We start from the raw sequence: 72089 nt of genomic DNA, 5'->3' as shown, positions 1-72089 counted from the left end.
TGATAAAACTTTAGAGACAATTATCCCTTGATGATACTGACGCTATAAATGACCGACAAAAGAGTAGTTTTGATTTCAAAAATAATTTGGAATCATTATACATTACACATAGAACCAAATGTTGGAACACTAGCAATGAAGAAGTCTCAGGGTTTAAGGCAAAATAAATAATGTATGAGGTATTTGTAGAGACAGCACAGGCCCCAAATTTGTGAATATTTGTTAGTGACGAAAACACCCCATAGAAAGAAGGCATGTACAATATAGTAACTACCGCGAAAGGCATTTTCAGATACCAGAAGGGCAGGGAAACAGCTTTACCTTACAGCAAAATATGCAAGGGCAGCTGTAATATTCTCTGATGGGCGAGAACAGGATCGATGCCACCACAAGGCACCCACCCACACCTGCAGGATGAATCAGGACAAGCCATGGCGAAGGCACCATTAAGACACCTGTTCGTGTCCTCTCGCTGGCCCTCGGCACCCATGCTGTTAGTTCACGGTCCCACCGGAAGCCAGCCACTGTGAGTGGTTTCTAACAGGAATGCCTGGAATGACCTCCTTCTTCCCACCTTCCTGAAAAGGTAGCATTTGGTTTGAGCTTTCCCTACAGAAAGGCTTGAAGAGGAGTTACTTTGTACCCTCTACCTTTTTAAGGATTGGTTCTGAGGATTGATTTTAGGCTGCAGGGAAGTCTACCCCACTGGCTTTGGCAAAACCCTTTATTTCTTTATTTGTTTCGGCTTCATTGACATATAATTGACAAATCACATCGTGAGAGATTCAAAGTCTGCAAAGCGATGATCTGTTGTCCATATATATTGGGAAAGGGTCCCCCCCATCGAATTAATTTACGCATCCTTCCCCATACGTAATTCCAGGTTTGTGCGTGTGAGACCACTAAATTCTACTCTCTTAGAAAACAATGATTATATAATAATACAACTTTATCAACTACAGTCACCACATATGTTCTCGAAGAGATCCTCAGACCGGCTTCAAGTTGAAATGGAAAATGTGAGGGCACCTAGCTGACTCAGTCGGCGGAGTGTGTGAATCTTGATCTCGGGGTTGTTAAGTCCGAGCCCCATGTTGGGTGTTGAAATTAATGAAAATTAAAATCTTTTTTTTTAAAAAAGAAAGTTTGAAGACCCTTTCTTTCTTTAGAGGGCTGCTAATCTGAAAGTATTGCCAATCATTTATAGCATTACTGATATGCTAGGATGTCCTGTAGCCAACTTGCAAAGGCAGAAAATGGTAAGTACTTAGCCAAGAGGATTTTCTCAGTTAGGTGGAATCGTAATGCCTTGCCAATCATGTTAAGCATGTAACGTCCATGGGAAAAAAATGAGATCTTTTCCTTGATTTTCTGGTTATTTATATATGTGCAGAATGCATTAGCTCAAAGCTCTTCAGAGGTAAACACAGATGTAAAGAATTACTAATGATCACATGCACTGCTTAGTGTTCGTAACAAACAACAGCCTTCTTTCAACCCTGTGGAAGAAACGGGACTACCAACTACTATTCTCTACTTTGAATGTGTCTCCTCGTAGATAAAGATGACACACAAGCAATTAGGAATCAATTAAAACTTGTGTGAGCTAACGTGGACCTCCCAGGATACAGGGAGTTAACCGCAGACCCTCTCTCTCAAATAAATTTCAGACTTTCTATTCAGGGCAGAGTGATTTTTCAATGGCTTTGATGGGAAAAGAATGTTCCCCCAGTTCAGAGCATATAAAATACTGCACAACTGAAATGGGTTTATGTTAGTTGATCGCAAGAGAATAATAACCATGAGAAGAGAACAGAAAGACTGAAGGGGAATCATTTTGATATTTCCCCCTTAAAAAAAAAAAAGTGACGTTGAAAAAGCCATGTCGGGAAGAACACTTATTTTGTTCACTGGAGAAATGGAGGATGTGTTCTGATCTGCTCTGTAATCCTGTGGAGAAACAAAATTCTGCAGGTGACAATTATAACAGCTAACAATTATCGGACAACGCCATACACTTTTATAGTGCTTTCCATGGGTTTGTTCATTTAAATCCAGTGGTATTGTTCTATACGTTTTCCAGAAGGAGACCTTGGCTAGCGTGAACACCATTGGAAAGTGGTTCCATCAGTAAGGTAGGCTAGGCTGGACTAACGGAACAAGAATGTATCACTGACTGAAATGCTGGTCCAGTGTGGACCTGGTGGTCTACACAAACAACTCACTTTCAGGTGGGGACTCACAGGCTCAGGCTATCAACAAATGGAAACTTCACGCTTCCGGCCTGGAGGACTGGGGTGGGGGATGTGGGGGGGTGAAGTATAAGTAAATCACATATACTCTCAATTGCATTGGCCTCGCAGTGACCCATCATTTCCCCTCAAGGTCCACAGGCAAGAATTACTGATACGACCTTACGCCAATGCTTAGAGTCTCAAGGATAGAAAAACCCTCATGGATATTTGATGGGACTATTGGTTCTACCATAGTAATGGAGTCTGGAAAATTATGCTGTGTATGGGGACGCCGGTGATAAGTTCAGGGAGATGAACATTTATTTGTCTGTCACCTCCTCTGCCTGCCTCTGTCATGGAGCTTCGATATTTGGACCCCTCGGCTGAAGGAAACGCACATGGCGCTGTGAGAAGGCAAAGGACCGGACTCTCCAGAGGACTCTGCCAATAGACGTGGCAAGGATGGGGGCAGGGAGAGGACGCTTTCCCTCAGCTCAGAGAAGGGCTGCAGGGAACCAGAGGCTCAGGTTTACTCCATGAAGAATATGAGAGAAAGTCAGTGGTGCCAAATCTGTAGCCTTTGCACATCAGTAATAGCATGGAAACATCCTGAGTGTGGGGCTCAGGCTAGCAATTGCGATGTTTTTCCACAAGTAAGCGGATGAAATCATCGAAGGGTTCCCAACAGGAAGCAAACCCCTGGGAAAGCTTTCTGCAGTCACCATTTGCAATTCATGCGCTTGCCTTGAGGAATAGTGTCCACAGGGTCCTGTTTGGTTTAAAATGTAACTCTCAAGGCAGAGAAGGCTGAGCGTTCAGATCTCAGCTGGGTTTCTCCTGCATGTATTAACTTATAAATGGAAACACACTTAAAATAGTTTACTATCTCTCGGTGACCTCTTCTGAACTTCTTTTCTAGAAGTGACACCACTATTTTGGGCTTGTAATCTTGGAGGACCTGTGCCTTCTCTGCCCTTGGGCACTCAGAGTACCTTCCGCCTACCTTTCTGCCCACGGTTCTTTTACCACATTGACTCCTTACCGTCTCTCTGTATCCATATTTTAATCTCCACTCCTAACCACCCCGTAACTACACATTATTGTTCTCACCACTGCTAACTAGAGACAATACAAGCAGCTTGGTTATGCCCTTGCCCTTTCTCCCAAGGTTTATGATGATCTGAGGTCAGCCAGGGGAAGACCTTGGAACGAGCCATCGTACTGACCCTCCCAAGGTAACTGGAGTTTTACATGGGGTAACAGAAGTTCAGGAGCGAAACAACCAGCAGCATAAATTAGACTAAGAGATTTGGGGGGGGGGGGAAGCTTCTAAATAACAGGGGAAAACGTTCATTGTCCTGATGAATTGCTAGTTTCTTTACAGCGCTTATCTTCACCTGCGAAATTGTACATACCTAAGTCATCCAGATCAATTATCTTGTCCTTATAATTAACTTCAACTCCTGCACTAAAGTGCAGAGACTATTTGCCCCAGGGTCCTGACTGTTTGGTTTTTATTAAACCTCTTGTCTCTCTTCTAAGATCAAAGGAAGAGGCAAGACCTAGTCAATAATGTATAACACGTTTTTAACAGACTGGCTACGATAGGTTTCTCCTAGATCCACTGCTATTGGCTTATGCTGCCTTTCATTTCAAACATGTAACAGTGCAGCCTAATCAGTATAAACGGAAGACGATTCAAGGGATCTTTCCAGATACAAGCAACACACACTAGCTCATGATAAAGGCCCCCGTGTAAAAAAATAAATAAATAAATAAATACACAAAAAAAGTATAATACAGGGGATTTGAATCTTACTAAAAATGGTAACAGTAACACAGATGAATCCCACCCCACCCACCCCCCGCCCCCCTTAGGCTCTGTGATAGACACTAAGGGAGAAAATATTTTACGGCCAGTGACTGGTCACAGGGCGGGCGAGTCTACAAGTTGTCAACATAATAACAGGAGTAGGGGAATGAAAACTAAATTGATTGTTAAGTACTCTGATAAGCCTTCTTAACACGATTCTCAAAACTCAGAGACCTTCTGCCCACGGAGGTACAAGTTTCACGTCATCTGACTCCGGTGCACACCTGCAAACCCCCTTGTGCTGCTCAGTCTGTGTATTTTACTGTAGGTCAAGGCAGTTAATCACCAGAAGGCCTCGGGGCAGCCACATAGAAGCTTATTTATGGGCAAATCAAGAAACCGAAATACTGAACCGTGCCTGATTAGCTGCGCTAATATGCTACTTGTGGCTAATTTCTGAGCTGGTTAACCCACAGGTGTTTGCCCTCGCCCATAAATCATGTGTCCACCTCCTCTCCGCGCTCCTGGTCCTACCATGCATATAGATAGCCTGTTTAAGTGACAGGCAGGAAATAATGGATGACGCACTAAATCATTCAGTGCTTAGTCAACTGTCTCTCCTCCCAAACAGGTCCCACCACGTTCCCGCCGCCCAGCTCATTTCAGATGTTTTTGTAACCCAAGTCCCAGGGGCCGCTGCATGCAACCTTTCAAAGGTACAAAGTGTACATTTCCCCATTTGTATTTGTTTTACTTGTAGAGCACACCCTTTGCATAAGACAGCGCCATTAAAATTTCCACAACAGCCGGCGGTGCAATGAAGCAGAACAGAATTCCAATGACTTAGGTGGTGAAAGAAAACCCTCGCTGGGAATTTAGCAACTATGGCCCTCCATTTACCTTTAATTTATTTTTTTTAATTAAAGATGTTAATTAAATGGATCACAAACCAAACGACCTAAACACTAAATATTATGGGCAGGAAGTGCTTGGTTTGCATATAATTTGATTCTCTGGAGTAGTTCCTTATTTTAAATCAACTTACCGGTCAATATAAAAACCAGTAGCTAGGAAAAATACGGATTTCACATATATTTACAATGTATGCCCGTGTCCGCAGCAGAGGAAGATGTAGGACTTGGCAGGAAGTGTTGTTGTATTTTGTTTTTTTCCAAGCTCTGGCTGAGAAAACTGTTAGGAGGAATTATCAGTGAATGGGTACCAATTGAAATTCTATCCATGAACATGATAGGTGAAAAATAGTAATGAAAAACAAGGGCCTAGTGAAACTATATTGAAACAAGTGTAGGGGCTCTTGGCTGCTTCAGTCGGTAGAGCATGTGGCCCTTGATCTCAGCCTTGTGAGTTTGAGCCCCACGTTGGGTATAGAGATTAGTTAAAAAATGAAATTAAAAAAAATAGGGGCGCCTGATGGCTCAGTCAGTTAAGCATTCACTCTTGATTTGGGCTCAGGTTATGCTCTCACGATTTGTGAGATCGAGTCCTGCATCAGGCTTTGTGCTGACAGCACAGAGCCTGCTTGGGATTCTGTCTCTCCTTCTCTCTGTCTCTCCCCTGCTCGCTCTCTCTCTCTCTCTCTCTGTTCCTATCAATAAATAAATAAATAAATAAATAAATAAATAAACATTGAAAAAAACAAGTATAGCAATAGCTTCTATGTGATAGACGTGCAATACAAGAACTCCTCAGTTCTATTGCTCCCTGAGAGTGAATGTGGCTGTTTGAAATTTTCAGTTACTTTTAGGAATTTCACATGCCTTGTCCTTAGAATAGATGATATTACAGGGAACACACCAAATTATTTGTTATTTTTAGCACTTTCTAAGTGAACTCAAATAGCCAAGTAGAATGCCAAGATTCTGGTCATTAATATACATGTGCCGTAGGAAATTCCAAGTCAAACCAACATGGACTAACAGGAACCAGATGAACCCGTCTGCTTGAAGCAACTTAACACAGACAAACTGTATGATATATGGCTTTCAAGACACTGGACACCAGGCAGTGAAGATACTTAAGATATGGAAGGGGAACCTGGCCAGCCCTGTGATGGCTTACAGCTCCGAGACAGGGTCGAGGCCGGAATGCAGGGAGGTGATCCCTCTGGGTCCCAGGGGACTCTTCTTGCTAAGGAGACGCAGGTGAGCATCCAAGGAGATGATGGTGGCCAGAGTATTTCAGAAGAGGGCACCAGAGGACAGAACCACAAAGAGATGATCCTCTGGGTGTTTTACAAGGTTCTGCGGAGAATTTACCTCTAGGCTGATCAAAACGTACAAGTGAAGAAACTCCCAGGGCTGGGAACGAACCCTCAGAAAAGATGGCAGGTAACAGTGCGGGGCACTCATCCAGGTCTTAGAAGAGTGCCTATTTAACCAAACAGACCAGAACTCATGATCTAGGAGCACTGAGTCGTATTCTCAGGAAGGTCTCATCCAAAGCAAGGAGGAGTAACTCACCATAGACTAAGCATTGCTCCCATCCCACCTAACAAAGTTCAAAAGCAGGACTTGAGAGGATCAAACTGCTTTCAAGTTACGTAACTGTGCCCAAGAACAAAAAGATCGATATATTTGTATGTCCAACAAACAGACGAGTAAAACTAACAATGTCTATGATCCAATGAAACGTTACCGGGCTGAGAAAGAAGCAGAAAAACATGCCCTTGATGAAGAGCCAAGTCATTCAACCAACAATTTTATAGGCCTCAGAGGTAGCAGACGAGGACATTTAAAAAGTTCCTAAACTGTACTCTTGATGTTCAGAAGTTAAGTCGAGATTTAGAAAATACGAAGAAGATATAAATTGAACTATGAGAGCTGAAAATTCTATTTTATGGAAAGAAAAATTCATTGAATGGGATTAATTTCAGTTGAGACATTACAGAAGAAAACACCTGTAATCTTGAAGACATAGCAAAAGACACTGCATAACATGAAAGACAGATACAAAGAGAATTTAATAAAAATGAAGAGTATAAGTACTCTGTGGGGCAACTTGAAATGCATCAGTATACACGCACTTAGGTGCTCTGAGAATGGGGTAAGAAAAACAAACATAATTGAAGAAATAATGGCAGAATGGTGTCAAATTTCATTAATATCACTAGCAGATTAAAAAATCTCAGCAAATTCCAAGGATAAGAAACACGAAAAAGGAGAAATAACTCACACTATGTCACATTAGAGTCACATAACTTAAATCAGGTGATTATATAAAAAAAAAGATATGTTATATACAGAGGAAGGAAGATAAGAATGATCACACATTTCTTATTGAAAACAATTCAGGGGCGCCTGAGTGGCTTAGCTGGTTGAGTGTCTGACTCTTGATTCTGGCTCAGGTCATGATTTCATGGTTTGTGAGTTCAAGCCCCATGTCGGTCTCTGTGCTGGCAGCTCAGACCCTGAGCCCGCTTTGGATTCTGTGCCTCCCTTTCTCTCTGCTCCTCCCCTGCTCATGCTCTGTCTCCCTCTCCTTCAAAAACAAATAAACATTAAAAAAATGTTTTAAAAGAAAACAATTAAAAAATAAGAAAACAACACAACATTTTTAAATTACTGAAATAAAAAAAAAAATGTCAACATAGAATATCCAAAGAAAATATCTTTCAAAAATCACAGGTGAAATATATTTTGATCCATTTAAAAGATGGAATAATTTATTACCAGGAGATCTGCACTAAAAACAATGTTAATGGAAGTCTTCAGGGCGGAAGGAAAGTGCGACCAGGGGAAAAAAAATATTTATGATTATACACAGTGGAACCAAAAGCACTGGAAATAGAAAGTGCATGGGTAGGTTTATTATCATTGTTATTGTTATTATCATTATTACTGAACATCTTTAAATGCCAATTGGTCATTTATATAAAAATAACAACACTGTACCACAGCATCTAGCATATAAGCAAACCTCAGGTATGGCAACAATTGTACAATGTCTGAGAGATGATGAAAAATGGCAGCTGATGACGATGAGATTCTTACACTGTTAAAGATGTGGCACAATGTCACTTACAGGGGGACTGGTAAGTTATAAGTACGTGCTATCATATGCCAACTATATTTCAATTAAAAAAATTCAATCAGTAAAAATAAAAATGGAGGCTGTTGAGCCTGACACAGCCATTAACTTTGCACAACAAAGAATTAAAGAAAATAAGCCAAAAAGAGGACTAAAGGAAATCCTAAAAAAAAAATAATCCATCATTTCAAATGAAGTCAGCAACAGATGACAAGAGGAACAAAGAATAGATAGGACAATTAGAAAGTAACTAGCAAGAGGATAGTCCTAAGCCTGACCAAATCAAAAATTACTTTAAGTGTAAAGGACTCAAACACCCAAATTAAGAGGCAGAGATGATCAACTTTCAAAAGGTGAGAGAGAAATACCAAACTATACTGGGTCCACAATAAACACACTTAAATGTAAAGACACAAATAGGTTAAAAATAAACGCATGCAAAATGATATATCAGGCTGACATTTTCGAAAGACAACAAAGTATGTGTCAGCGAAAATCATATTACTGTGTATGAAGAAAGCCATTCCACAATCACAGAGGGGTCTATTTATCCAGAGGAACTAATAATCTTTAAGTTTTATCAACCTCGTAAGAGAGTCTTAAAATATATGAAGCAAAGAATGATGGGACTATGAGGAGAAATGGGCAAATCAATAATTATATTTAAAGATTTTAATACCCCTCTCTTAATAACTGATAAGCCAAGTGGAGAGAAAATCAATATGGGTACAGAATGTTTAAACAATACTACCACCTAATTTCACCTGAGTGACATTTCTAGAACACTCTATCCAGCAAGTGGAGAATCTAAATTGTTTTCCAATGCATAGAAAGCACTTAGTAAAACAGAACATATTTTGGGTCATGAAACATGTCTCAATAAATACAAAAGAATTCAATTCATACACAATAGATTCAATTAGAAATCAATAGCAGAAAGATCTCCAGAAAATCGCAACTACCTGGGATTTGAAATAACTTGCTCCTAAAAAACCCCACCTGGCAAGAAATATATCACAAATTAAGATATTGGAAAGAATTTTGTTCTAAGTAAAAATGAAAAGAAGTATGGCTTAAGCAGCACATGCTAGAAAGAGTGTAAAATTTAGAGCGATACATCTCCACACCAGGGAAGTAGAAAAATCTCAGATCAATGGCTTTAGCTTTCCCACTTAAAAGGCAGGAAAAGAAGGGGGAAAAAATCCAATTATGCAACAAAAAAATTAAATAATAGAGAACAGTACATAAAGATGAAATGAACACCACAAAAATAAAGGAGAAAATCACTGAATTTTTTTAACGTTTATTTATTATTGAAACACAGAGAGTCAGAGTGTGAGCAGGGGAGGGGCAGAGGGAGAGGGAGACACAGAATCCGAAGCAGGCTCCAGGTTCTGAGCTGTTTGTTAGCACAGAGCCCGACGTGGGGCTTGAACCCACGAACTGCGAGACCATGACCTGAGGCGAAGTTGGACGCTCAACCGAATGAGCCACCCAGGTGCCCCAAGGAGAAAATCATTGAAATCAAATGCTGATCTCAAGGAGATTCATGGGAATTGTCTAGAGAAAATATACTGTTATCATGTAGGTGAGAGGTGAGATTATTATAGGTTCTATGAGAACAATTCTCTTAGTTCAAAAAATACCCCCAAACAAATTTGAGATAGAAGAATAAACTTGAAGGACTAATGTTACTTGCTGTTCATATTTATTATAAAGCTACAGTCGTCAAGACGATAGGTTACTGACCTAAGAAGCAGACTGACAGAACAGAATATAGTCCAGAAGTAGGTTCCCACACATATGGAACTGAGTTCTGACAAAGATGCAAAGGCAAAACAATGAAGACAGCGTCATTTCTTTTGTTGCTGTTGTTGTTTTTCCAACAAATGGTGCGGAACAAGTCATATCCGTGTGCAAAAACACAAACAAAACATACACACAAAACCTCTGGCAAAATCTGCATAAACAGTTTGCACCATATACACAAAATAAATCTTAATGAATCGTAGATCTAAATGTTGGATTAAAACCATAAAATTCTAAAGTTACGTGTTCCTCAATTTCGTCAGTATCGCGTGTAGCAGTGCTTTTTCCTTTCTCTGAGCATCACTCGCCCTCCTCTAGACGCTCGGGTCTATCATTACATTTCAACCTCTGAGTGTAATAGATTTGAAAGGAGATCATGCTGTCCTTGTGAAAATGAGACATGTCTTGCGGTCCAACTTGGGACATAGAACACCTAGACTCCCGTCCCTCTTTGACACTAAGTATAATTACATCTGAGCTTCTCAAACCCTCGAAGTTCTGACTCAGCTAGAGCCTAAAACGTCTGTGGTGCTTGCTAACGTTTATTATGCTCTCCATTCAGGACACTGTTATAGTGTCTGCTTAAATCTGCTTGCATGATGTAGTTTTAGGGACCCAGGTAAGATTCTGGAAATATGCTAAATTCTCTATAAGTCTGCTAACTGTGTGTCAAGGAAGTTTCCTGTATTTGTTCACCTTTACATCTTTCAAAGCCCCAACAATTTCCCATATTTGCTGTATGCCAGGATTTTTAGCATAAGGTGGTATTCACACTGTTCTTTTCGTTCATGTTTGTAAAAACATTACTATTATTTTCTCGCGGTGAGAGCTGCCTTTCCGTCATGATCTCTCCTCATTCCAGAGATACTTTAGATCGCAAATGGTAGAGTCTTCTCCAGTATACTAACTCAATGTCATTCCTTCGAACCGGAGAATGTGTTTTGGCTGCTAAATGATACAGGCTAACCCTGCTGTGCTCCACGTGTAAAACGAAGCAAAATCCGTCCAATGAGTTAGATCGTGGACGTGGTTTTTGGGGAAGCGAGGACCTTCCCACTGAAGTGTGAGAGGCGGGGAGAAGACACGGTGCGTCCTTGAGATGCCGTCTGCCCAAGAAACCAAATCTAGATCCCTCTGGTCGAAATGGACTCATGTCAGCATGTTGGTATTAATATAAACGGTGCACACACCGTGTTATCACACGCAAGCCGGTCTGTATAACTCTCGTTGCCTAGTTATGCGACTCGTCAAACTTGTACCGCTGGCCTTTGCCACCAGATTTCTCTCCCCTCTGTTCTCTTTGCCATGCTGTACACCCCCGTGCGCTCCCTCCGCTTTTACGGGAATTCTAAACAATCGTCTCCAAGATACAACTCTCACTGCATTCCTATTGACTTCATGTTCACCAGAGGTAAGGTTACCGCAGAGATCAGGTTCCAAACCCTGAAATCAGCTCTGATTCAGGTTACCCTGGCACACTTCATCACATCATTGTTCCCACGGAGTCCCATTCTGCCGCTCTGTCTGGTTTGGGCTGTCCTCATGCTCCCCACCTGGTCTCAAGACCGTGTAGCTAAGACCAGGAAGTGGGGATTCTGTCAGGAAATTCCTTCCTTCCCTGTCCTCCACCCCTCGGTGTGTGGTTCCTTTGGCAAAACTCATCTTTTATATCTCTCTTAGACACCGGACTGCCAGACCCACTTTTTTTGCAGGACTCCGGTAGAAGGCAGGAAAAGGGCTCCCAAGGATATCCCCATCCAACCGGTGAATATCTTATGCTACATTAAAAATAGGAATTAGTGGGGGCGCCTGGGTGGCTCAGTCGGTTGAGCTTCCGACTTCGGCCCAGGTCATGATCTCGCGGTCCGTGGGTTCGAGCCCCGCATCGGGCTGTGTGCTGACAGCTCGGAGCCCGGAGCCTGTTTCAGATTCTGTGTCTCCCTCTCTCTCTGACCCTCCCCTGTTCATGCTCTGTCTCTCTCTGTCTCAAAAATAAATAAACATTAAAAAAAAATTTTTTTTTTAAATAAAGTGGGAGAGGGGCCACGGGCCAAGGAATGTGATCAGGCTTTGGAGACCGCACAGGGTAAGAAAGCAGATTCTCTGGAGCCTCACAAAAGGAACCCGGCCATACTGACAGCCCGACTGTGGCTCAGTGAAACCCCTCTCGAAGTTCTGATGCACAGAACCGTAAGATAACACATCTGCACTGCATTACACTGCTAAATTCGTAATAGATTGTTACCGCAGCAATAAAAGTAGCACACAGGGCTCTGACCTCTTCAGTGGCGGCCCCGTGGCCCTGTCGCTCCTCTGCAGGACACTGCGATTTCTACGAGTAAGAAACCAGGTCTGTCCTTTTTACTGCTGTCTAGCTGGCTGGTGGAACAGGGCCCATGCGAAACTCTACTGGGAGATCAAAGGAGCTCATGTAAATTTATATCTAACTATTCCTTCCCTGAGTTTTTCGAGATCCCATATCCTATTCTCTGAGATTGGGGAAATTCAAAGTTTTTGTTTCTTTCTATGTTATGGCGGGAGACCTTCCAAGGGGCATGGAATCGCAGTGGAGATAGGAACCGGCTGTGAAGGACTCAGTGGCCTGAACCCCAGGGGGCTCCATGAGTGTCCCCATCGTGAGGATGGCCTTTGTTCTTCCGTGCCACCAAACGAGGTCATGTCTGTGTGCCTTTGTCCATGCCTGTTTCTCTGACTAGAACCTTCCATATGATCCACTCCGCAGACTGTCCGCCTGCCTCCTTATCGCTCCCCCTCGGCTTCTCTTGACCCTACGGGAGGAGGCAGCCAGCTCCCCCGCGTGCGGCCCCGATCCTGCCTCGAGTCTGTGTTACAGCCACAAAGCTCTCTCCCACAGTAGGTGTAGGTTGGTTTAAATTATGGACGCTCTAACAGTAAATTCTTGGAAATGAGAGGCGCTCAATACATATTTAGCAGACCAATCTCTCTCTCTTCCCGCGTGTGTGTTACTTAAAAGCAACTTCATATTTTAGTTGGTATTCTATGTCCTAGATCTACTCTTGTGAGCTGACATTTCACGGAAGAATTAATTATATATGCCGTCATCTAGGACCCAGGGAGCAGAATAAAATAAAAGAGCCCCAGTTCTCCAGGACGTTTAAAATCATCTCCAAGAAACAATGGATTTTTCTTCTTTCTAAAATTGCCATTCCGTCATTGACTTGGCATGAATTCAGAGCCCGCCGGAGGTGTCCACAGCACAGAAGGGACCACAGGCTCGCTCACTCTTTCACTCACTGTTTATCGACTAGTTATTCTGCCTTGTGCTTTTCCAACTGTGAGGACTAAACAAGAAGCCAAAAAAGCATGCTTGTCCAGGGCCTTGCACCCTAACAGAGGATCCTGTGTGCTGGTCCAGTCACTGAGAAGAAAGAGAAGGTTGAAAGACCAAGAAAACCTGACCCATTCACATGAGACATGGAGTTCGGAGAAGGTGCATTGACACAAATGAACAATATAAATCACACAATGATAGAATTGTGCTCAAGATAGAGAGAACTCCGGGATCACTTTGAATAAGAAGAACAAAAGAGACTTTTCGGAAAGAAAGATTTTAAGTTGAAGCTGAAGGCATTAGGACACGTTCAGTAGGTGGACCGATACGGGAACCCCATTTCTCTCAGAGAGAAGAGCTTATGTGGAGGAAGAAGTCACGGAGCTTCTTGGCGTGTTGCAACTGGGTCTAGCTTCGTCCTCCATCCATGTTCAAGGTCAGCGCATTCCTCTCCAGAGTGCGGTAGTGCCTTATTGGAGGTCATCCCAACCCAAGAGCCACAGTCCTTTCTCTGAGAAATGCTTCCTTACTGATAAGGGTGGCCCTGGGGCAGGTTACTCATACTGTAGGACTCCATTCCCCTCCTACCGCCCTTTGGGCCAGAACTGGGTACGTGCCATGTGGGTGGGCACACCCTGCCTCATGGACAGAGAAGCAGAGTGAGAAATGAATGGCACTAACCGGCAAGGGGATCAGGAAGAACCCACAGTGGCAGTGTCGCGTGCCTGAGGATTTCCCGGGTTCAGTGCTAACCTCCTCCGCAGGACCCAGTATATTCCTGTCCCCTCCTGCCCTGTGGGGAAGTCTCCATTCTTATTTAGTTAAAAAATGGTTACTGCAACTTGAAACTAGAGTCTAAGTTAATGCATGCTTTAGTGACTCTCAAATCTATTTTTTCAGCGCAACCTTCTCCCTTAAGATCTCGGTAGATCTACGCCAACCTACCGCTTGGAGAGTCCAACCAGCACAACTCATGTTTTGCTCAGTTTTACTCTATGTCACATGAAACTCACCATCTTGCCATCCACACTGTATCCTCGTATTCTGTTTCCCCACCGTGCATTGAATCACCACCTGGCCCAGCAACCCAAATAAACAGCCTTGGAAATAGCCACAACGCCCCCATTCCCGGCTCCCACACCGTGTTGTTCCAACTCACCCACCACATAGTCTTCGTTGTCTGTGTTGCTGGTGCGATGTTCTCATTGGCTGCCATTCTGCCAGTCTGGATCTTCTCTTCTCTGTGATCCTCACTTATGTTGGGTATTTCCCATTCTTGTTTATTTTTTTAAATGTTTATTTATTTTTGAGGGACAGAGAGAAACCAAGTGGAGGAGGGGCAGAGGGAGAGGGAGACAGAGGATCCAAAGTGGGCTCTACGCTGACAGGAGCAAGCTCAATGTGGGGCTCCAATTCGTGAACTGTGAGATCATGACCTGAGCTGAAGTCAGACACTCAACCCACTGAGCCACCCAGGCATCCCCCCCAACCCCCACTCATCTTTAATAATAAAGCTCAGGAATCACCTCCTCCACAAAAAAAAAAAAAAAAAAAAAAACTCAGTTTATATGAGCCACATTTCTAAATCTCTAGTGCACCTAATTTAAAACACTTTGCTCCATATCCTCAAGTGCAGGTGTGAGAGCAGAAGCCGGAGAGGGCAGTGAGGACCGGGAAGGCAATGCTTCCAGAAGGTCAAAGAGAGAACTCCCGTCTAGGACTTGAGGCATTGCCATAATGGCTCACCCCGCATCCATGAGAAGTTGACATGTCAGCTTTGCTGGCTCTGTGACCAGATATTGGGACCACTGGAAGGACTAGATAAAAGATAGGTGCAACAAGAAGGTGAAGAGAGAAAGACAGGTATGTCAATTCAAATGGAGGGATAAGAGAGACGCCAACTGTGGCCAAGAATCAACGCTCGAGCTTCTGGGAGGCTTCAAGCAATTTCCAGTGGCCACGGCGATGGTGGTGAGGTGCGGGTGCGGAGGACATGAAGCCGGACCCAGTGGGAGAAGTCGAGTAATCCTACCACCAGGATTCCAGGTGCAACCACGGTGGGGAGCACGGTGGGATGAGCTGGGAGGCGAACTGGACAAGTCTGGTTCCGGGCGGCTGCGTGGAGGGCTGCCCGCCTCCTCCCCAAGGTCATCACAGAACAGTCACTTTGTTTATACCCATTTTCAGAGCTGGAAGAAATTTATTCATTTATTCCGCTTGAATAACAAACTCTTCATATCATCTCAATGGGATTAACATAATCAAACACCTAATTCTGTCACCCTCCAGGCTAGCATTAGGATCCTGCTCAGGAGTTCTTTCTGGTCACAGAGGAAGATGGGGTCTGTGAGCTCTCCACAATCATCCCAACATACACCTGCAGACATGCCCGCCTCACCCGCGTTCTTACCTCTTCTCGTCCAAAGCTGCCAATCACGCCGGTGTTCCATAGCTATTTGCAAGCAAAACCAAGTATCTTGCAGAATGAAGTCCGTGACAGAATTCCTTTTGTTAAAGCCAAGGAGCTAATCGCGAATGTGACTTTGCTAACAATAATTCTAGGGGCTTTCTCATCTCTTATTTCCTAAACAAACAATTTATTCTAATTGCTCGGAAACACGAACCTCACAGCCCAGCCTAGAGCGCGACGCTATTACAATGGGGCAATATCAGTTCACGGCGGGGGCAGGGGTGGGTGGCCCCGGTGGGATTCCGCCATCCTCTCCGACTGGGTTCTGTCTACAGAGGTTCATTTTAATCCGCTGACAGTGGAGGGCGGAGGGCCCCTTATTAGATCGCATCAAGGCAGGTCATGATCACCTTGAAAAACGGGTTACAACTTGAGACAGCCTTAGCAGAATAACGGTACGGCCCACAATCAACTGAAGACGGTTCACACTAGTCACAAGGGGTCTTTGGGAGTGACAGAGAGGGACCCGTGTACGTGGAGGCGGACGGGCATTTCCTACGGGGACATACCCCAGAACCTACAGGCTCCAAGTGGTGGTTTGCATGGCCGACATCAATCCACCCGCCCCTAGAGGAGGGCTCCAAGAGGATGTCTATATGTTTCCATTGCACTGACTTTAGATTTCTTTAGGCAAATGGCTATGAAAAAGTCAGCTGACGATTCGAAAAGGAAAAATGTGTGAGGTAGCTAGGGAGTGGCACACGCAAGAGTTATCATCGAACCGTCTCGGATTGACAAAGTGAAGACAATATGGGGCTGGCGGAATGGATATTCTAGGCAGGCAAGGCGGTTCCACTCTGGGAATTAAAAGGGCACCCGCTAAATCTGTCACGAGGCCCTTTCAGGATGTAGCACCAAAGAATTATATCACAAAGGTCACTCGGAGAAATACGAGTGTCACAAAGTTAAGTACATCTAGGGAAGATCAGATAATAGGAAATATCTTTTTTCAAAGCCGAAATGATAGATGGCGAAAGTGGTAAACTGAAGCGCACGGCAGATATAAGGGGAAATCAAGACGGTGGCAAAGAAATAAAATGGAAGGGTAATACAATAGAAGGGACGCTGTAGAAATCATAAAAGAAATGCTTGGAAACAACACTGAAACTTATTGAATAAAGTGAAATTTATTCAGAACATTCAGATGGCGAGATGCAGAAACATAACCCATGGAGTGGCATTCTGGCTGATTGCAAGATGCTGTGAAGAATACATTTCAAAAAAATTGTCATATGTTCTCATAGAACACCGTATGAATAATTTAACAGGAATGCCAAGATTTATGAAAAGAGTATTAGCAGTGAAATGTTAATGCCAGCCCCAAGAATATGTGTTTTAGGTGACTGTTTGGTTCTAATCTGCATAATTATTTCTATCTGCCACCCGCCTGCCAAAAACAGAACGGCAAAAATTAAGGAGAACCTTAGAACGTGCGATGCAGTCTAAGGTGTATTTTCTTTACTTAGAACCTGTCTTACCTGCTAATTGAACTCCTCTTGCTACGTTATCTGATGGACCCGCCTCCTGCTTTTCCATCTGGCCTTCTCCGTGGCCATCACTAGTAGGAATTCCGTGTGTCGGCCAAGGGCTTTTTCTCGCACATTCATGTCAGTGGGAACACCTCTGCCACCAGGCAAGGCATTACCAGGATCCGACTTTCTTGGAGGAGGCCAGTGTAAACAACCGTGAATCCACGGTGAGTCCTTGCTGCCACGCCCGGAGCCACCGAGGAGGGCAGTCCTGGGGTGCATGCTGGCCAGATGCGGTCCCGGGAACCCTCACCAAGCCACTGACCACTGGGGGAGGGAGCACAAGGGGCCACCTCTTCTCTTCTGCGTCAGCGACAGGAGCATATGCGTAGATGGTCATTTAGCACATAGCCTGGAAAGCTGCTCAAAATCAGCAGCGCAGAAATGCAAACTCTGTATTGAACATCACGAAGAGAAGATCGAAATTAGATGCTTGATTTAAAAATCTCGGTGAGTTTATCTTTGCCACCCTTTGAAAATTGTGGTCGGGGCTCATGTTCTGTTACATACCACAATCCTACGTAGGACGAGCGTTAACACCTGTAGCCTGAGTATGTGGTATGAGACACTGGCCACCGGATTCATTCCTTTGTCACCTTTTGCCCCAAGGTAGTCTGTGCCTTAGTCACTGATGCAAAGACGATTCAATTTATGGAATGTGATGGACTTCATGGGACACTTAAAAATCTACCGCTTTACTTATTTCCAAAGGAAGTCAAAGCAATGGAGGAATTGCTTATCATATTGACTCGCGGACATTGTACTTTCAAAAATGAATATGTAGAGAGGCTTTTTATTTCTAGCGTCTCGCAGTGACTGTGCGTGTTGCCTAAGGTAAAACTATTTTTCTGTCTCTTAAAAACAAAAGAAAAAGAAAAAAGAAAAAGATTGCAAAAGGAGTTCAGGTTCCACAAAGACACATGCTCTAAAATTAATGGGTAGCACATCGCCTTTCCTCCAAACTTGCCTGTACGGTGTTCTACAGGGATGGTTTGCTGATGGGATCTCTAGCGCTTTGGAAATAAATACCTTGCAAACGGTACTGAATTTCATTAATAATGCTTGGCCCCCGTATTTCGCTGTCTACCCTAAAACTACAACCGGTTAGATAGAATTCAACTGTGAATATACAAGCGCTAATGAATAAATTCAGTGCATGAGCCTCAATAAAATTCATGATTTATTATGGCTTAAAAATTGTGCGTTGATTACAAGTGTCCGTTCCTGCTTAGAGCACGTCTTTGGGAAGTAACTTTGTGGTGACGTTTCAGGCACTGCACGCAGAATACTGGCCAAAGAGCGGAACGTGTGGCCCTTACGGAGGAAATACAGCATGTCGGCAGGTGAAGAAACACTGAAAAATAAATCATGTATCTTTCAGCGTCTGCTATAGTACAAAATAATTTTACAGGCTTTATCACAGACGTCGCCTGCATTGGAGAAGCAGCAGAAATCCTCCCCTAATACATAAATTACTTGTTTGTAACATTGGGGGGCGCTGTCTCCTCCCCTCTCCATTAAAATAAACCCCGTGGACGTCAGAAGGCTCCATCACCTACTACATGCCCAGCCCCCTTCTTAACATCTTACACATGTTGACACATTTTACCCTCTCGACGGCCCCATTTTACAGGTGAGGAAACGGGATACTGGAGGGAGAGAGCCTTCTTGTTCTTGGTGGTAGCCTGGGGACCATTTCTGGACCATTTTTCTTCAGTCCCTGGGAAGACGCCCTGCTCCCCTGTGAGGAACGTCTCAGGTTTGCTATGCTGTGCACTTACTGTGACACGTACTCACCTCCTGGACACCCCTCTTCGCCGAAGGTTTGCTCTCCTTACCTCCACCAGCCCCCTGAAGATGTGAGCATCCCTGTAGACGACCGAGCCAACAACCTAGGCTTCCAGTGCAAGTATTCATCACTCCCAGTGGTCATTGCCCACTGCCCAGCCAGTCACGCCCTCCTCTGGCCGGTTTTCTGGAATACGCCAAAATTGGTGACTAAACTCCATCTAAGATTTCAAACACAAATATCCTACATTTCCTGGACATTCATTCTTTGTCTAAGCCATGGTTTCGTTTACCTAGGACTTCCAAGCTAAGGATTCCATGAATGAAAAAATGTATGTATAAGAATTCTAATGTTTTAATTCAATTGTAAAAGTGAATTACATTCTTGCCACTTACAAACGAAACAAAATGAAGAGCCAGACGGTGTGAACGCCTCGCTTCTACATCATCTTTCGTTTGCTCGGTTCTCAGCCATACGCCCCGTGGAACTAACAGGTCAACAGTTTTGTTTCTTGAGTAAACTTTCAAGATCTCTCTGCATACTCTAGCCAAGGCAAACCATGCTCTCAATGTCCACATTTTTATTTAAAAGGTAGAATACAATGCACGCTATTGGCCATCTTCTTGGTTTCACTTCATAAATGTTCAGATACTGTCTGTGTGAGTATATAAATGCTTTCTCTTTTTAAAACTATCTTAACCATTGACTCGTGTCCTGTTCAGTAGGCTTTGTACTGCAACAGATCTCTAGAATTTTCTGTCTTGCAAAACCGGAACTCTATCCCCATCAAGCAGCTCTCCATTTGCCCCTGCCCCCCACCCCGCCACCTCCAGCTTCTGGCAACCAGCGGTCTACTTGTGTTTCTAGGACTTCAACTATTTTAGATGCCACCTTTAAGTCAAATCATAGAGTATGGATTTGACTTATGGATTTGACTTAAGTTTATGCAAATGGCTCTTTGAGTCCCAGTTTGTAATTCTTTTGGATATACAACCAGAAGTGTGTGATTTCTGGATCACATGGTAATTGTTTCTCTGTCTCTGTCTCTGTCTCTCTCTCTACACAGACGCACGCATATGCACACACACACACACACACACACACACACACATATATATATATATATTTTTTTTTTTTTGAGGAGACTCCATTCTGTTTTCCATAGTGGCTCTGACATTTTACATGTTCACCAACAGTGTACAAGGATTCCAATCCCTCCATGACTATGCATTTACTGACTATTTTCTGGGGTTTATTTTGGGGCAGTGGATAGTAGCCATCTTTATGGGTGTGAAATGATACCTCATTATGGTTTGATTCGTATTTGTGTAATGATTAAGGATGTTGAGCATCTTTTCACGTACTTGTTGGTCATTTGTATGTATTTGGAGAAATATCCACTAAAGTTCTTTGCTCGTTTTTTATTCACATCATTTGTTTTTTGTGGCTGTTGAGCTGTAGGAGTTCTTCATATATTCTGAATGTTAATTCCTTATCAAGTATATCATTTGCAAAATTTCTTCCCATTCAATAGATTGCTTTTTCACTCTGTTGACTATTTACTTTAATGTGCAAAAGTTTTTTAAAGTCTGTAGTTCCAGGGAGCCTGGGTGGCTCAGTCGGTTAAGGGTCTGGCTCTTGGTTTCAGCTCAGGTCATTATCTCATGTTTATTGAGTTTGAGCCCCACGCCGGGCTCTGCATTGACAGTGTGGAGCCTGATTGGGATTCTCTGCCTCCCTCTCTCTCTGCCCCTCCTCTGCTTGCTCATTCTCACTCTCTCTCGCTCTCAAAATAAAGAAATAAACTTTTTTTTTTAAGTTTATAGTTCCACACGCCTATTTGTGTATTTGATACCTATGCTTTGGTGTCATATCCAAGAAATCACCTTGTAATCCAATGTCATGAAGCTGCCCCTTCTTTTCTTCTAGGAGTTTTATGCTTTGGGGCCTTGTGTTTAAATCTTTCACCTACTTTTGGTTAATCTTTGGGTACAATGTTAGGTGAGGATATGACGTCATTCTTTTGCACGGAGTTATGCAATTTCTACAACATTAATGCAATAATGTTGCAATGTTTCCCCGCTGCATGGTCTTGACACCCTTGTTGAAGATTATTTAACCACTTACAACTATTTTTATTCTGTTCTATTCTGTTCTATTGGCTTCCATGTTGATCTGTATCCCAGCATCGCCCTGTTTTGATTACTGGAGGTTTGTAACGTGTTTTGAAAACAGGAAGTGTGAGGACTGCTGATTTGTTCTTCTTTTGAAAGATTGTTTTGGCTATTCTGTGTCCCTTGAGATTGCATATGGATTTCAAGGTGTTTCTTTCTATTGCTTTTTAAAAAATGCAGGGGCGCCTGGGTGGCGCAGTCGGTTAAGCGTCCGACTTCAGCCAGGTCACGATCTCGCGGTCCGGGAGTTCGAGCCCCGCGTCGGGCTCTGGGCGGATGGCTCAGAGCCTGGAGCCTGTTTCCGACTCTGTGTCTCCCTCTCTCTGCCCCTCCCCTGTTCATGCTCTGTCTCTCACTGTCCCAAAAATAAATAAACGTTGAAAAAAAAAAAATTTAAAAAAAATGCAGTGGAATTTTGACAGGAATGGTGTTGAATCTCTAGATTGCTTTGAGTAATATGGACATTTGAACAAAAGTACGCCCTTCAATCTATAATGTATTTAAATTTACTTATGTTCTTTCTCTTTATTTTTACCATGTGGTATTACATACCACATACCACATACATTACATACTACGTGCATTGTAGTAATGCCACCAGGTAGCATTCTGTCTTATGTATGTATTGTTATATGTAGTTAGTGATTCAATTAATCTGTACCTGATTGATGAATATTTATATTGGTTCAATTTGGTTTTTAGAAGTCATGCTGTGATAGGGCACCTGGGTGGCTCAGTTAAGCATCTGACTTCAGCTCAGGTCATGATCTCGCGGTTCACGAGTTCGAGCCCCACGTCGGGCTCTGTGCTGACGGCTCGGAGCCTGGAGCCTGCTTCTGATTCTGTGTCTCCCTCTCTCTCTGCCCCTCCCCTGCTCTCACTCTGTTTCCCTCTCCCTCTCAGAAATGAAGAAACTTTAAAAAAAAAAAAGAAGAAAGAATGCTGTGATAAATACGTACATTCGAACACAGTTTTTCTGTTATGCAAGGATAAATTCCCAAAGGTGGTGCTCCTGGGTCACACTATAGAGGCATTTGTAATTTTGATAGATAATGCCAAAGTATCCCCTAGAAATGTTGTACTAATTTATCTTCCTAATAGCCACGGACAAGAAAGCTTTCTTTCTCACTGCTTCAACAAAAAAGCGTATTATCAAACTTTCAGGTGTTTGCAATGTGGTAGACCTCAGTAGCATTTTAATGTGGATTTCCCTTAGCTGAGTGAAGTTAGATATCTTTCCTTATATCTCCATTTTCTTTCCCGAAATCTCTGGTTATGTATTTTGTCTATTTTTCTGTCAGGTTGTTGGTGTTTTCGCCATCCACCGGAGGAAGTCTGTGTCAGGGAGAACGGTATTTGGCTTGCCATATGCACCGCAAAAAACTCTTTCTAGTTTTACGTTTCCCTCAGCTTTTGTTTTCCTTCCTTCTTTCTTTTTTTGGTTTACACATAAAATTTTGGCTTTCACAGTTCACTTAACAATCTCTTCTTTTATGGCTTCTTGACATTTATCCGAGCCTCCCTCTCTCTAAGATTATTAAAGAATTTGGCCATTTTGCAGGCCCTTTACTCGTTTATCTTATAAATAAATCTCTGAACCACCAAAGTGCATTGTGGGGTGTGGTGTATAGAATAGGTCCAACAGCAATATTTTCCTAAGTCGACCTAGCTGTCCCAGCACCTCTTATGGAAAAGTCCGTCTTTCTCAATCTTTATCCCTCATATTTTAATTGCCACAAAAATAATATTCCAAAGTCCCAGTGCATTGCAGTTTATTTTCTTTGGTCCCTCTTGTTATGTGCCAGTACGACGCTATTTTCTTAATGGGAATTTTATCATGCGTTTTAAGATCTGGTAGGGCTAGTCAGCGACCATTTTTTTTTCTCCTACATTCATTTCCAAATCTTACCTTTCCATGTGAGCTTTGGAATCATTTGGCCTTCTTTCTCTTCAAATATCTGTTGGCATATTTGTGTTGGCATTATGTGAAATCTGTAAATTAAATTGTATGCATTGGACATATCTTTAATTTTGACTACGCTCGTTCAGGAACCTGGTATGTCTTTTTCCTCCGATCACTTCTTTCTCCATTCTTTGATAGTAGCACAAAGTTTGCTCCAAGTGGACATTGTTTCCTTCCTCTTAACTGTTTTCTTCCTTATTTTATGTGTGGAGTTTTTTTGTTTTAAAGGAGGACTTTTCCTTCAAAGATATGACTTACCGATTGTACTTACGTTCTGCATCGCACAATTTTTGAATTTTGGTACTGCTTCGGCTGATTCTGCTAGTTTTTTTTTTTTTTTCAGGTAATATATCAACATGAAGTGAAAGAGTTCACTCATCGTTTCCAATTATTCCACCTCTCCTTGTTTTTCTAGTGTATCCACACATTTTTAAATGATACTGGTGATCGCAGACGTACAGATAGTTAAAGAAATGATTTCCCACACAAATGTTCAGCAATCTCACTGATGAATACTAGTGCAAAATCCTGAGTGAACAGTGGACAAATGCAATCAGAAGTCGCTTTATACACGTAATCATTTAATAATTAGGTGAACCTGATTCCAGATATACGGACGGTTGAATTTTAGGGAATCTGTTGACTCAATCCATGGTATTAAAAGATCTAAGGAAAAAAAGTACACCCATCTCCATAGATGCTGACAGGTATTTGGAAGCTTCCAACGACCATTCATAATTTGAAAACAAAATTAATAAATCAGGAACAGATGTCCACTTCCTAATTGATATAATGTTTCTATCGTTGTCTAAAAGCCAGGATTATACTCAGTGGTGAAAAACAGGAATTCCAAGTTCTGCTGGCCGCTCTGTTTTCTTTGTGCCCTGGTATCCGTGCCATTTCAGTGAACATCCAACGGTCACGTATACAGAAGATATTTTCTCTGTTTCTAGGGGCACAGGATTTGTTCTTACTGCAAAGGCAGATCTCCTTTGTTAATTATGTTATCAGATTTTTATACACTCCTGCTTTAAACTTGGTCTGATGTGGACGAAAAAATAACCTGAAATGCCCACACTAATGTTTCTTCTATTTCTTCTTGCACTTGTCATTTCTGCCCCATTGAAGGAGGGACCACGCTGCTTCCTGTGTGCACGCGCACATGCGCACGTGTGCATGCCTGCCGAGCTCCATTTGTCAACAGTTAGCCTTTGTACCAGAGTTTCTTTCTTTCGTCTTTTTCTTTTCTTTTTTTTTTAATCTTTTTCCAAGGTCTCCCCTAAACTGCTTGGTTTCTGATATTAAGATCATGGCCCCTGCTTTTTGCCCACCTCTTTCTTGCATGACTTTGCCTATTCTTGGGTTTTAAAATCTGGGCTTTGGTTTATTTAGTTAGTTAGTTATTTATTTAATTTTTATTCTAGAATCACATTATGGTTTTTTTTTTTCTTCTTTTTTTTTTTATTAATGTTTGTTTTTGACAGAGAGAGAGACAGAGCATGAGCAGGGTAGGGGCAAAGAAAGAGAGAGGCAGACACAGACTCTGAAGCAGGTTCCAGGCTCCGAGCTGTCAGCACGGAGCCCGATGTGGGGCGCGAACCCACAAACCATGAGATCACAACTGGAGCCGAAATCGGATGCTTAACCGACTGAGCCACCCAGATGCCACTGGAATCGTACTGCTTTAAATATGTTCCATTAAACAGCATAAATTTGGGTTTTGCTTTGTACGTCCACTGAACTTGAAACTTTTTTTGACATTTATTGAAATAAGAAATATGTTTGATTTTAGCTTTGCCATATTATTCTGTGTATTTTCTATTTTCTACATGCACAGAGTTTTTAACATCTTTAATTTGTGTTTAACTTGCGGGGTTTTTTTAAATAGATTTTCTAATATTTAGAAAAGCTGGTGGTTACCTTTTTAAAATTATAACTTGGTAGAGTACCTCTTTTTTATTTTTTTTTACTTGTTATTTATTTATTTTTCAGAGAGAGAGAGAGACAGACAGACAGACAGAGAAAGGGCACAAACAGGGGAGTAGCAGAGAGAGAAGGAGACACAGAAAACGAAGCAGGCTGCAGGCTCTGAGCTGTCAGCACAGAGCCCGACGCGGGGCTTGAACTCACAAAACTGTGAGATTGTGACCTGAGCCGAAGTCAGATGCTTAACCGACTGAGCCCCCCAGGCGCCTCTAGTTACCTCCATCCTTTAATTACTTAGACAGTAACCACTGGTCCCCTCCGACAAGCAGCGATAAAGACAGCATCCTTCCACTATCTTCCCTACCCACTGTTGGCTCAACGTTGGTCAATTATGTTACCTTTCTTGGTATTGTTACTATTCTATTAAATATCTTTGTATTTTTCTTAACGTTTCACTTAAAAAAGGTGCCCATCTTTTTTTTTTTTTTTTTCCTCTTCTGTGCAGTCTCTATTAGCTGCTCACCCAACATGGTGGAAACGTACCACACATTTCATTTTCTCAGTTATTGGCCATATTCCATGCATTCCAGGCTTCCACCTAACCTTCTGGGTTTAGTTCCCATGGTCCCCTGCTGGACTGGTGGAAGTTCCTCTGGTAGTTTCCTTTTGTACAGCTTATGAGGGAAAAGTGCCTTAGTTTTTGTGTGCTAGGGACAATAATTTTGATAGAATAGATCTCATTCTTTTTTTTTTTAAGTGTATTTATTTATTTTGAAAGACAAAGAGAGAGTGAGAAGGGGAGGGGCAGAGAGAGATGCGAAGACAAAATCCCAAGAAGGCCTAGCACTGTCAGTGCAGAGCCTGATGCGGGGATCCAACTCATGAACTGCAAGCTCATGACCTGAGCCGGAATCAAGAGTCAGATGCTTGATTGACTGAGCCACCCAGACACCCCATTCTTTTGGTGAATTTTTCCTGGACCAAACATGTGGACTTTAAGATCAGATTGCCCTTTGTTTCAGGAAGAAAAGAAAAGAAAAGAAAAGAAAAGAAAAGAGAAGAGAAGAGAAGAGAAGAGAAAAGAAAAGAAAAGAAAAGAAAAGAAAAGAAAAGAAAAGGAAAGAAAAGGAAAGAAAAGAAAAGAAAAGAAAAGAAAAGAAAAGAAAAGAAAAGGAAAAAGAAACCTTAAAATACACATACATGCAGGAAGCTGTCTCTCTCGGTGGCAGAAAAGGAGGAAGCCTTTGGCTTTTGCAGCACCTGGAAAGTCTCGTTTTGCTTTTAAGCAAACTTTTCTTCTGTTTCATTGTTGTATTTTATAGTTTTAGAGACTCCGGTAGTAGATATATTGTGTTCCCTTATACATTTTAAATCAGCTGTTGATTCAACCAATTACCTACAGAGATTTCAGTTAGGATGCTTTGAATGTATAAATCCATTAGGGTAAACTGAAATCAGTCTTCAAATTTATGCACACTACCTTTTTTGAAATTTAGTCTCTCTTTGATTTCTTTTTTCAAAGTTTATAATTTTTACTGTACAAATCTTGAACAAACTTTGGGTAGATCTACCCCTAACTATTTCAAGAGATTTTGGTCTTATCACAAATTGTATTTTAAAATTTTTGATATCTAATTGTTCATTTCTATCATCTAAAAATACTATTGATTTTGTATATCGATTCTCTGTATAACAACATCAATGAACTAATGCATTATACCCCGTAGTGTTTTTTAAGTGCTGTGGAGTTCTTGACATAGGCAATCCTATAGTCAATGAATAAAGATCATTTCAGTTCTTTCCTTCAGTCTCCTGTAATGTCTCCCCTTCCTTTTCTTGTCATATTGTACTGAACAGTTCTTCCATAGTGATACTGTGATAGGCAGAATAGTGCCCACCTCCCACCAAAAAGAAAGAAGAGATGTCCACACCGGAAACTCCAGAATTTGTGAATGAGTTACATTAAGTAGAAAAAAATGACTCTGCAAATGTGACTAAGAGTGTTGACCTTGGGGCACCTGGGTGGCTCAGTCGGTTGAGTTCTGACCTCAACGCAGGTCATGACCTCGAGGTTCTCAGGTTCCAACCCTGCTTTGGTCTCTGTGCTGACAGCTCGGAGCCTGGAACCTGCTTCAGATTCTGTATTTCCCTCTCTCCCTGCCCCTCCCCTGCTTGTGCTCACTCGCTTGCTCTGTCTCTCAAAAGTATTTAAGGGGTGCCTGGATGGCTCAGTCAGTTGAGCGACTGACTTCGGCTCAGGTCGTGATCTCACAGTCTGTGAGTTTGAGCCCCACGTCAGGCTCTGTGCTCAGGCTCAGAGCCTGGAGCCTGCTTCAGATTCTGTCTCTCCCTCTCTCTCTGCCCCTCCCTCGTTTGTGCTGTCTCTCTCTCTCTCTCTCTCTCTCTCTCTCTCTCCCTCCCTCTCTCAAAAATAATTAAAAACATTTTTAAAAATTAAAAAAAAAAAATAGTGTTGGCCTTGACCTCAGACCTAAAATCCCAAGAAACTGAATTCTGCCAACACCTTAAATAAGCAGGAAATGGATCCTCTCTTATGGCTTCTGGGAAGGAGCAAAGCCCCACCGACACCTGGAATTTAGCTTAGTGGATCTGTGCCAGATTTCTGACTCGCAGATCTGTAAATTAATAAATATAGGTTGCGTTAGCTACTAAGTTTTTTGTGATTTGTTGTGACAGCAGTAGAGAACGAATACAGATCTTAGATAGGAATGGTGACGGAGAACGTCCTTGCTTATCCTCCGCCTTAGGGGAACGTCCTTCAACATTAAGCAGGATATTCACTGTGGTTCTTTGCAGGTGCAGGTGGCACTTCGCAGATTAAGAAAGGTGTTACCAGGAATGGCTGTTGGAATTCCTTAATGCTTTTTCTGCATCTATGGGAGATGGCCACATTGCTTTCTTCCCTGCACATTCTGATAGAGTAAATGACATTGTTCAATTTACAAAGGTTGAACCAGCCTTGCATCACTGGGGTCAACTCCAGGTGATCGTGATTTATTACTTAGGATGTGGTTGGCTTATATTTTATTAAATAATTTTGTGGCCGTGTTTATTAACCTGTATTTTTCTTTTCTTGAAGTATCTTTTGTCTAGTTTTGAGATCACTGTAACCCTGGACTGATAAATAAATTGGGAAGTTTCTTTCATCTTATATTTTCTGGAAAAGATTATGTAAAACTGGTATTATAGTCGACCCTTGAACAACAGAAAGGTTTGGGACACCCACCCCCTGAACCCTTGAAAATCCATGTATAAGTTTTGCCTTCCCCCAAACTTACCTGTTAATAGCCTACTGTTGACTGGAAGCCTTATCAATAATGCAAACAGCTGAATAACACATATTTTGCATGTTATATGTATTCTTACAATAAAGTAAGTTAGAGAAAACAAAATGTTATTAAAGCCATAAAGAAGAAAAAAATACATTTACAATGCTGTCTTGTTATTTGTAGAAAAAAAATCTGCATGTAAATGGACCCACACGCCCACGCTGTTCAAACCCACGTTGTCCAAGGGTCAACTATATTTCTTTCTCAAACATTTGGTACAACGGCCAGTAGAGACACCTGGGTCCAGAGTCTTTGTTTTGTTTTGTGATTTTTGTGGGAATGTCTTAAACCAAAAATTTAATTTGTTTAATAAATATTACTATATTGAAGTAATTTATTTCTTCCTGAACGAGCTGTGGCACTTTGTAGCATTCCACAAATCTATTTCTTTAACCAATGACATGTTTTTGTGTATCTTTGGTAATATCACTTTATTACCCCTTTAACATCTGCAGAATCTCTAGAATTCTTTTGTTTCTCATATTAGTAGCTTGTTTCTTCTCTCTTTTATTTCTGATGAGTCTGGCTAAAGTTTTATCAATTTCATTGATCTTCTGAAATTAACCTGCTTTGCTCCCATCGATTCTGCTGGGATGTCTTTCCTTTCTGTTTTTAATTCCATTGATTTCTGCTGTTACATTTATTATTTTCTTTTTTATGATTAATTTAGGTTTAAATTTTTCCTCCTCTCTAATTTTTTAATGTAACAGTTTTAGCAACTGATTTGTAACATCTCTTGTTTTTAATTTAAGCTTTAGTGCTATAAATTTCCCTCAAAGAACTTCTTTACCTACATCTCATAAATTCTTATATGATGCGTTTTAATTGTAATTCACTTTAGAATATATTCCAAATCTCCATGTTATTTCTTTCCTGGTTCATAGGTTATTTAAAAGTGTGATGTTTATTTTCCAATTTGGAGGCGATTGTCCAGATGACTGATACTGATTTCTAGCTTAATTCATTTTAGTCAAAGAATACACAGTGTGCAACTTCAAATATTTTAAGTTAATAGTTGAATTGCTTTATTTTAAGAGAGCAACTCCGTTTTCTCAATGCTATTTGGTGAACACTCTGTTTTTCCCACTCATTTGAAATGTGGACATGACCACATACATTCATTTCGTACATTTTGCCAAATCAAAAATACCGCTCTGCAGAAAATACATGCAGTTTGTATCTTAGCTTTTGCCTGGGAATTACGTTGCAAAGAAAATCCATTACGGCACAAAACTACAAGATATTCTGTAGAGAATTTTCCCCCAATATTCTTTTAAATAAAGCCGCAGAGTTTTTCAGGAATTTAGTTACAGCCACCCAAATAACTATTTTATCTTTGCTAAGTTCATTTTTCTAACACACTTTGGGTTATTCTGGGCTCTTTTGTGCAATATGAATTCAAAACCTTGTATGTAATTAAAGGAGGGTATTGTTTTCCATCTTGGCTTGACTTACGGAATGATGGATGTCAAGATCATGAAGATACTGTTGATTTAAGACTGCACATGTTACTATAATTTGTGCTATCCTCAGAAAGAATGTTCAAGTAATAGTTTAAGTTCCAAGGACAAAGGTGAAGAATTTTTTCCAAAGTTTCTGATAATTTATTTTTTTTTAGACTCTTGACAAGGGTAGTCAGCGAGTCACAGAAAGCACAAGAAAACTTCTCCCTACCCTAGAGGAAGAGCAGGACAGAGGCAGGCACGCCAGTCAGGGGACACCAGGAGCACCAAAGCCAGCATTTCCCCACCTGCATCTGTGCTTACCCATCTGTATCTATATCCACTTCTGTCTATATTTACGCACAAAGGCTGCAGAGCCACCTTCTGAAATAAATTCACACTGTGAAAGACTGAGAAAAGAGAAGGAGAAAAAGCTTTCTAGAGAAAGTACTTTCAAATTCGCAGTAGCTCAGGGGGCCTTAGAGGATCTACCTTAAGAGAGAAATCCAAGCTCCTGACAGAATGAAGAAATGAGACTGTGAACAAAAAAAAGACATCGTTGTAAAATGAAATACTCCTTCTAGAACGCAAGTGTAAAAAGGAAGGAGCTTTTCACAGACAGGAGTGTCCGCCTAGGTTTTTTTATTTTTTCTTTTTTTTTTAAATAGAGGCTACATTTAAGGAAGTGAATAAATTGGACGGGACAAGAACAGAGCAGAAATTCATGGAAGACAATTCTTAGTAGAAGAACTCCAAGTAATGACTCGGGCTTTCAGGTTGTTCTCTGGAAAATTGCATTTATTTTTTGAAGACTGTTTCCTACAGGTTTTTCCATCACTCACACACAGTTTTGAATATGTAAGCACATGTACATCGACGCATATACATGATTTTTTTTATTTTTTAGATCAGGAAAGCATCTTTGCTCCTAGATGGCATTTCGTACTGACAGTACCTTCCGGAATACCTGTTCATTGATGATCGGGATCCCATATTTATGGGAGAAATATTTTCCTTATGTACCTCAAGGCATGACTATCTTTTATCTTTGCAAGCGGCCCAGGGCAGAGTACTCCGGCACTATCTGTTAATAGCAGAAGGTTCTGCATTTCATATTTTATGTTAAGATGCAAAATAGTGTCACCTAGGGGCCTCAGATCTTTGAGAAAAAAATTGTATTTTCGTAATGAGTGATGTGTGCCTCTCCTTCATCAAGTCACTTTTCTACGCATGAAGAGATGTTAATTTTTGGACCCTTCCTCCATAGCTGCGTTACCAGGAATGTTTCATGAAACGATTTATTGGCTGTGGTTACAGTAAAGTACATGCAGGAATTAAACGGTAAGAAAACGGAAAGCCCAAGCTGTGAATTTCGGGAGTTTTTGATTAATATTTAAATGTATTCCAGGCAGCACGGGGTCCATTTCATCTATTATTCTGACGTAAACTCGAAGTGTTGGTGACCGGCCTCCTGACTGGGTTTAGCTTCCTTCTTCTGGAGACGTGACAAAGGAAGAAAAAACGGTGCTGTTTTCATACAAAGCAGGCATCTACCAGCCACCAAATAGTCACAATTTCACTATTTTATTCTAAATATAATATCAACTGTGCCTACATATATATATATATATATATATATATATATATATATATTACTGGGTAGGGGGACTCTAAGGAAGCCGCAAATGACAGTTAGTTCCGACTGTCAATCTACACGTTTAATGAGAAACTCTGCCTGATTTAATGAATCCTGGGGCTTCACTCTGGCATCATTTTAAACAGAACTTGCTTCTACAACTCGGTGGTGTCAGTTTCCGGCCTCCACATGGCAGCTCGATGCACTTCTAATGGAAGGAGTTTTCCTTGTGAACTATTAAGCATATATGAGCAATCAGTACTCATTTACTCCGACGCAGAGAGCCAGCCGAGGCACGCGTGCGTGCGCCTGTGTGTGCGGGGCGTAGGGAGAGAGCCCGCGTGCCTGGCTGAGATGTGGAGACGCAGTAAAATGTCTGATCCGGACCGGAGACGCTCTGGCTGAGCATCAGCACGGGGCACAAAAGCAACAGAGGAAAACAATAGCATTTTGGGTCACAAACACAATGGAAAGTCCAAGGCCAATTGGGTCATACGGAAGGGAAAGCCATGTGTCACCTGCAGTCACGAGGGCCCGCTGTCCTTGTGACCGACAGGTGAGTGTGACCTTCGTGTGCACACGTGCCCTCATTGTGGTCCGAAGCTTTTGCTCTTTGCAGCCCACGTTCGTGGCTGGGGACAGGAAAATGACTTTGTCTCTTCCTTGGGGGAATTGCTTGGCTCGAGGATGTTGGGTCCCGGCTGTGTTTCCCCTTAATCGTGTGACGTGCAGCCCAGCTGACGATCGCCAAGTCACCCGGACTCAGATGAGAAAGAGGGGCCCCCTGTCTTACATGTCCATCACTACTTAAACAAAAAGAAGGGAGAAAGCCATTCTCACATGCACAGGGTCGCCCTATCCTCCACAGTCAGGTTAAAGAAGAGAAGACATTAGGGGCGCCCGGGGGGCTCAGTGGCTGAAGCCTTGACTCCGGCTCAGGTCACGATCTCACGGCTCATCAGTTCCAGCCCCTCGTGGGCTCTGTGCTGACGGTTCGGAGCCTGGAGCCTGCTTCGGATTCTGCCTCTTCCTCGCTCACACTCTTTTTCTTTCTCTCTCAAAAATAAATAAACACTAAGAAAACACAAAATAAAATAAAAGACAGATTTGAGAAAGAAAAAAAGAAGAGAAGACATTTCATTGCATTCTTTCTATCCACACCTCCCTCCTTTTCCTCCCCCCCCCCCCCATTCATTTCTGGTTTGGTTTTGTTTACTGCAAGCTCGAGAGAGGTTGCCGCTGTCTCTCAGATGGCAGGACCACCGTCTGGTACATTCCAGGTGCAGGAATTCAGGTTGATGTCATGCGGGAAAACAGTGAGTGGAAGGAATCGTTCACATAAGTCAATTCCAAGTGCCTCGTGGCTAATTACGAGCCGCCGTCACCGGCGAACAATGGAGCAGTCAGGAGGTGACAGTAAATTCTTGAAAGGTCGAAGTCCCCTCCACACGCAAAACTTCCTGCCCGCGCAGGCTGGCCCGCCAGGCCTTTGACAATGCTGCCACCTGCTGCCGCCTGGCTCTCGGGTGCGGCTGGGGTGCGCCTTGCTCCCGAGCCAGCCGAGCCGGGGGCCGCAGAACAGGCCGCCTGGCTCCGCGGTGATGGCAGGTGCACCTCGCTCCCCGGCCGGGGCTGGGAGAGCAGGCCTTTGCTCAGGCCGCCTCCCGCCTTCCCTGCCCCCGCCCTTCTCCCTCCCAGACTCGGAGCTCTTGGGGCTGGGGGTGAGGGGACTGTCCCTGCTGGAGACCAGCCCTACTCACCGCTGGTGCACCTGCTCCCCTGAGAACCAGACGCCTGGGAGCCCGCATTTGTTAGGCACCCTGCGTCCTTCCTGGAGGGGTGCTGCACGTCCCTGGTCTACCTGGCACGTCCTGGCTGTGTCTGCCTCTGCCCCTCTGTGTGCGCGGCTTCAGCCTCCGCTCTGTCGCCCATCAAGGCAACGCCGTGCGCGGCACATGCTCCTCTCTGCCGGGCGGACTAACTCCTCCAGGGACTGTCTCCGTGGCCCCGTCGCCGCGAGGAGACGCGGCCATAAGTAAGGAGGCAACGTGTAATCGTGCTGTGTGTCACAATGCGCCCTGCAGACGCACACGCGGCCCAGAAGACCGCCTCGGGGGCAGCGGGCTCCTTGCGTCCTTCCCCGCCCCCTTCCCGCACCTGCCCAGTGGCCGGGTCACCCCGGCGCTCGCCCCTGTCTCCTTGTCCGCTTGCGCCCCAACAGAGGGATTTGCAACCAGCAAAGTCAGATCCTTCCGACGAACGATGGTCTTTGGTTATTTTGTGATTTTTTTATCAACCCTGTTTGGAAGAGATTCTCAACTATTTTCTTTTTACTGCTCTCGGGTAAAGAAAAACTAAAGTGGGTATTCTTTGCAGTTTTTTAATGCAAGAATATCGAATAATATGGCAAATCCACTATTTTGGAAATGGCCTCGTGCTCATGAAAGAGTGACTTAGGGAGCCAACGTCAGGTTGTAGACCGGAGTGGTGGAAAAGGCTGGTGGCCAGAGGTCAGCAGGTCAAGCAAGGAGAGGAGAACTTTCTGGAAATACCGGCATGGGCAGAGAAAAGGGAGGCTCCCCACTTGACCTCTGAAGGAACAGTAAGGAATCCCAGTGAAGGAAATGGAAAAGCAGGGCAGAAATTTGTAATCACTTTTGTAATATTAAATACGGGGAAAGAAGAAATAGAAAAACACCATTACCCAAGTCAAGCAATTGCTAAGAAATCTTATAATCCACTTCCAAGGAAAGTGGAGTGAGTATTTCCCCGGCTCAAAGCCTGCCCCCTGGCCAGCTCAGCCGCACTCCCCGGAAAGAAAACATTCCGATGAAAAAGTGGCTTCTGAAAACCATTTCAGGGTATGAAATTCTATCTTGGCTTCTGGAAAAAATGAGCGCTCCAAAGCGCGTTACTTAAAGAAATATGTGTATCGCGTTAAGAGGCCATTTGATACTAACTGGGGGCTCTCGCAATCATTATATTCCTTGTAAGTCAAAAACGTAATTATTACCCCCAAATAAAAAGCTGATCAAAGAGAAGTTTCCTGATAGTTTCCGTTAGCCAGGAGAGCAAAATACACGTCCCTCAGTCTTCTTTATCATGCTCTGATATTGTGCATTAGGTAGCAGGTTTTGATTTTTATAGGTGAGTGAAAATATCATGTGTTTCAGAAAATGATGCCTGTCTTCAGTCTCTGAGTCATAATACAGCCTCTAAAACGCTCGGCATTCTCCTGTCTTAAAAACTGCGTCGACCCCCCCCCCCCACATGTGGGTTTGCGTGCTGCTAATCATACATTTTAACCCTCAAACACATGAAATCTAATGTCATGATAATCACAGTTGAGGCATTTAGTTGGAAATCGATTCCTCTGTGTCGCAGCGGCAACAGCACAGAACCACCTTGCCCTTGGCTGTGAGGAAATTGGCCGCTGGCCGCGTCACCAGTAAAGGCAGTGGGTACTTGCGGGGAGAGAAAGAGCGTGGACCCAACTCAACTCATAGGAAGGGGTCTGGGAAGATGGCGAAGGCACAGCTGTTGGGAGGAAGGCGACGATAAATCGTTGCAAAGCGTCAAAGACTTTCCGTTTAATATAAACACTGAGGCTCACACGGCCTTGCGCTTCCTTAGGTAAATAGGGCTCTTCTCTGTCCCCCGATGTCAGCAGATACCAAGCCCTGATTGATATTGACTTTATTCCCAGGGGTCAGACTGTCAAATCGTTATCCTCCATAATAGAGCATAGAGCCAAGTGCGCGGAAAAAGAAGATGATACTGACATCCCTTCCGGGCCACAGCCATTCCCTCCCATCCCGGCCCGTCTGCTGAGTGTGCCTCTATGAGGTGTGACGTGGGACGACATTCGCTCCGCAGCTGATTCACGGGCCAGCGCGTGTCAGCATTTACATAAACTGTGCCGTTATTTTTGAGTTGGCTTTGGCAAGGCAAATAGGCAGCACCCGCTCATTTTAACTTAAAATAATTTTCTACAGTGGATCTCACAGCGGTACGTTCTTTTCCACCTCCCGGGAACGACGAGGCGTGCACCCATTTTCGCTAACCAGATGAGGTTGTCTTCGGAATTTCTCTTTTCGGTTTCTCCTAAGTGTTCGCGCGCTGTTATTGTTTTCCGGATATTTTCCCTCTAACGTTCTTCCGCCAACGCGCCTGTTTAGAATTCCCCCAAAGTGCTGCGTAAGGAAGACAAAATACAGTTCACTATTATCTATGGGTCTTTCTATTCTTCCTCGTAAATCAATCGTCTCGGCTGCTTTATCATTTTTTTGCTTCTCTTCTTTGTACTTTTGAGTTTGTCAACATCATTTTGATAATGAGGCACAGTGACTCAGCGTGCGTCTATCCGGGTGGTAGACACTGGGGCCTCACAACCTGAGGGCACAGGACCACGGCTTGTCTCACAGACACGCGCGCACACACACACACACAGGTGCGTGTGCGTGCACACACCCAGGCACCCATTCCAGCAAATCAGTTGAAAGGCCAGGCCTGTTTTAACTCTCAGCAGAGACAGAGGCCTCTGCCCTCCAGCCTGATGCCACAGGGTTTACACACAAACCTGCTTGGCTGGGAAATCAAAGAGCGAGGGGAGGAGGTCAGGTGTTCTCACGCTGAGGTGGGAGCCTCGCCAAGAGACGGGACTGAACTAATAAAGGTCTGGAACCGGCGTTATCTAGTTAATAGCAGCCTTGGACATCACAGGACAAGTTGCTCTTTCCCTGTGTTTATGTCCTCAAGCGGTGACACGGTGAAAGGGAACAAGGTAGATTTTAATCTGTGCGCTAATGTGTCCGAGCTAGATGCAGAGTGAAAGGAAGACATTTTACACCTGTTCCCGCACTCTGATTGCAGGAGGAGGTTAGTCGATGATGCCGAAACTGTAAATGGATGATTTTCCCAGCTTTGTCATCTACGATCGCTTCTGATTGCTCCCCTGTCCCTGAAGTCAGAAATCGCCCTTCAAAGTTTATTCCTTCTTTCTAAAATGTGACCAGGGGCGCCTGGGGGGGCTCAGTGGGTAAAGCGCCGACTGCGGCTCAGGTCACGATCTCGCAGTTCGTGAGTTCGAGCCCCGCGTCGGGCTCTGTGCTGACAGCTCGGAGCCTGGAGCCTGCTTCGGATTCTGTGTCTCCCTCTCTCTCTGCCCCTCCCCCGCTCGCTCTCTGTCTCTCTCTAAAAAAACCAATAAACTTTTAAAAACTTTAAAAAAATAAATAAATAAAACGTGGCCCAGTCCAGGAGGATGCAGCCATGCCCTCTGCAGTGCTCAGCGTCCCCTTGCCCTCCTGCGGGCCCCAGGCCAGTAGCAGCCAGGGACTTCCCGCTGGGTTGGCTGTTCCTCTCCAATGTATCCGCACCTTGGGAAAAGTACAGTTTGAACATGATTTTAACTGATCAGAACGCACAGGCCAGAATTCTTGCTAATATTAACCCTGCAAAGCAAGTATTCCCTTCGTTGAACACTTTCAAACTGACAAAGACTTCCAATGCCTCGGAGTAAAAGTGAACTTAACTGCATTCGGCCAGCATTTACTCTGTGCCCACTCTGCGTGAGTATAAAAACTGGTAAGTTACAGTCCCTGAACTAAAGAATCCTATACTCCGATAGGGGAGGAGGATACAGACACTGACAGGTCACAGCGACAAAAGTGATGATGTATGGGATAAAGGAAAAAATGATTACAATTAATTTCCAAGAAAAATTTTATTTATCATATATAAACATATAAAATTATATACATATAATCATATATAATTTTATATATTTACATAAAATATAAATATATTTATAAAAATAAAATATATATATTTATATAAAAATAAAATAAATATATTTCTATAAATATATAAAATTATATGCATATAATCATATATAATTTTATATATTTATATAAAATATAAATATATTTATAAATATAAAATAAATATATTTATGTAAATATAAAATATGTATATGTATATGAATATATAAATATATAAAATTATATACATATAATCATATAATTTTATATATTTATATATTTATTTACTATTACAAGTATTATATATTTATATTTATTTATTTTTTTAAATTTATTTATTTTTTTTAATTTTTTTTTTTCAACGTTTATTTATTTTTGGGACAGAGAGAGACAGAGCATGAACGGGGGAGGGGCAGAGAGAGAGGGAGACACAGAATCGGAAACAGGCTCCAGGCTCTGAGCCATCAGCCCAGAGCCTGACGCGGGGCTCGAACTCACGGACCGCGAGATCATGACCTGGCTGAAGTCGGACGCTTAACCGACTGCGCCACCCAGGCGCCCCATTATATATTTATATTTAATATATAAATATTATATTTTATTATTATATAAATATATTTATATATTATATTATCCATATATAGCTTATATTATATTTATAATTTTATATATTTATATAGATTTATGAATATATATTTATAAATTTTTTATAATTTTATATATTTATATATACTTATATATATATATTTTATTGTCAAATTGGTTTCCACACAGCACCCAGTGCTCATCCCAACACGTGCCCTCCTCCATTCCCATCACCCACTTTCCCCTCTCCCCTCCCCATCAACCCTCAGTTTGTTCTCAGTATTTAAGAGGCTCTTAGGGTTTGCCTCCTTCCAAGAACAATTCTAAAACCATTTTTGACATTCACTTATGTACATATATCGCCCATCTATGTATTTACTGTCCCTGGACTTACTGAACCTCTAGTGTATGGAAGACAGTTCTGGGAGTAGGACACACGAGCAACACACACACACACACATACACACACGTGCGGCGCCTGCCCCCTTCCTGGAAACCGGCCAAGGAATTTGACAATAAACAATTGTCCCATTGAATTCCTGCAACAGCCTGGCGTTGTAATCCCCCATTTATATTTGAGCGCCCGGAGGATAACCCTGGGGAGGTGACCAACTCACAGAAACAGTCGCAGCCCAGGCGCCAGGGGTTAAGATTTGGCCACAGGACCTCTGCAATGTGATAGCTGTGTGACCTGGGGCAAGTTGCTCAACCTCTCTGTTTTGTTTCCTCAGGCTGCGGAGGTTTGTTTTAAGAATTAACTAAGTTCATCTTCATCTAGATCTACCTCGTTTAGCAGCTACTTCTGCTGCTGCCACTGTCCTCCTTTTGAATTGGCAAAAATCATAGCCATTCACCTCTTACCACCTGGAATTTACTGACAAATATGTTTTTACGTTCACTAACTCCCACTTAATTCATTAATATGCCTTCCGGGGAGCGGGGGGGCAGGGAGCCCACAAAATGTTAAGATGGAAACGATCGAAAAGTGTATCATTTTGCTGTAACTTACACCTTAGGGAAAGTTTTTTCCATGCAGGGAGTTAGTAAGGCAGTGGGAATCTTCAAACGGCAGCTAGTCTAGATTTTAACAATAGAAAAAAGAAGACGTCTGACATTGCTGTTACTTTTAAAAGATGGCTAAAATGATCCCAACCGTTTTTAAAATAGAAGAAAATGTGAGGTACCTAATGATAAATGAAAGCAAACAGGCCAATGGAAGCATTTGTTTTGAAAAATGCGCAGAGTAAGGTGGATGCGGGAGTTTCGGGAGTCACCCTGTGTCCCCCAAGGTGGGTCACTCAGAGCTGCCGGGGAGGCATGGGCACCTATGCGTGGCCAGGCTTGTGCGACCGGCGCCTGGATTGAAGTCACCTGTGTCTCCAAGAGAGCCTGGTTCTGCAAGGCGTTCTTTGCAGCACCCATTTCCCCCCCTCCCAATCTTACATTTACAAACAGGGAAACAGTGAGCATCTTCCTACCTTTCACAAATAATGTACAGTTGGGTGTGATTTTATGAAACAGACAAATGTTCAAGATCCTACCATTAGAAACGTGATCATTCTGCGTCTTTTTATCTAAAAATCTTTGGTTTAGGCAAATCACTTTATGTAAAATACACAATGTTATCAATTAAATGTAGCAACTATAAAGGTAATCAGATACTGTCAATGGGAAGCAATCTGGAATAGTTATTTGAGGAATTTGGGGGTCTGACTGTTCTCCCTGTACATTTTACTTCTAACATACGAGGTGGTCTTGGTATTGCACATCAAAGCTGGCAAATTAATTAGGGTAGTTCAAGTAGGAGATAGAGTTGCCTGTTAATGAAAATGCTTAATTTCAACGACGGTAATTTACTTAATGATATATGAAATGATCTATAATAGTAATAGAAAGATCATTTGATTTTATCATTTAGGAATATTTTAGAGATGTGATTCCTAATGAAAAGGAATAATTTAATTGTTAAAACACAAGTCAAAAAAATAAAGTCTGTAAAGTCAAGAGAAGCCTAATTAACGTCAGTGTTTTCAATACAACGTATTATAAAATGAAGTGAGCATATTAATACATGTTATACATATGATGGCATAAGTTGGTAATTCGCCAATTTATAGCACAATGTTCGTTACTCAAAAACTCATGTTTGCTTAAAATATATGCAGGTATTTGATTTTCGTAAATAATTTAAATACTGTATACAAAATATGTACTAAAATAGGTATTATCTCTATTACATTTTTCCTGTGCCAGCAAATATCAAATTATAGCAGAGTTAACTCCTATGACTTTTATATAATTTGAACATTTTATCTCTAAAAAATTGGAGATTATTTCTTATTAACAATGCCCTATTTACCAGAGAAAGATACTGTTGCACGAAACAAAAATGGTTAAATTTACATCAGTTGTTTTTGGGGTTGGATTTTAAAACAGCATGAGATTAAAAGAAAGAAAGAAAGAAAGAAAGAATTCCCCAATCATGCTGTTCCTTCAGGTTTTGACTTGATTTTTAAACTTGGAAGAACAATTCTTTGGAAGAAAGTCACCGCCAAAAGTAACAGCGGAAGCTATGAAATTGGGATGACCTTGTAAAGATCCCTACATTACACCAAAATATTATGGAGCTTTGAATCCTTTTTCCTAACTAGCCCCGCAATTGAAATGATACTAAGACCTAGTCTGGTTATTGTAGAAGTGCGCATCCAAAGGTTATTTGAATAACCTCCTAATTAAAAAGCACAAATCAGACCCTTGCACAAAGTGCGAGGGGAGCAGGGCTCAGCTAATTTGAGCCTCCTTCAGATGGGTTGTGGAGCCCTGGGGTGCATAGATTGCATTTGAAATGGCGTCATTATGCGGGCCCAAGGTGGCCATGTGGTGGTCACACAGGGCGCGCCAGGCTCAGCCCCGCTCCCGGGCCGCGCGCTTGGAAGGGCAGGTGGCATCGGGGGATCCCGGGGCGATCGGACGCCGCTCTTGCCGATTCCTGACTTCGAACACCGCCAGACGTGCAAACGCTCACAACTAGCATTTCCCTCCGCCGCCTAAACAGGAAGGCGATTTGGAGCAACCCCGGCGAAAATAAGACAAAGGAAGTGTGTTTTTCGCTCCGAAGGAAGGGCCCCCACCCTTCCAGGGAAGAGACAGGTCATAATGAGGAGAGAAAAGGCGCCTGGCATTTGCATGGCCCCGACACGGAGCCCTGGCTTGGAGAGGGTGTAATTAGAGCTCTCTCTGTGCAGGAACAAAGGCCTGTCATGATGAAGAAAAGCCCCGAGCTAAGCAGAACCCCGGCCACCTACCTCTCTCAGTCCTCTCTCGCTGCCTTGAAAAAGGGAAGCGCAAGAAAACAGGTATGGGGGGCGGGGGGCTTCCTGGTGTTACGAAGAGAAGGCTCCCTCTGCCCTGCGATTATTACAGGGATTAGTTACACCGTGTTGAGGCCAGGGAACGAGTCAGTGGGACAAATGTCTTCACCAGGGACGGTGAGGCTGGCACGTGATGCCCTGTTTCCCGCGGTCTTGTTGGTTTCCTCAAGGACTGATCCCTCAGCGTGCCTTGAGGTGGCGCACCGGGGTCGGGGACTCCCCTGACCCGGCCGCTCAGCGCGTGAGACGCCACGCCAGCGACCAGGATGGGAGCCATGCAGACGTGCTCCTCCGTCAGACCTTCAATCTGCAGGACGGGGAGGCCCGGTTGCAGGTCAGCAAGTTTGCATTTTCAGAGTGAAGTTCTGTTTCCACGCCCCACTAATTCTAAGTCGTGGCAAAGCGTGTCTCCTCCGGAAGTCGACGTATCTGGCCTAGGGGTGTATTCACCATCTCCCCCGGGCTTGTCCGTCCCCAAGTCCCTTGGGGTAAACGTCCCCTAGCCACAGAGTATGCAGATAGTGCTATTAGGTTGGAATATTCAGAGTCCCCACTTCGGTAAATTTCATCAGGAAAAGCTTATTTTCAGGGGATTGGAAAAGGTGGCCAGGCATCGTCTAAAGACTGCCCTAAGAAGTCAACCATTCGGAGGATGGTTTTTCATTGCTTTTGATGGTAGGAAGGATCTGGAACGGCACACTCTACGTTTATGCTACCATATAGACCCACTACCCGTCTCCACGGCAGTGGGCAGTTGGCCACGTCCTAAATAGACATGCGTCTCCCAAGCATATAGCAATGTCCTAAATGAGGAATAACGAATAAAGGGCTATGAGGGTTTGGAAAAACACGTATGTAAAACATGTGTGCTCTACAGAACATGTATGACATGTTAATGCACAGTGTTTGTGTTAACTCTTACGTTTGCATAGTCCTGGAAGACGGGCGGACATATGGCGAATCTTACTAGTTTCCATCTTACCATTTTTATATGGCTTTAATAACAGATTATTTTGGAAAAGATGAAATATAAACACATAATGGTGGATGCTATTTGTATTAGTGACTCCATTATTTGTACTATTAACGTAATTTTTATATTTTGGACAACATACTACACCTGCCTTTACTGTGCATGTATAAATTTCTTTGGCAATGCCCCTAGGTGGCAGGGTAATATTATGATACTTTAGTTCTTTTTAAAAATTTTTTTTTTCAACGTTTATTTATTTTTGGGACAGAGAGAGACAAAGCATGAACGGAGGAGGGGCAGAGAGAGAGGGAGACACAGAATCGGAAACAGGCTCCAGGCTCTGAGCCATCAGCCCAGAGCCCGACGCGGGGCTCGAACTCACGGACCGCGAGATCGTGACCTGGCTGAAGTCGGACGCTTAACCGACTGCGCCACCCAGGCGCCCCGATACTTTAATTCTGAAGATGTTCAACATTCTAACCTGAGAGAGAGAGAGAGGGAGAGAGAATTAGGAATAATTTCTTGGATTCTTAATCTTGATTTGGAAATCTCCAAAAATAAGGTATAAAAAAGTGGTTGGTAGCTGACCTAAGCAGGTTTTATTATCAATATGGAACCATGTGTTTGAGTATTCCAAAACTTATCTGAATGCAAATTGGTTTTTCTTTTACATTGAGGAAGAGGAGGGAGAGAAGAGGTCCCAGATCCTGGTCCCCTAACTATCAGGTAGTCAGAAGCTCATGTTTGGATTATAAATCCTTTCCAAAATAACCATGTCATGTATTAAGACTAACTAAACAAAACCCAACAAAACAAAAACAAAACAATAACCAGGGCATAGGGTGTGGGCAATAATTAACCTATATTGTATTTTGCCAAAATAAAATCTTAGAACATATGAAATATTTTCCATTGAATGCGTGGCTTATGTGTCCTCCGAAACCCTGCTCATATAAATTGGTACAATGATATAGGGAAGTAATTAGACATCTGGGCCAAAAATCTCAAAATATCTACAAACTTTGACCTCATGATTCCACTTCATAAATTAATCCTAAAGAAGTTAGATACAATTGCAATAATAACTCTTAAGAGCTTTGAGACACATTTAAAATGATATAGAATTTGTTAATGAAAATAACCTTGTATCCATGTGATGGAATAGTATATAACCATCAAAATTAGGTTTACAAATAATATTTAATATACCTAGAGATGGTTACTATTAAGTGAAAAATCAGGGCTTGAATTGTAAAAATGTCAATTATAATAAGATATTCAAAATAAAAGGTAGGCATAAAAAAATCCCAAAATACTTACAGGAGTTTCCTCTAGATAATAGAATTATGGGTAAAATTTTTCTTTGTTAAACAATTCTATATTTGAAAATTTTCTGCAGTGAACTATATTATATATTTTGTGTTTTGTTATATATAACAACAAAACCATTTTAGTTCATGTATTTCTGTGACTATGTCCAAACACAAAACACATTTAGATAAATAATTAAGATGTGTATACACAGTTGTGTGTGTGTGTGTGTGTGTGCACGGAGAAAAGTGTTCTGCTTATTTCTGTCTCCATATTCAGACTGAAGTAGACCATTGAACTTATCTGAGATTGCTATTTGAATTTTAAAAATCTAAATAGAATGACAACCAGCCAAGATAGTCACTAAGCTTTAAAATTATAATATTTAAGGATTGACAATATATTATAAATCTGTAATAGAAGTGCCAACTCATAAAGCTTGAATTCCTGTTCATGAAAATTAAACATTTATAAATGAGGTGTTTTACATTGTTCTTCTTCATAATCTTACCAAGCTATCTACTTCTGCTTAAATATATTACATGCATTTTATAGCTAGTAACGAACAAAAAATAAATGGCTGTTCCTTTGCAAAATGTCATAAAGTATATATTCCCTGCATTGACCTTATTTTACATGACCGTTTTTTTAGCTTTTTTTGGAAATATTTTTTGAAGACTTTTAATTTTTTTTTTTTTTTATCTTTATTTTTGAGACAGAGAGAGAAGAAGAGCGTGAGCAGGGGAGGAACAGAGAGAGAAGGAGACACAGAATCCAAAGCAGACTCCAGGCTCTGAGCTGTCAGCACGGAGCTCGACGCGGGGCTCGAACCCACGAACTGCGAGATTGGGACCTGAGCCGATGTCGGACGCTCAACCGACTGAGCCACCCAGGCGCCCCGTGAAGATTTTTAAACATGTTTTGATGTTTATTTATTTATGAGAGAGAGGGAGAGAATGAGTGGGGGAGGGGCAGAGAAAGAAGGGGACAGAGGATCCAAAGCAGGCTCTATGCTATTAGCAAGCCTGATGTGGGGCTTGAACTCACGAACCATCCTAACTTAGGCTGAAGTTGGACGCTCAACCAGCGGAGCCACCCAGGTGCCCCAAGAGTTTCTTTTTAAATAATCTCCACACCCAACATGGGACTCGAACTTACAGCCCTGAGATCAAGAGTCACATGCTCTACAGAGCCAGCCAGGCGCCCCCTTTTTTGAAAAGGGTCAGAGCATGAGAAGCCTTAGGGGAAGCCCTCAATGTGGGCAGAGGTGTCTATCCTGCCATCACTAAGGCTCTCAGCCCCGTCTTCCTTACCACGTACGCTTGGGGAACCTGTTCAGTGTGCGAGTTTCACAGATGTCTTTTACTCTCATCATAGAACTCAGTCTGCATTTTTCTCTTTTTGCCTCCCCTTTTGAGTTGTATTTCTAATCTGTTGGATAGTGTTCTACCAGGCTTATTAACCGTATTTGTTTTAGTCTTCGTTTCACAATTAAACCCATTCAATTCTCATTATCTCTTCTTTTGCCGAAATTTTCCAATCATCGCTTAGTCGGATGAAGCTTGACCCCTGGTAGAATGTACTCAGAAAGGCTTTGAGTACAAAATTTCTCAACTTCTAGGAAGTTTAAAACTGAAATCTTTGGCTCCCACTTTTATTGAGGTCTAGTTGGCCCATGCCATCGTGTCCATTTCAGTGTGCGACATAGTGATTGTGAAAAGATCACCGCAAGTCTCCTTAACACCCATCATGGCGGGGTTTGTGAAGGAGATGGGTGGGAAGGGCAAGGAATCTGCAGGAGGCGGAGAGAACAGGGCAACTCAGATAGATCATACATCTCTGGCTTGGACAACTGCCCATGTCAGGCAGGACAATGCAGGGAAGCACCACGGGTGAGACTTGGAGAAGGAGTAGCTCTGTTTCAGGACGCGGGACCTGTCAGGTTACCAGAGCAGGCATCAGTGGGGATGGTGCGGGGGGCTGGCCGTGTGGGGACAGCCTGAGGTAGAGACGGAGGTTGGTGATGAAGCATCGAAGGAAAGGAGTTGAGGGCGGGCACACTCAGAGACAGGTGGGTGAGTGGAAAACAGGAGCGACCCAGGGCAGGGCTTGAGGGACATGAACATGCACAGGACAGCAGGCACGCGGGGGAGTGGCTGCATGGGTCGACCTACACGGGGGCACAAGAGAGACACAGAGAAAAAGGGAAGGAGATGCCGGAAGAAGGAGGGCATGCCTGACCGCATGAAACACAGCTCAGAAGCCACATGAGGGAGGGAGTAGGAAGAGAGCATGAGGGCACCAGAGGAGTCGCTGAAAGGACAGCCCCACAAACGGCTGGAGGCTGAGAAGTGACATGACCTCTATAAATGAGTCTATCCCTGTGTTTCTAATCACACCTGCATCGACCGATGTCTAGTCTATATCAATATCATGTGTATCTGTGACTTTGTCTACACGCACATCGGCATCCACATCTGCATATCATTTACATGCACACCTACATCTGCATATCGTCTACGTGTACATCCAAATCTGCATATCATCTGCCTATCATCTCCATGTACATCTGCATCTTCGTCTATTTGGAATCGCAGGTAGATTCCTAACTGGCCCAGCGGCAGCAGATAAATGCCACAGTCTGAATGGCAGAAGGAACACTGGCACTGGCATCATTAACACTTGGGTTTCTCCTCAGTCATTTATTCCGTTCCTTTTCCTTTTTTCCACCTTGTGCCGTAGAACCAAACTCGTTCCCTGAGACAGAGGAAGGCCTTTCATGTTCTGCATTTTGCGCATCAGCTTCATTCATGGCGGTATCCCATTTCCTAACTTCATCCTATCTGCAGCCGTTCAATTATTTGAAATATTGAAACATGCAACAAAGATGTATTTTTAGCCCTCCTTACTAGGACTTGCTATGTGAATTACTGATGCTTGGGTGATGTAATAAGCCCAAAATGTATAGCAGGTGAAACACGATGAAAGCAGTGTGTCTCTCCTTCAACCCAAGTCCAAAAAGGTAATCCTGGCTGGCAGCCACTGTGTTCTAGGCAATGACCCAGGGAAGGCCCACCTTCTGCGTGTGACGTCCGAGCTTGGTGAGCTCTCCTGTCGGGAGAAAGGAGATACTATAAGCCTGATGGTGAGAAACTAAATGTGGGGCTTCTGGGTTCTGTGCCTGGGTTTGCTTCCAGGCTCCATTTCATATCGCGTGGGACAGACACCTGTCACTTAGCTGCCTCAAGTGTCCCTTTGTAAATGGCAGACGATGGTACTACCCAGGACATAAAGCTGTGAGTCCACCGGAGAATCAGAATGGTGAGGTTGTACATGAGTCCAAGCTGAATACATCTGCGATCTTTCATATTAAATGTAAAGACTGAGAAATGATATAATCAAAGCTACACAATGATGATGCCAAGAGACAAGAGAATAAAGTAATGTCAGTGAGCAAGGGCAGCCCTTGAAGTGAGAAAGTCGACTTTCCACCAAATGAAAAGAAACACCACTGTGACCAGCAGGCAATAGATAGATTAAACTCCACTCTTCCCAAGGGGTTTTCAGGGTTCCAAACTCTCAAGATCAGAAAATGTTGTAATTCATTCCATTAACTCGAAAATGATGGATTAAAATGGAATATCTTTAAGAGAAAGGAAAGGAGTCCCTGACTTCCTTTATTCAACTCTACAACTTAATATTCTGGGAGGTGCAGAGAGGCTCTGGTCTGGGCTGAATCTGGATGATCTTGTTTTCTTATCAGTAGAAAATACGTTTGTATATCATGTTTATTGTGCTGTATTTTGCTAAAATAGAATTTAAAAGTTACGTTACAGACATAAATATATGACGTATACTTTGAAAAACATACCGGCTTCTCGGACATCAAGGTTAAATTTCACGAAGACAGAAAATCTTCCCAATCTAATTCGCACATTTAATGGCATCTTAAGAGAATTCCACTGGAATTTTAACAACACAGCAAAAATAATTCTAAAGCTAATCCAGAAAATAAATATGCACAAATAAGGTTGAGAATTACCAAAGGAAGTGCAAAGACCACCACATGACCTCCCGGATAATAAAATGCATTTTATTATTTTTATTGATATATGTATGTATGTATTTTTAAGAGAGAGTGCAAGCAGGGGAGGGAGAGAGGGGGAGAGAGAGACAGAGAGACAGAGAGACAGAGACTCTTAAGCAGGCTCCACACTCAGCACAGAGCCCAACATGTGGCTCGATCGATCTCACAACACTGGTTTAATGACCTGAGCGGAAATCAAGAGTTAGATGTTCAATTGACTGAGTCACGGAGGAGACTCAATACAATGTATTTTAAAGCTAAATAATCAAAATGTGATGGGCATACAGATGGATGGATGAGATTAGAGGAACAGAATGGAGAGTTTAAAGTAGTTCTAGTTTTCTATGCAAATCTAATAATGGACAGAGATGGGCTTTCCACTGTAGGGACAAGTTGAAATTTCAGTGAATGACATCCATTCAACTGATAAGTCTTTTAAAAAAGAAAGAAATCAAGAAAACTCCTGATTCCTTATGTGGAAAACAAACTCCAAATGAAAACGTAGACATTTTGTATATTCTAGTCTAAAATTTTATGTTCTGTGTATAAAAAGAACAAGAACAAAAAAAATATGTGTCAGGCACGTATTATAGCTGAATCAATATTTGTTGAGATAATTTTTAAAACGTGGTCTTACAGGGGCGCCTGGGTGGCTCAGTCAGTTAAGCATCTTGACTCTTAGTTTTTGGCTCTGGTCATGATCTCATGGTTCTTGAGTTCGAGCCCTGCATCCGGCTCTGTGCTGACAGCACGGAGGCTGCTTGGGATTCTCTCTCTCTCTCTCTCTCTCTCTTTCTCTCTCTCTCTCACACACACACACACACAAACACACAAAATAAATAAATAAACTTAAAAAAAGGCATTCTCTTAGACTAGGGGTTGATACACATGTTCGTGTAAGTTTCTAGGACACAGTTTCAGAGATATCCAATGTTGATGACCTAGGCCTGAGGCAGTGACCTTTGGGATTGTATTCTACCAAAACATACACAAGAAATGTCATCACAACATGGGCTAAAATATGAAGAATAAAAGAAGGAAGCACAGAAAATAAAGAATTGTAATCATAATGAATATTCATCTACAATTTGCTAACTAAATTGAACAATGGTAACGCCCTTAAAACGCAACCATAGGCAGCCATGAAAACAAAGTTTTGTTTGTTTGTTTGCTTGTTTGTAACAAGTGAAAGATACACGTGCTGCACTATTAGAGAGGAACATGGACGGCAAGGTCCTCTTGGTGGGTGTCGGTGTCTATAAACTGTTAAGTACAACATGCAAGGGACATCAATAGCAGATGCTGCTGGGCTTTGCTTTCCCTTGAGCAGGTAAACAGGAAAGTTACAAGTAGGAAAAACATGCTTTCATTTAGAAGACACAAAATGAGAATGACAGAAAGTAAAGTCTTCCTGTCAGTGGCAGAGCTTTGTCAGGATAGGCACGTTACAATCCAGTGCGTGTGTGTGTGTGTGTGTGTGTGTGTGTGTGTGTGTAACACATGCATCTGAGGCTGTGGCTGAGGGCACCCGGGGGCCTGTTTGGTACCCAAACAACGTCCCTGGACTGTCTGATCCCAACCTTCTCAAGGGGAGTGAAATTCCATTCAGATTAAAATCCCTTTCTTTTAATCTTCTGAATGTAAGCTTTCAAATCTGGGGGGGGGGGGGGGAGGAATCATGAGCTCTAGAAGGCAGAGCACAGGCACATGAAAGTCTTGAAGCAGAAGTTTTGAGGTTGAAAATAATATATTTCTTCACCGGGGAGAAATTTTCAATGCTGCATAATGGACTGTAAGATAGGCTTTAAGAACTGAATTGGGGCTAGCCTGTCCTAATCTGAGAATTCTATTCAGGAATTGAGGCATATGTGAGAAAATACCGTGGAGAAGGGGTTCTGAGAGGGCTTTCTGCATGGGTCCTGATCTCAGCCACATGGGCTCGCCCACCCACCGCTTTATAATAAAAAAATCTCTCTTTAGTGAACGAGTTGGAAAGGGTTCTGCATGCCACTGACGAGTAGCAGAAGGGAAACCAAATTAAATCGTTGGCACACTTGAAATAGGGGTGTGAGGACATGGAATCACGGAGGAAAAATATTCTAAGACACAGCTTTGTTTGCAAGCAATGTCATGAGCTTGAGGAAAGCAACGGGCCATCTTACCTGCTTTGCGACCACCCTTACTTTAGATTCCTGTTTTCAGTTGGTATCCTTTTTACTGTAACATTTCCAGATTGGAGATTTGTTCACAATTATACTCAGGTTCATTTGAATAACATAATAACAGTCTTTTGGAAATAAAAGTTAGCTGCGTGGGAGAGATGCCTCAGGGGTCCCAAACTTCAGTGCTGGAAGAATCGTTTGAAAATTAGCAAAGCAGAAGCACTGCTTGCAAGAAAGGGCAGGTTCCTGGAGCTCTCGGTGCACAGAGGTCCTGGGTTCTTTGTACGTTTTCCGGGTTCTAGCCTACAGGGCATGGAGGCCATGGGTTAGTGCACCTCACGCGCCCTTGCTCGCTGCTCTTGACCACATGGTAGACTTCTGTTGGAGAGCAAGTTACTTCACCACGCCCTGCAAATTACTGAACCTCTCTGTTCTTTGGTTCTATTACCAATAAGACAGTAGGAGGAGGAGTCACAATGATAGTAGCTACTCTTATTGTGACTATTATTGCTATTATCATAATACTGTTTACGTTAGGGACTGTGGTGAGCGCTTGAGGACATAGGAAGCTTGATAAGCTTCCATAAACGGTGCCTATGACTGCAGGCGAATGCATGTTGTCATTTAAAGTGTCATTAACTTTCTTAAAAGGATAATGAGTGAAAAACAGGTCTTGACTACCTTGCTCCCAAAATGTACCTACAGGCAAGATTCTGGTAAAATCAAGCTGGCCTTCCTGGTAGCATTTTGCTAGACTTCTAGAAAGACAGCCGCTGCTGGAAACTCCCAGGTGACAGCTGGGTGCTGATAGAAAGCCACGTGCTTGCCGCGTCCTAGGTTGTGTTGCCATGTGCTTCTCCTTTTCGGGCCTCATGCTAAATGACGCTTCCTCACAATGTCCCAAAACTTATCGAAAGTGTGGGGGATGGGAACAGGAATCAAAGAATCAAACCAGGTCAAACTGGGAAAAAGTTTATGTAAAAGTGGACCCAAAGCAGACTGTAGACTACCCAGGGGAGCTTTTGCTTTGCCTTTAAGGTATGGGTTCATTATCGAAGAACTGCTTAGGTCATTCTCTTAAGTGCCTTGATCATAAATTGAATATCGTCAAGAAAACACTTACCACCGAGGGACCATTGCTGGGCTGTCACTCCCGTTATTCATTTCACTCTTGGCAGAATGTTGGGAGTTTGATATAATAACCTCTGGGGCCCCAGGAATCCGAGTGTTAGGGAAGTTCGTGCCAAATTTTGTGCCACCCTACATCAGCCCGGTCACGAGGCAGCCACATCTAAGATGAACTCATTCTCCGCTATGTCACCAAAGAGCTCTTTCTTGTTTTGACTTCAGATATTCTGAGTGTTTTCATTTCAATCCATTCATTGTTGATAATTTTCTTTTGAATTTTCATAAATGCTGCTACTTTCATGTAGGAACAGGAATTTTGCGGAAGTAAGCAAAATTATTGTCACTCTGAGTCGTGATTCTCCTGATGGTTATAAATTGCTATTCAACAGATAGCGTATCTTAAGATATTTTAGATGGCTTTAAAATTTTATACGACCAGATTACCTGGGAGGATATAAGTAATCATTTTAATCTAAGAAAAATCATGTGTTTGGTTGCCGATCCCCCCAATATAAGTGATCACCAAGGCATATTTTCTTATGGGGAGGCAGGTAGCAGGATGTCTTGGTGAGTTTCGAGCTGTTAGCCACACTGGATGCTTGAGAACATTCGGGCATCAGTGGATTGTCAAATGTAAATCCTCAGATTAAAGCTTTAGGTAGTGGTGAGCTTCAGGGGAGTGGAGAAAAGAAAGCCGAGCACATTGTTTTGATATTTTGTCAAATATTAAATCAAGCAACACACAATTCTGAGTGTGAGTTTGGGCCCCACCTAGCGTCACATGTCTGTAAGGCATCAGCCTTTGCAGGAGACTCATTACTGGGATGTGCGTTCAGACCTCCTTCTCTAACGTTTCAGAGGACAGTAGGTAAATAGTGGTACCATGAAAACAGAGTTGCAGACATAGGACAGGGGATGCTATTTACTCTTCTTAACACTCCAGCTTACCCAACAATGTGTGAATGAATGAGTCGGAATTTCACACCCTCTTTGGAGAAGAAAAATAAAACAGAGCATCTAAAGGCAGGCTCCTTCTCAGAGAGGGTAATATGTCCCGACACAGACCCAGGAGAAGGCCAGAACTATAGGCTCACTTGCCTTTTACGGGTGACCTTGAAACGCTGAGGGAAAGCTGGAGAGAAAAGCAATTTCATCTTTGAAATTACACACCACTGTTCTCATTCATCTTGATAAGCACTTTTAAGGAATCAAAAAAAAAAAAAAAAAAAAAGCAGCGGAATATTGCTTCTATAAGGGTTATGGAGACCTTCCTTCTGCAGAGTCGGTATAAAGTAAATTTAGATGTTCAGAGATGCATTTGATTTCTATTGGGATGCTCAATTGGCCACTCTCAGAAGGTTAAAGAAAAAAAAAGAAAAAGAAAAAAAAAAACGAGAGAAAATATGTTTTAAAAGATGATTTTGTAATCTATTTTTCAGATACATTTAAAAAGTAATAGTTCCAAAAGTAGATCCTCTAGCAATGCTAAGCAATTATCAGAATGTCACGAAACTCTGAGAATAACGGGTTGAAATAAAAGAAATAAATCATGTGACAAGAATATTAACACATCGAACAATTTTCCCCTCAAAAAATTAGACATTTTTAAACGTATTCTGACTGTGATGGGTAGTTAAACATAAAGCCAGTTAGCTATTTTGTTCTTGTATTTCCACTTGGGTTGATTTGATATGCATGCATGTGCGTGTGCATACGTGGGCTGCCCCTTGTGAACAACCTCTAGCCGCTCGCCGGTGTAATTATCAAGTCTTTGACCCCACGTAGCTTGGGGTCTCCCTCAAACATGCACAAAATAATGCAATACCTTTCACAAAATCTTCTCTTCTCCCCACAGTCGGAAACGTGTCCATTGTTAGAGGAACGGTAGGTCCGTCCTTGGAATCAAACACTCGACAATACCCTCCTCTGTTATCATGAGGGCTTACAGAGAACAAAGTCAAAGCCATGGTTTTACACCCAAGAGGGAGCCACGCCAGGCAGAAACAAAGAGCCAAGACCACCAGGAAGGGGAGTGACTCCTGCAGCTGGTGCCAGAGGGGGCTGTCCTGCAATCAGAAGGAGCTGGAGGAGCCCCGAACTCAGGAGCCTGGAGAAAAGGACACAGCCTGGGCTTCCATCCCTCTGGTAAGAGAGACAACAGGGGCTGTATTTGGAAGCCCCCGGCAGGTAAGAAGTAGGAGAAAAAGAAAGCCGCTTCACAAATCCTCCCTTTCCTTTCTGAAGACCCCCTCCGGAGAACTGCTAGAAGGCATCTTGTCGACCTGCCATGGTTAACAGTCCCTCAGCCACCGGGGTAACTGTTCCCCACAATCGGTGGCTGCTCCATCCTGCACGTCACATCAGTGCTGGGAGGGAAGGAGAACACAGTCCGTGACAGGTGCTTTAGAGCGAGAGTGGTAGAGAGCAAAGTGCCTGATGGCCCCTGGATCTTCCATCGGAAAGGGAGTGGGCTTTCTTCTAGCAAGGCAGGGAGACCGTGCGTCCCCAGCTCCTCCCGACTCCAGCCTGGCAGGTCCAGCGCTTCCCCTGCCATGGCCGGGTCAGCTCGCTGTCCTCACACATCAGCTTGCTGTCCTCACACAGAGAGCTTCTCACACCTTGGTCAGGCGAGAGGGATGGCCGTCGTGTAACCAACAGGCTACAGCGGCATGCCAGGGAAACTGGTGTCTAGGAGATGTCCAACTTCATGCAGTGCTGCTGGGTCCTGAACCTCTCCCCTCCAGAGGGAGTCCTCCTGAGTATGGGAAGCATTCAATGATACCTTCACTGGTTCTATGTGGATCTTTCTGCCACCAGACGCAAGCTTTGGGATTTAGGGCATATGCATCTCCCCTTTGCTCTCTCTTCTTTCTCCTGTATAATGGGAATGAACACACTGCATACCAAAGTCCTGTAGGTGGGAAGTGCCTGGGGTCCCGTGCGATTCAGCTCTGCACGAAGAGTGTTGTTTTACTCACAGCGATACCCAACCCCAGAGGAAATTCCCTGCAAGAGAAGCTCCACCAAGCTTTCTCCATCTTCTTGCACCCCAACCTTTCAGCGTAATGTTGGGGCAGCGGACAGCAGAAGTGACAAAAGGTGTGATTGGAAGAATAACCACGCCTGAATGCTGAACTCAGCCACCTGATTGACTTTCTCCTGGGTCTAGAGCAGGTTAGAAGACCACCACTCTTAGACTTTCCCCTTCTAAATGCCTGTCCTCCTTCATCTGGTAACATTTATTATACTGTAAGAAAGTGTGTGTGTGTGTGTGTGTGTGTGCACTTACCTACATACACATACTCAATCTAATGGTTATGGATTCACTGCTCAAAATTACAGAGACGAATTTAATCAATTATTTTATTCAGCCCTTTCCTGTCTGCTAAAGAGACTTTAGATTTGAACTGAGAAGGAGAACATTTGCCGGAATCCATCTAAAGGGAACCGATATCCTCCAGAAACACGACGGGTAGAATTAAGTACCAGCCTGCAGGAAGGTGTAGCTGATAAATTAAATAATAGTGCACCTCCAGTCACTTCCCTGCATACTCCGGGAGTTCCCTAGTCGCGTTGTCTGCAATTAGTTTTAGCATCTCCAAATTTCCAAGCGAATCTCCACACGGGAGAAAAGCGTGAATGATATTCATTGTTGGGGGAGTATTTATTTCTTCTTTGAAGGCAATTATCCTTTTCAAAGGGTAAGGAGCTTCTCTCCCTTAAAATCACTGAAAACCCTTGTGAAGATCTCCAGATTTGCATCATTTACTAGATGGCAGACGTACAGTGAGTAATTTTCTCAATTAAGAGTCTCAGACGTGAAGACATGATTGTTTTACTCTTGGAATCTCGAAGCTGGTGAGACAAATTCTTCATCAGTTGAATGAAGAGATAATCTATAGAATGAATTTGAGAAGGTGGGAAAAAAGCTGACTCCTCGAGGATCAGGTATTAATATTAGAGCATATTTGGAGCACCTGGGGGGCTCAGTTAAGCGTCCGACTTTGGCTCAGGTCATGGTCTCATGGTTTGTGGGTTCGTGCTGACAGTGCAGAGCCCGGGTCCTGCTTTGGATTCTGCGTCTCCCTCTCTCTGCCCCTCCCTTGCTTGAGGTCTGTCTCTCTCAGTCTCTCAAAAATAAATAAATGTTAAAAAAAATTTAAAAATAATAATACTAGAGCGTACTTAGTACTGAAAGACATTTTCAGTAATACTTAAAATTTAAGCTCTGCACTTAAACTACTCATGCAGTAATTCACCCTTGATGAATGATTAGCATAGAATGGTATGGAGTATTCAATTTCATATGAAATCAACTAAGGGTACAACATGTACGGGACAAGATTGTTACCGAAGATTTGATCTCCTGTGTTCTAATTCTTACTCCAACAATACTGACCTTCCCGCAAAGGGGAGTTGGAGGATGTACCTGTGGAAGGAAGTAGACTTCCTTGTGCAGACTAGGACCTGGCGATGTGAGGTGGAGACTCTAGGTACAACCACACAGGATTGGGGCACCGTGGCTGAGTTCCCCTGACGTCCTGCTAGGAGAGAATAGGCAGCTAAGCGAAGGCCAGACAGATTCTGGTCACATACAAAGAACCTATCATTCGGCGGAGGGGCTGGAGAGAAAATGCTAAAGACGAAATCATAGAAGTTTAAACGTCCAACCACAGTAGTTCTATTCTGCCAAGCTTAGGTCCCCAGTTGAAAACCTCTGAGATGCTATCTTAGCTGCCATAGCAAAACACCACAGACTGGGTGATTTAAACAGTTCACATTTATTTCTCATGGTTCTGGAGTCTGGATGTCGAGATCTAGGCGCTGGCCAATTTTGTTCCTGGTGAGGACTCTCGGCCACCTTCTTGCTATGTTATCAGGTGGTGTTTCCTCAGTGGGAGTGTGGATTAAGAGAGATCTTAGCCCTGCTCTCTCCCTCTTGTCAAAAGGACACAAATCTTGTCATGGGGGCTTTATTTTCATGAGCTCACCTAAATCTGTTTACCTCGCAAAGTCCTCCTCTTGAAATACCTTCATACTGGGCACTATGGTTTCAGCATATGAATGGGGGAATACAAACACTCAGTCCATGACAAAGACACGTGGGCTGGATGTTCCTTGGAAGGCACTCCCAAATATTTGAGTCCTCAGTTGCCTCAGAAACTTCAGAATCTGTAGAATTGTCCCATCTTTCCCAGGTATGAGGCAGGATAACCTCTCTATGCTAGAGGACAATACAGAAGCTTCTTCCCTGAAAGGTAAATGGTGCTCCTCCAAGATCTGCCTCCACTTTACGTTCCTTCTTCTAGATCTGGGACTAGGTTAAGTTGCAACATAACTCACCCGGCATGTCTAAAGGAGGTGTCATGGGTTCAAATGTGTTCCACAGAAAGATGTGTTGAGATCCTAACCCCCTTCCCTGTGGAATTGACACTATTTGGAAATAGACCCTTTGTAGATAAGAAAAAGTTAAAATGAAGCCCTTAGGATAACCACTAACCAAACGTGACTGGCGTCCTTGTAAGATAAAATAGAGGCGCCTGGGTGGCTCAGTTGGTTGAGTGTCCAAGTGATTTCAGCCCAGGTCATGACCCCAGGGTCATGAGATCGAGGGCCACGTCGGCACACTAAGCATGGAACTGCTTTTGACTCTCTCCCTCTCCCTCTGCATCTCTCCCCCACTCGGGCACTCTTTCTGTCTGTCTCTAAAATAAAGAAAAAAAGAAGAGATGATGCCATGTGCGATAAGTCCCCACCGGGAGAAAGCCATATGTGCTCAAAGGCAGAGACGGAGAGAGGCAGCCACGAGCTGACACCGACAAGCACCACGACCACCACCCACAAGGCGGGGATGGATCCACTCGGGGTCTCACAGGGAATGTGGCCCTGCTGATATCTTGATTTCAGACTTCTAACCACCGGAACGGTGACAGAATGATCTCCGTTGCTTTAAACCACCCGGTCAGCGGAAATTTGTTACAGCAGCTACAGGAAACTAATACAAGAAGAAAGAGATTAAGCCCCAAGGGATCTTTGAAACCTCACCAGTGTGTACCAGCAGGCACAAGGGAGTATGTCTAGACTCAGGTTTTGAGGATGTTCGATCAAAGGGCACCAGAACATAAAGTTGATGGGGAAGAGTCTATTAGCTTGAGTGTTCTTCCTACATAAAGAAATGACCACCCGGGCCCCTGGGGGGCTCGGTCGGTTATACATCCGACTTCGGCTCAGGTCACGATCTCACGGGCCGTGAGTTCGAGCCCCGCGTCAGGCTCTGTGCTGACAGCTCGGAGCCTGGAGCCTGCTCCGGATTCTGTGTCCCCCCCACCCCTCTCTCTACCCCTCCCCTGCTCGTGCTTTGTCTCTCTCTGTCTCAAAAATAAATGAAAACATTTTAAAAAAGAAAAAAAAAAAAAAGAAATGACCACCTTTGCAAGGACCCCGCAGGATGGGACATACTTCCTGCTAGAACAGAGCACAGGAGTCTGGGCGGAACGATGTCTATAATCAGCTGAGATGACAGAATCACTGTGGCAGACCACGGAGGGAGGAATAAAAAGGCTGAGAAGGTGGCATATGCTGCAGTGGCTATAACTGTGGCTAACCATGGGACCCACCACATTTTCCAAGAAGGCCCAGAAGACTCCCCTTTCCCAAAGCTGTATGGAATGTTCTGGTGAGAAGAAGCAAGTGATGTTTGGTGGTGCTTCTCATCTGCAGGCTTGGGTGATGATGGGGGAGATGGGAAAGGGCTTCTCTCATGAGTGGTCATGGAGATGACAGAACCCAGAGACAATGGAGGGTCCTTTGTCTGGTGCCACGAGGTGATACTTTTCTTAATGACTGACAGATGAAGTGGAATCCGGGAGTGTTCCTGAGATGGCCATCAGCTTCCCCAGATGGCTACAGTACTGATCGGGTTACAACAGCAGAGGGAATCAAGGGGACATGGCTGAGAGACTGAAGGCACTCATCTCAGGAAAATGTCCCGATCCCTGGCCCAAATTCCAGCCACTGACAGAGCTAGAGCCCAGCGGCCGAAGAAGTTTCACAGCACCATGACAACTGCACGTGGTAGCAATTCTCCCTGTGTTTCCTCAAGGAACCATGGCCATTTACCGTGGGACCTGTATTTTAGGGACTGGGGACACACAGCTATTGTGAAAATGGTTGGAGACAGTGTCTGAGATCACACTGAGAGGCAGAGAGCCAACGTGTTGTCGTCTTTTCCCTACATTAGAGTGGGTATGCATGGTGTCGGCTGATAACCGAGTCCTGTCCATGACCCAACTTACAAGGAATCTGTTGGGCCAGTGGACCCACTTGGTGCCCATTTCCTTGGTGACTAAATAGATGGTTGGATTGACAAACCTGGCCGCTGGACAACCTTCAACATGGGCCCCCAGTTTGGGCAGTGTGGAAAACACTATCACGGCAAAAGTCCCCCCTCATCAACCCAATCAAGGTAGATCACAAATAATATTGCATCCCAGAAGTCATGATGGAAATCAGTGCCAATAGTAGGGACCGAAAGTGTACAGGGCTGGTGGTTCCTCTGGCATCCGTTTGATTGAGCAGTCTGGTCTATATAGAAATGAGTGGGTTTTCCAAAGGATGACACAGACTTCCACAAGCCCTACCAAGCATTTAACCCACTTCTGGTCACTCGATCTGATACAGTATGTTGGCTAGAGCAGGTGCATATGGCCCCAGCTACATCACCTTCAATGGGTTGTCTGCAGTCAACCCAGAGAGGTGCCGACTTCCCAGATACCCGTGCATGGAAGAACATGCTGCCAAGATGTGGTGTCAACCCTTCAGGGTCCCCTCAGTGGAGAGGTCATACCCTTGTCCTTCTGGGTAACCTGAGTCCCCACACCAGAATCTCTGATGAGAAACGTGTTCCCAGAGATCCCTCTGAGTTGGATGGGAATGTGGGGGTCTGCATCCCAGGTTGACTTCTCTCTTTGACCAAACTGCTTCCTCCCCCTTCTTCTCACTGATGTTGACCCTCATGACCATCTAGCGCAAGGTCCATCCCCGTGCCTCCCTCCAGATGACCCCCCTGCGGCAGTAGTGACCTGTCCGGCTCCTCTGGTGCCACAGGACTCAGCACGGACTCCCCCCGCCCCGAAAAGTCTCTCTGCATTTCTGGCTCAACCACCAAGCTCATGGCTCAGTGCCACCCTGGGCTGTTCTCCTCCTGTGCTTTATCCACCCGCCCTCCACTCACCAGACTCAGTGGCGGCTTGTCTGTTTTCACGCACTGTCTGAACATCGCTTGCAACAGGAAATTGATCTAAAGACCAAGAGCTGAGTCAACGTACGTGGGTGATTAGGAGGATCCTTCACGTAAGTTGCATGAAATGTTTAAAATTGCAGTAGGATGTATGCCGATACGATCACCTGCGCAGCCATCACCATGTGGCTGTGCTGCCACCACTGTGTGGCACACGGGATCGTGGCTGACTCTTCTAGAGGGCTGACCAGCTCGGCCAGAGTTCTCCGTATTCTCCTCCACGGGATCCCGGAGCTCCGTGGCAGGGAATTTGATTCATCCACATTTTATGGGTGGGGAAGTGGAAGCAAAGGAAGGGGAAAAGCTCCCGGGAGGTCACTGTAACCAGCAGAGAGCCAGGACCCGGCCCCAGGCTGCCGGCCGCTGAGCATCTGCTTGGACCCCCGTGGACCTCTGTCTCAGCTGAGCTGGAGCTCGTGTGCAAAATGGGCCACAGGGTGGCGCATCGTCAGCCTGAGCAACCGTGGGAGCCCACGTGTCTCGGCGCTCACAGCTCTGGGTGCAAGGTGTTTTCTGACTCTGCGCGGTCCCATCCCGGCACTTGATCTCGTTGGTCAAACAGAGGCTTTGAGCAAATTACTTAAATTTCAGTGTCATCTGCAAACTGCTGAGAATAATCGCACAGTTTTGTGCGCATTTCGTGAGGTTAAAACACAGGCTGTTGTGAATATTATACTCAGGTGAAGCCTGGGGTACACGTCCCGTGACTGTAGTTTTAAAATATTACAACATAGGGGCGCCTGGGTGGCTCAGTCGGTGGAGCGTCCGACTTCGGCTCAGGTCACGAGCTCGCGGTTCTTGAGTTCGAGCCCCGCGTCGGGCTCTGTGCTGACAGCTCAGAGCCCGGAGCCTGCTTCGGATTCCATGTCTCCCTCTCTCTCTGCCCCTCCCCTGCTTGTGCTGTATCTCTCTCCCGAAAATAAATAAACATCCAAAAAAATATGATAGTATATTATGTTCTGATAAGTTCTACGTGGAGAGCCCCGTCAAAGGCACTTTTGACTCTTTCAACACAAAACAACACAAGCGGAAGCTCACGCCTTCCGTCACTCGTTACCTACCCTCTGATATTTCTTTTAAGTTAAAAAGCTGTGTGTGATTACAGTCTATTCTCATTTCCCACTGTCCAGGTGGGTTGCCTGTGAAACCGTCCTCCCGCTTCCTCTCGCTCGTGCGGGGCCCTGGCCATCAGCCCGTGTCCCCAGCACACAGTCCCCGAGGCTAAAAGCCCAAGGTGCGGGGTGAGGACGTGTTTGGGGGATCAGAGCCTGGCAGGTGAGTCCCGCAAAACCAGGATGTGATGCCAGCTTCAGGCCTTTCTCCAAGATGCTGGCTTATCTAAAATAATACAGTCAAAACATCCAAGGAGAGAGAGGCCATCCGGCGGTAGACGCCCCTCTGTCACTGTTTCTTAGGACACACTTCCACCAGCAAAGCCCCGCTCTGTGACCCGGTGGCCCGGCTATCTGTGAAATGCCACCAGAGTGCTCCCCCGTTCGGGTGTCCTCCAGCAAAAAGTTCACTCTCAGAGAAGGATTGTGGCTGCTTTCGCGGAAAGCTATTGCCGTAAACAGAATTTGTGGAAGAGAGACACCAACGGTCCCCTTTACCCCCAAACACGAGTCGCGTTTACAGAAGGAGCACAGTTTCACAGCAGGGGACAGAGGAACATTCTCCCAGCGTGTCCCCCATGCCTGCGGGGGGAAGAACCCCTTACCGTCCCTTTCTGGAATCTAATAAGAACAAGGCCGTCTGTTTATCACCCAGTGTTCTGACCACTTGATTCCAGATTTAGAGTTAAGACGGCACATTTTCCACAGGAACTGGATCCCTTCTGACTTTACGGCCAACCAGGGAGCTGTGGCCACAAAGGCTTCTTTCACAGACAGGAAGAGTTTTCACCTGGAAAAATAAACTGACAAAGACAACATTTACATATTGCTGATGATATAGTGCCCTTGGAGGAAACCCTATACGGACTTTTGGTTAATGGTGCATTTTAAAAAAGATGGAAATGCCTGGATGTATTGTCATACATAATTTGTCTGTTTCCTGTTCCAGTTTCTGTGAATTTCCCACAATGTGGCGTCCATGTGACCACCTCGCTGCCTCCGTTGCCCTAAACCAACATCTGGTTTAAAAAAAAAAAAAAAAAAAAAACCAGGGCCACTGCTCAGGCCGGAGATCTTTGAACAGCCAGCCTTGTTCACGGCTTCCCACTTCCTCGAAATGCTGCACGATGATGTGTGTTACTGAGGAAGAGTTTACCAACCTGGTCCCTGTCCTTGCTTACCTTGTGAGAAATGACAACAAAGAAGAAACAAACACAGTGTAAGTCCTTTGTTTGAGAGAGCTCATCTTGAGCTGACATGAGGAAAGCGAAGTGCTTGGATTATTCTCTAAGGGATTAAATCTGTGATAACTACTCTTTCTTATGGTTTTTTGCAAAGCCAGTTTTGTACGAAATTAACCACCCACAACCATCGGCACAGAGGCTGGAGTTTGGGACTGGGGAAGCAGCCGGGGTATGGCAGGGAGGGAGAGAGGAGCTCCTCAAGAATTCCCCAGATCGGGGCGCCTGGGTGGCTCAGTCGGTTAAGCGTCCGACTTCGGCTCAGGTCGTGATCTCGCGGTCCGTGAGTTCAAGCCCCGCATCAGGGTCTGTGCTGACTGCTCAGAGCCTGGAGCCTGTTTCGGATTCTGTGTCTCCCTCTCTCTCTGACCCTCCCCCATTCATGCTCTGTCTCAAAAATAAATAAACGTTAAAAAAAAAAATTTTAAAAAAAAGAATTCCCCAGATCGACGGAAGAGGAGAGCTTCGTCTTCGGACTTTTCCACGCCGCCTCAAATCCTAACCCCTCAGAGGGTCCCAGGGTCAGAAAAACCACCGCTGTGCCGCAGCGACGCCGTGATCCCTCTGGAGGCCGCCTGATATTTCCAAGAAGGTTCTGGAAGACTTCAGGGGGTCCCAAAGGGTAGCGCGTGCTGGGCTGGCCCTTAAAGGCGACGCCAATTGCCAGACCCCCCTAACGGTAAGCATCATGTGCCCCTTTGAAAAGAGCTTGTAGAGTCAACGAGCAAGTTTGTTAAACGTTCACGTTTGCTGCTGGTGTAACTCGGCGGGGAAAGATGTGTAACTTCCCTGGAGCTTTCCTGGCCTCTGGTGACCCCAGCAAGCCCTGTGCGGCCCTTCTCTCTGGCATTTCAGATCAACACATTGTGTCAGTGTGCGGGACTCTGTCCTCTCCCGGGTGAAGAGAAGCCCAGCCTCCAAGCGCACAGGACCCCCCCCCCCCCCGCCTTCGCACACCCCTCCCCAGGCTCTGGAAGCCTTCAAAGCTTATTTCAAAAGCATAGGGGAATCTGCAGTGCATCTTTCCAAAGTGGAAACAAAAGTCCTGTTTATCCCTTGATCAGTGGAGCTCACCTGTAGGAAACGTTCCACCTTTTTATCAACCCCGGGGACTGTCTTTTCGGTGTAGACTAGGACACATTCTTCACAGGCTCACCGTCCTTAACACCTCCCAGGAATTCTGGGGAGCGCCCCAAGCGCTCTTCCCAAGCCTCTGCGCGTTAGCGAACCCTCCGATCCCCCAAACCCTCAAGCGTATTTGCCTCTTGGTGCTTCACATGGCTGATTTATTGAAATGAGCAGAAGCTTCTATGTCGGCAGGGTAGTGCCCGACGCACATGTGCACAATAAAACACGTTTGATGTTTTCGAATAAAGACCTTGCCTTAAATTAGCAAGCTATTGGATTACCCTGACAGGCTGGCAAGACAACGCATCAGTCAACGGCTGTCACAACCTCTCTGGAAGCATCTTACTGGGGTCGGGCCAAGACGCCCACCCGAACGAACAGGCCGGGGGAGGGTGGTGACAGGGAGTAGGAAACACAAACAGTCCACACGGTGACTCTCCTTCTTCCTTTTAAAGAACGGGTTGAAAACAGATTTTCTTTGTAATCTGCCATTGGCCAACATCGAGTAGGTGGCCCCCCGTGCCTTCCCTCCTCCCCTCTTTTCTAAAAACGTCCAAGACTTAAACACTTTCCGAAGACCGATGACCCTGGATGATAACCATCGCCCTTTCTCGTCTATGAGAACCCTCATTTAATTAGCAGGGTTGCGAGTGGCACTGTCATATACGCACTTCTGCAGCTGGCTGTCGCTGGTCTCCACTAGGCCCCCGCATATTGAAATTGAGTTGGGTTCTTCTTCTCAATAGGCAAGTCATTGGAGCCGTCATTCATATACTCGGAAGAGTCAAATATTTATTAGCAGCCTGAAACCGTGCGCGGCCGTACTCTGTGTATTATCATCACTGCTCTGCTTTTGACATCTCTTATTTCCTCCTTCCAGTTGGTATCCTGGGGTCAGGTGAGAACTAAAATTGTTGACGGCAACAGAAAACAAAAATGGCATCGTTTCCAGGTGTTTGGGGGGTGCTACCTTGTCACATATCCGGGTCTCTCTAGTTCGCCGCGTGCTGGTGCGTGTTCAAGCCTTACTGTCTCGTCACAGCAGGAGGCCGGGCACGGAGACGTGCACGGTACCCATTTATGGGGTAGACAAGACCGTACAGCTGAAGTGGGCCCACAGGCTGCCACCCGCCATGACCCGTGGGCTCACGTGCCTGTAACCCAAGGGCAGAGCCAGGGGGTCCAAACCCAGAGGCTGCTTCGGGCTGAGTTTTGGGGAAACGTGGTCCAACCCAAAAAGGAAGTGGTTCGCTAAACACGTGCTGCTCTAAATGGCAATGTCTCTGGAGACTAGAGTACTTGGAAGTGAGAGCGGGCCGAGGGGGAAGGGGCAGTTCCCCTTCACGAGCCCAGGAAGGAAGGAAGACACCTGGGAGATGAGCGGGTCTCATGTGCTCTGCTTTCCCGGGACAGACATTCCCAAAGGGCTCTGAACACCACGGGGCGGGGGGGGGGGGGGGGGGGGGCTTGTACACTGAAGGGCACAGCACGATCCCAGGGACAAGGGACATGCTCCAGCGGGGGTGCTTCCAAGAGAAATCAGGAAAGTAAGAAGAAGCGTATTCACACATTTTGTATGTGTGTTGAATATGCTTATATAAGTAACTTTTTTAAAAAATTAATGTTTATTTTGGAGAGAGAGAGAGAGAGAGAAGGGGCAGAGAGAGAGGGAGGTGCAGAATCCAAAGCAGGCTCCAAGCTCTGAGCTGTCCACACAGAGCCCGACGCGGGGCTCCAACTCACAAGCGGCGAGATCATGACCTGAGCCAAAGTCGGACGCCCGACCGACTGAGCACCCCCAGGCTCCCCAAGTAACTTTTGGTAGCTATTTAATTCAGGCAGTTGAGTTACTGCAATGACGCCATTTAATCGTCAAATCCGGGTTCATTTTCTGGAAAACTGATTATGTTAGGAAGTTATCATGGCAGAGAAGCTCCTGAAGAATTTCAGATGGTGGTTGGGCAGCCCAGGCACCCATCCCAACAATCCATTGTGCAACAGAGGGTTGGGTGACAATGAAAATTTGAGACACTGTAACGAATCAAGAAGTTCAGCTCCATCCACAGGTCACCCGTTGTCAGCCAAGCGCCTCTGCCCCCTGCACTGGCCCAGCCGGAGGGCTCCCCGCTGTGTGCTGTGCCCCAGAACACGATGACCCTCCAGTGCCATTTTTCCAGATGAATTACTAGCATGCTAGTGAAGAAGGTTGTTCTCAACCTTCAGGTTTCCATAGGTCGCTCTTCAGGGAAGACTTACCACCTTCGGCTGAACCATGCGTTGTCGTAAATTGTCATATATTGCTGACAGAACTCTCCTAGCCGCACTCTTTCCACCCAGAATGGGCCTTGCGGGCAATGTAGCGATTTGGGGCCATTTCAGGTAGAGTTTATCATGTGACCCGCTTGTTGAGTTTTACACGTCCATGAGGCTGCCATGAAAAGAATGGACGGGGAGGGAGCAAAGGAATTCTGGGGGCTGCATGAGCATTGACGGTCGCCCCTGAGGCCCCTGAGAAAAAGACTGTATGTGGGTGCTGGGGGTTGGCAGGTGAGACAGAGAAACCATATTCGGGAGGGAGAGTCCTGGGGACAGAAGGACAGACAAAATTTGTAGGTAGGACCTGGGTGTTGAGTGTGGCCGTGAAGGTCCTAGACCCCACAATGGAGGGATGGGGTTCCCCTTGCTGACAAGGGGTTCCTGAGGAGGCACGGAGGTCAGGGAGGGGACAGGCGCGTCATGCTAGGTTATAAGGGAGCTTTTAAGACGTTCCCTGCGAAAGACAAACAGACTTTAACTTCCATTGAAAAGCATGTACCATTATTTTACTGTCCTAAAATTCAGACACATTATTGCTCTGGTTACAATTTAAACATGCAGACAATTAGTAAGTCGGAGGGAACCTTGACCTCTTAAGGAGGAGGCGATTCTGCACATTTAACGTCTCCCCCGATGACAATCCGGGAACGGCCAGCAGCACCTGAGTACCTGGGTGCAGGGGTTCAGGAGACGGGCCTTAGAGGGAAGAGGCAGGTGAGAGGGGAGGGCTGGGAGCAGAGGGAGAAGAGGAGCTTTTGTGTGAGGAGGGGACCTCGCAGTATGGCGCAAATGTGGCCATCTCATCAGTCACCACATATAATCACTGCTGCCATAGCAACAACCAGCACCACAAAATCTCGGTGGCTGCACCACGGGGGCTGATCTCCATGTACACTCCACAACCAGCACGGGGTTCTTTTCTCCTGGGTCATGGCTCTTCTTGTCCCAGGACACAAGGTGATGGAGCAGCTGGCCGGGGGACCTCTGCCCGTCTCCTGGGCTTTGGTGCTCTTGCCTGGAAGTGACTCGGGTGCCCTGCCCCTGTGTCGTCAGCCGAGGCGGGTCCCGAGGCCATCTGGAGCTCTGTGGGCAAGCACTGTGACCCTCCCTCGGGGAGCAGAGGTGGAGGGGAAGGGGTTCACCCTCAAATTCACCTCCCCTGCTCACGGGGGCTTCCTGCCTCCCTGCGTCCCACAGGGCTGCCGCGGGGTTGCTTTCTTTCTGGAGAGCAACTGATTCTGAAAGGCCCTTCCCTCCTATCCTTTTCGACTTCACATCAGGAAAGAGTTCATCATGTAGCCTTCATTTGAATGAGTATCTAACAACCGTACTATATTGTTGCTTAACCTGAAACACCAAAAAATTAACTACTTGCGGCTAAGAATAACATCTAGCATCGATTATGAGTCCGCAAGACGCCTGTGCGGTTTTCCGAACACATACTGTATGTGCTCAATAAAGGACCTTCCTACTTTTTGGAGTTTTCTTATCGAAGTCCCTGTGGATGAAGAAGAGACACCCTTGCCGCATTTGAATAATTCGCGGGGGAGAAAGGAAAGCATCGTGTGGTCCACTCCTACCCTGTCACGTAAGCGAGGACACAGGTCCGGAGTCATCCCCGTCTCACGTGTCCTGTGAATGTGCCCACAACTGCAGGATGGCTGCCTGGAGCCTCCTTTTCATCGCACTCCACAGCTGCTCCCTCTTCTCCGGAGCTTCTCAGTGGTGCTGACTCTAACACCAGTAAGGGCAGAGGTGCGTGCCGGCTTAGGGAAGTGCCTACTGGAATCCAATGTGCTTTCTTCACTACAGCAGTGTGAGCACTGACACGTTAAACTGCTGGCTTGACCTTCAATACTGCAGTGGTGGCCAGGTGGGACGGTCAAGTGCATGGGCTCCGGGACCGTCCCGCCTGACTTCTCAGTCCAGCATCGCTCTGATTAGGTCTACGAGCTTGGGCTAATTACTTAAACATTCGGTGCCTTGGTTTCCCCATGGATAAACTGGGCACAAAATAAGATGCACCTCTTCGGCCAGCGTGAGTGAGTTAGTGCGCCTGGAATGCTTAGCACAAAGCCCACGTCATCTCAATGCACCTTTGTTGTTGACGGTTTCATTATTTTTCCCGACAACATTAGGTCTTTCGTCTTCTTGATGTATTGGCATCTTTTTTTTTTTTTTTTTTTTAAAGCTTTATACATGTTCTGAGGGCGTGTGAAAAAGAGTTTTCAGCATGGGGTTCTGGTGAGTTCTCCCACAGACAGCTCAGTCTTTCTCATCCCGGCCTGGCAATTCATGATCCCCGTGAAATAGTCCCCCAGTGAGCCCCACCAGTTATCCCCGCTCGTGCTGGGAATGCTGCCGGTGCCGGGCAGGGGGGAGCAGAGGGGACAGTCCCGCCCTCGTCCAGGACGCCTGGAGGGGACACAGACGTGGACCCAATGAGCATGTACAATTGGCAACCTAAGTGTCTGGTGGAGAAGGATGGAGATGGTAAGGAGAGCAGAGTGGGTGCGACGTGGGGACAGGCCCAGTTTGGGGGAGACGCGGGGACCTCGGAATAAGTCCTCAGTGTGTGTCTAGGCAGAAACCACAGGGCTTTGGATGTCACCCCTTCAGATCACAGGCTCGTGCGCCCCGACACTCTCTCTCACTCCAATGTCCCCAGTCATTCCTCAGCCTCCCGTGGACACCCAAGAATTGTCTGTCAGCCATCCATCAGCCTATCTTCCAGAGCTCTGTACATGCACACATATTAACTCGAGGGGCGCCCGGGGGGCTCAGTCAGGTGGGCGTCCAACTTCGACTCGGGCATGACCTCACGGCTCCCGAGTTCAAGACCCACACCAGGCTGCCTGCTATCAGCGCACAGAGCCTGCTTCACATCCTCTGACCCTCTCTCTCTCTCTGCCCCTCCTCTGCTTGCGCTCTCTCAAAAGTGAAGACACGTGAAAAACATAAAATAAAACAAGAGTTATCTTTCAAGTGCCGCCTACACTTTCCTGCCACAAGGATTCTGAAACCATGGCCCTGGGACGTGCTGCCACCTCCGGGACCGGCAGGCTGCGAGCAGGGAGGTCACCCCACTGCACTGCGAGATGATGCTGTTGAAAGTGGCTTCAGGACGACCTTCTCGTTTTTTTTTTTTTTTTTAATTTTTTTTTTCAACGTTTATTTATTTTTGGGACAGAGAGAGACAGAGCATGAACGGGGGAGGGGCAGAGAGAGAGGGAGACACAGAATCGGAAACGGGCTCCAGGCTCTGAGCCATCAGCCCAGAGCCTGACGCGGGGCTCGAACTCCCGGACCGCGAGATCGTGACCTGGCTGAAGTCGGACGCTCAACCGACTGCGCCACCCAGGCGCCCCCGACCTTCTCGTTTTGATACATCTCAATTCATAAGAGCCTCCAAAGTCGTATATGTCAACCTCCAGGTCCATTTTTTTTTTGTAAACTAATGAGTCCAGTTTGTATCAAATAGCGTGCATGAGAAAGGTTAGGCTTATTAAAATCCGTGCTTCCGGGAGAGGTCCGGGGGCTCACCATGGCCCCCACACAGCCGCCGGAGCCACTGGGGGCAAAGCTCGAGGCTCGGGCCGATGCTTCTCTGCTCAGCAGCCCTTCCCGGAGCGGCCACCTCCCCTCTGCAGCAGGAAGCCGTCTGGGAGCCGTGGGCCAGGACGTGCAGACAGAGAGCCACCCGCGGAAGACGGAGGTGGGGGCAAATATCACCCAGTCACCCCTCCAAACAGCACAGGCCTGGCCACAGAGCTGTGTCCGTGCCTGCGGAGGACAGGAGGCCATCGGTCCAATTGCTTATCCCAGAGGCACCTCCCACAAGAACAGTTGCTTTAAAAATAAAGAAACCAGGGACACCTGGGGGGCTCAGTCACTTAAGCGCGGGACTCTTGATTTTGGCTCAGGTCAGGATCTCCTGGTTCGTGGGTTCGAGTCCCGTGCTGGGCTCTGTGCTGACAGTGTGGGGCTTACTTGAGCCTACACCCTCTCTCTCTGCCCCTCCCCTGCTCGTGATCTCTCTCTCTCTCAAAAATAAATAAGCACGTTTAAAAAATAAAGAAACTGGATAGAAGATGGCAGAAAGGAAAAAAAAAAACAAAAACAGAAAAACCCAGTCTGGCTTTCCAAAGTTGATGCAACTTAGAGGCGTGTTTCCAGGCTCTCCTTCCAGAACCACAAACCTGCAGAATTTTGTTTTTTCCGTGTGGCTTGTTCTTAACTTCTCAGTGAATGGGGTCCAGCAGCACAGGGGACCAGCCCGCCGGTCCCTCAGCTCCCAGGAGTCTCACTGGAGGGTCCCTCTTGAACCCTGCAAGGTCGCCAAACATCAACCACCTGCCTGCTGTTCCGGAGGGAGAACCAGGGGTGGGACTGAGACCTTACCTGAGACCACAGGAGATCCTTCTTCTCCAGGTCTGGGGTCGAGCCCTCGCTGAAGCCCATCCCCGGGGAAGGCAGCGTGCAGCTGGGCAAGAATTTCCGGTAGTGGGAGCTGGGGGTCACACTTTCCCCTCTCACCTCCTGCAGCCTGGTCCCAAACCTCAACTCCCCCCAACCCCATTGTGCTCCTGGTGACTGTCCCCTGGTCGTCCTGACAAGCTCCCCCAACTCAATTGGTGAATGGAGGGCAGGGCAATAGCTCTCTCCCCACCAATAGCTCTTTCCCCAATGAAAATGGCTTTTCATTAACAAACTGTCTTCTTCAATGAAACAAAATGTATTCTTAAAATATGGGCCTGAATACATGTGTCACGTTCCCCCCGGTTCATGTGTTGAAGCCCTGACTCCCACTGTGACAGTATTAGGAGGCGGAGCCATTGGGAGGTGATTAGGTTTTGATGAGGTTATGAGGGTAGGGCTCCCAGGAGGGCCTTGTGTCCCTAGAAGGAGAGAAGGAGAAGTTGGAGCTCGCTCTCAGCCACGTGAGGACATGGGGAGAGAAGGTGGTCATCTGTAAGCCGAGCGTGAGTTCTCTACAGACACCAAATCAGCCTGCGCCCTGACCTTGGACGTCCAGCCTCCACAAGTGAGAAGCAAATCATGTTGTTTACCCCCCCCCCCCCCCCACTGGCCTGCGGTGTTTTAAGAGTAGCTGGAGGAGGCTGACGGCTCTGACAATTTCTGGTGGCTGAAACAGCAGACACATGTTGTTCACAGTTCTGGTGGCAGAAGTTCAAGGTCAGGGTACCGTGGCGATGCGGTTCCGTGAGGGCCTGGCTTGCAGACGGCCACCTATCAGTGTCTCCCCACGGGGCTGAGAGAGAGGCACAAAGGTCGGGAGAGAGAGGGGAGGCACCCTGGTTTTTCGTCTTCTCCTTATGAGGGTGCTAATCCCGTCACAAGGGCCCCCACCCTCATGACTGCATCTATACATGATTACCCCCGACGGCCCCAACTCTGAATACCATCGCCTTAGGGTTAGGACTTGAGCTTGGGAATTTGGGGGAAGGGGACGCAAACGTTCAGTCCATGACAGTGCCCTTGATCTCGAACCTGACTGAAGGTGCTAAATAATGATGATGAGTAAGCATGGCCTCCAAGTAATTCCAGGTTATAATGAAAAGCAAATGGATAAACCTTTGTAACTGGAAGAAAAAAAAAAACCTGCCCGACTCTGGGTTTGGAACACCTGGGGAAGGAGTGTGAAAACTTGACCTCCTCCTTAGGAAGAATCCTGTCTCCTAGGCATGCGTAATCTCAGCACATGCTGAATTATTCTGAAAAAGCCCACAGGGCTCAAGTTCACCTACCCACTAACAGAAACATTTTACTTCTTTTCTTTTTTTGTGTGTTTGTTTATTTATTTATTTATTTTTTTTTTTAATTTTTTTTTTCAACGTTTATTTATTTTTGGGACAGAGAGAGACAGAGCATGAACGGGGGAGGGGCAGAGAGAGAGGGAGACACAGAATCGGAAACAGGCTCCAGGCTCTGAGCCATCAGCCCAGAGCCCGACGCGGGGCTTGAACTCACGGACCGCGAGATCGTGACCTGGCTGAAGTCGGACGCTTAACCGACTGTGCCACCCAGGCGCCCCTGTGTTTGTTTATTTTTGAGAGAGATAGACAGAGCGGTAGCAGAGGAGGGGCAGAGAGAGAGGGAGACACAGAATCCAAGCAGGCTCCAGGCTCTGAGCTGTCAGCACAGAGCCCGACGTGGGGCTGGCACCCATAAACCATGAGACTATGACCTGAGCCAATTGTGACCCATGAACTATGAGGCTATGACCTGGTGCTTAACCCACTGAGCCACCCAGGTGCCCCTTTACTTCTTTTCAACTGGGGGATAAAAACACCTTTAAAACTCATTTTGATCTTTCAACCTAAAGGAGATAAGAGTGTGTTTGGCAACATAAAGGGCCGTTTTCCCCTCCAATAAACCACACTACCTGGATGATGCTCTCACCTGCTCCTGCCATGGCTGTAGTGGGTGAGCAGGGCCACCTGTCACCCCAGAGTCCACCCAACCCCGATGTCATCCCACCCCCAGCTGTGTCCACAGGCATCGAGGTCAGGCAGAGGTGCACACACAAGTCAGATTCTGTGCCTGCAGGGCTCATGGAACACCCCAGCCCCAGGACGGTCTGTCCTGCCAGACAGCTCTTCATGGGGAGGCTAAATGGAAAGATGAGCTAACAGTGGTATTGGAGACAATTCTGCCTTCCTTCCAGGGCAGTGGTTCTCGCTGTGAGCTCCCTTAGAGCTCTGTCCCTGTCCCGGCTGCAGCCCGGGACCCCGATGCCCAAATCAGATCCCCAACCCCACGTGCAATACATAGAAACACGCACAAAAAGCAAATCAAGTGGTCTTGTGTCCCATTCTGAAACCGTTCACAATTTAAAAGTCTTTGTTTCCTGCCTGAGTTGTCTGTGTTGGCATGAGATGCAAGTTCATGAGATGGCATGAGATGTAGCCCAAGATTGCAGACCCAATTATTCTAAGTTTAGTGTAGCGATTATGCAGAATTTCGCAACTAAACCGGTTGGGAGAGCCTCTTGAAAGGGTGCAGCGAGGACAGGCCAACGAAACAGGAAAGGCTCGTAGCCCTCAAAGGGGAGACTGTGAAGGATGGGGCAGTGGAGATCATGCCCAGGAAGAGTGG

This window comes from Leopardus geoffroyi, chromosome A1, assembly GCF_018350155.1.
Source record: "Leopardus geoffroyi isolate Oge1 chromosome A1, O.geoffroyi_Oge1_pat1.0, whole genome shotgun sequence".
NCBI lineage: Eukaryota > Metazoa > Chordata > Mammalia > Carnivora > Felidae > Leopardus > Leopardus geoffroyi.
This window is presented reverse-complemented; position numbering follows the sequence as displayed.